At 52.6% G+C, this 70,988-nt stretch overlaps 2 protein-coding genes across 4 annotated transcripts in view; both read left to right on the top strand.

Moving 5' to 3' along the window:
* The first annotated feature begins 5,172 nt into the window (after nucleotides 1-5,172).
* On the top strand, nucleotides 5,173-36,257 carry CD99 (CD99 molecule (Xg blood group)). Its single transcript, XM_042926556.1, has 10 exons — nucleotides 5,173-5,316; nucleotides 22,520-22,552; nucleotides 22,806-22,850; nucleotides 23,417-23,464; nucleotides 24,126-24,194; nucleotides 25,787-25,831; nucleotides 28,431-28,487; nucleotides 29,485-29,598; nucleotides 35,050-35,106; nucleotides 35,997-36,257. Exons 1-10 carry the CDS (start codon nucleotides 5,250-5,252, stop codon nucleotides 36,020-36,022), a joined length of 561 nt encoding a protein of 186 aa, XP_042782490.1. The 5' UTR covers nucleotides 5,173-5,249; the 3' UTR covers nucleotides 36,023-36,257.
* Nucleotides 36,258-41,994: 5,737 nt separating this feature from the next.
* Nucleotides 41,995-70,988, top strand: part of XG (Xg glycoprotein (Xg blood group)) — a 33,682-nt gene continuing 4,688 nt past the window's right edge. Inside the window, exons 1-10 of one of the 3 annotated variants that reach the window (XM_042926577.1) lie at nucleotides 41,995-42,324; nucleotides 51,913-51,954; nucleotides 52,423-52,446; nucleotides 54,052-54,114; nucleotides 55,924-55,986; nucleotides 58,472-58,534; nucleotides 62,562-62,624; nucleotides 63,482-63,544; nucleotides 67,310-67,360; nucleotides 67,549-68,765. In XM_042926577.1, coding sequence (XP_042782511.1) covers nucleotides 42,264-42,324; nucleotides 51,913-51,954; nucleotides 52,423-52,446; nucleotides 54,052-54,114; nucleotides 55,924-55,986; nucleotides 58,472-58,534; nucleotides 62,562-62,624; nucleotides 63,482-63,544; nucleotides 67,310-67,360; nucleotides 67,549-67,658 — 603 coding nt within the window. In that variant the 5' untranslated portion in view covers nucleotides 41,995-42,263 and the 3' untranslated portion in view covers nucleotides 67,659-68,765. Of the gene's footprint in view, nucleotides 42,325-46,951; nucleotides 47,184-51,912; nucleotides 51,955-52,422; nucleotides 52,447-54,051; nucleotides 54,115-55,923; nucleotides 55,987-58,471; nucleotides 58,535-62,561; nucleotides 62,625-63,481; nucleotides 63,545-67,309; nucleotides 67,361-67,548; nucleotides 68,766-69,228; nucleotides 69,271-70,988 lie in introns of those variants that run through there. The other 2 variants (XM_042926575.1, XM_042926576.1) reach the window with 2 other exon arrangements.

Genomic DNA, 70,988 nt, shown 5'->3' on the forward strand with positions numbered 1-70,988 from the left:
ACTGAATAAAAGTTAAAAAATAAAAAATAAAAAAAAAAAAAAAGAAACACACGTAGAGACAAACAGCGTTCGTGTTCCAAATGCAGTTCGGGAGTGTCCCCTTATCTGTGGTTTGGGACACAGATAATCCTCCTGAGAGATTGCCAGAAGGTCAACAACAGTAGCCTAACTCTACGTCGCAATGCCTACATCATTCACCCCAGTTCATCTCATCATGTCACATCTTATCGTCTCACGTCATCACAAGAAGGAGAAGGGGGAGTGCAGAAATATGAGATGTTTGAGGGAGACAGAGAAAGACCACGTTCCCGTAACTTTACAGGACTGCATGTTGTTCTAACTCTCCTATTTTATGATTCGTTACTGTTCGTCTCAGACTGCACCTGGTTGATAAATTAAACATTGCCAAAGGCATGCGTGTGTGGGGGAAAATATAGCCCATGTAGGATCGGTTCCTATCTGCAGTTTCACACACACACTTCGAGCTTTGGAACGTGTCCCCCGGGATAAGGGGGAGACTCACGGACTCTGGGAAATAGATTTGTTCTTGATTCTGACCCAGACAAGCCACAACTTAGCCCCTTCAACAAAGTGGTTGTTTTTATATTATGTAGCTTGACTACATCTTTTGACTTCTGCAGTGGACCCAACCTACGTGACGTTTAAGAGGAGGGAAGATACACACACCTAAGGCTCACACATGACCTTTTCTGCCAAATTAATTAAAGTACTGTTTTTAAAATAGATTGGACCACTGACAGGCACACACCGTGAACTTTCTAATATAAGAACTCTACCATAAAACACACTCTTTCTCTTGGTTGCTGTGGACACTCTGAGGAAAATGCCAGTGGTTTGCAGGCAATCCAGAGGCAGTAAGGTACAAACAGCCTAGACTCAGAACCAGAAAGACTTGGTTCTCATCCCAGCCTGCCACTCATGAGCTCCATGGGCCCAGGGAGTTTCCTCATGAGCTGAAATAGGCTAATCACTCCCTACCTCATAGTTTCTCCCATGTGGAAATAGACTATAAAATGGTACAACATTGTCTAGTATAAGCTTCTCTTGTTTATTTGTCCATCCATCCATCCATCTATCCATCCTGTATCCATCCATCCATCCTCTATCCATTCACCCACTCATCCAGCCAGCCACCCATCCATCCATCTAGCCATCCATCCATCCATCCATCCATCCATCCACACATCCATCCATCCATCATCCATCCCTCCATCCAACTGTCCATCCAACCATCCATTCATCCTTCCATCCATCCACCCATCCATCCATCCATCCATCGACCCATCCATCCATCTATCATCCATCCATCCATCATCTATCCATCCTTCTATCTGTCCATCCATCCATCCATCTACCCATCCATCCATCCATCCATCCAGCTACCCATTCATCCATCCATCCATCCATCCATCCATCATCCATCCCTCCATCCAACTGTCCATCCAACCATCCATTCATCCTTCCATCGACCCATCCATCCATCTATCATCCATCCATCCACCATCTATCCATCCTTCTATCTGTCCATCCATCCATCCATCTACCCATTCATCCATCCATCTATCCATCCATCCATCCATCCATCCATCCATCCATCCACACATGCATCCATCCATCCATCCATCCATCCATCCATCCATCCATCTATCCACACATGCATCCATCCGTCCATCCATGCATCCATCCATGCATTCACCCAGTCATCCATCCAGGCACCCATCCATCCATTCACATACCCATCCATGCATCCATCCATTGGCCAATCCGAGCCACCTATCTTTCATTCACCATCCATCTACCCACTCATCCATTCACCCACCCACCCATCTATCCCAGTCAGGCTCTGTGCTGACAGCTGGGAGCCTAGAGCCTGCTTTGGATTCTGTGTATCCCTCTCTCTCTGCTCCTCCCCTGATCTCTCTCTCTCTCTCTCTCTCTCTCTCTCTCTCTCAGAAACAAACATTAAAAAAATTAAGAAAAAACACAAACTAATACAGATGCAGTGCAGAGAGGTTAGCAAATACAGATAACAAAGACATCCCTCGCCTTATAAGAAATCGTCCCGACTACAGGTTTGGACAGCCCAGAGAGCGTTTCTAGGCAATGTGCACGGGTTTGGGGTGTTCTTGGTGTATTTATGTGTATCCTCCTTGGAAACTGAACTCCCCAAAACCATTCTTCAGAAGGAGAGAAGGACCGGGAGAGGTCGAGGGGTTGACAGTGTTAGGGGTCCCCACCCCGCTTCCGGGGAAAGAAAGATAAGACAGAGTCTTTCTTACAGAAGGCATGTCCATTTAGGTGCCCCCCAACTATTTTGTGCCCCTTCACCCTTCATGCACCGCTTGGTTGCAGGTGTCAGAACGACACAGAATTACAAGAACCTCAGTGGTTAACGATTTTATGGGAACCAAGGAATGGAAAAACCAGCGTCTACCCGGGCAGGAGATAACCCAACTGACTCAGAGACCGGAAACCTGGCGTTCAGCCCCGCGTGCCGTTTCCACAGTCCAGACTCACCTGGCTCGCGTTCCCAAGGAATTTCTGCAGGATTTTTAAGCGTCTTTGGACTCCCCCGGCAGGACACCTGCTGACCTTTGTGAGTTCCATCAGTCAGGACCTGGACCCTGTCACCTTAAGGTGACTTCCGCTCCTTCGTGAATCGTGTGCGGCCGTCACCTTCACCACCCACCACAGTTTTTCCAGATAAATACACAAAGCACTGTGGTCAACAAAGGATCGTCCCTAGAAAGTGGGAGAAGGGCTACTGTGTGTGTGTGTCTGTGTGTGTGTGTGTGTGTGTGTGTGTGTGTGTGTTACACGGACGCAAACAGGCTCACACTGTCCCCATCCTGTCCCCAGGCTGAACCAGTATAACGCATGCAGACCAAGAAGCCTGTTCTGAGTCGAGCTCCCTCCCTCGTCCATCTGTCTGTCTCAGCCTATGCCCTTCAAAGATGTGTTCCCTGGTGTTTGGATACAACTCCGGAAGCTTCTCCAATTCATTTAATTTTGATGCTGGAACTCAGGGCTTCCTGATGTCAGAGTGTCCGGAAAATGTGATGGAAATTTTTTAGTTTGAGCCAAGGAAGGGAGCGCTTGAAAAAAACAAAAGCCCACTTAACGAATTACAAAGAAAAGTCTTCAAAATGCCTGTGGGGATGAACATAAATTGAAAAAAAAATAAAATAAAACAACAATCCTCAAAGCCTGGCACTCGGTGCAAGTGACGGATGATGGAGACCTAGCCCCTTGGGGATAAAATGCGCGCCCTGCCTGCAGAACGTTCTGGAACATTCAGGGTGGTGTCAACAGAGGAGTTTGAGTCCTCGCGCAGCCCGTGACAGAGGTTAAGGACTGGCCAGGCTGAGGTTTTCTTTTGAAGATGACAGGGCTGGACTGGAAACTTCCCCAGGGTTGGGGAGGGGTCTCTGGGTTTTGACTTTGGTACAAAGCGGGTGGTTTCTTTCATGCACGCATTATTCTGAGGCTGACTTACCTCAAGGTGCCAAAAGGGCTGCACCAGCTCCAGCGTCCCTTTGCTCCACGGGAGAGCCTACTGTTTGCCCCGGCCCAGGGTCCACACCCTCCTCTGGCCCCAAGGCTGTGGCCAGGGAGAGGGGAATGAGGAGAGACAGATGTCTTGAGCGGGTCAGTGGGGGCTGGGGGCACACGTGGTCTCCGCTGGGCAGTCCACCCAGATTGACCCCCAAGGCAGATGACTGTTGTTTTGATGAGAAAGGATTCCGTGAAATTCATGCGTCTGAATCCACAACCTGACGTTTGACTTTCTGCCGGCCTAGAAGCCAGAAAACTTCCCTGCTGCAGTTGTCTAAGGGGGGGCCCTGGGGTGCAACGCAATGCCTCTGCCGTGCGTCCCCTCTGTCTGAGTCACGGAGGTGACAGAAGGTGGCAGCAGCTAGGCGGGTGACCCCCGAGGGGAAGGGTGTGCCGAGTGGGAGCAGGGCCAAGGCAGGCATCTGACTCAGGGATTTTTCTGCGGACGAGATGTTCTGCATCCTGAATACACACGGACAGATTATTAAGCTAACATCTCAATTAAATATATATATATATATATATATATGTATATATATATATATATATATACATATATATATATATTGATAGTCTGGGCGGGGGTCCAGCCCCAGCACTGCTGGCCTGTGACCTGCACAGTGACCCATCAGGGCCCCAGCACCTCCTGAGGGGAAGGGGAGGGGTTTCCTGCCTCTCTCTCTCTCCCCCTCCCCCTCCCCACACTTTCTTGGGCAGAGGAAGCCTCTCCCCCTCCACACCCCCTCTCCCCGCCACAGGCCCCTCCCCCCCTGGGGCCGGGGAAGCCTCTCCCCCCTCCCCCCTCGGGCTGGAAAAGCCTCTCCCCCCCCCCCTCCCGCGTGGGCTGGGGAGAGGCTTCCGGAGGCTCCTGCAGGGGGAGTCCCCATTGAGACTGGGGAGTGGGGCCTGCCCTGCGCCCCCAAAGCCTGCACCCCGAGCTCCGGGCTGTGTCAGTTCAGACTGGACCTCGGGATGGGAGTGGGGTTTTCGCGGGGGACAGGGACCCAGCTCTCACGGGAAAGGAAAGGATTTCACTTTGTTCCCCCCCCCCCCCCAAGGTGGCCCCAGGGTCCCATTAGGGGCAGGGCGGGGGCTCCCGCTACTTGTAATGGTTTGCTTCCTGTTCGTCGGGGGGAGGGGCCAGTGAGGGGCTGGAGGAGTCTGTGGACACACGGAGGGGTCCCCACTGTCCGAGCTCGGAGTTGTGGGGGGGGGGGGTCCCTCGCTTCTCCTCAGCGCTGGGGGTGTTAGGAGCGGGTGGGGGTCCCCACCTTCTGAGCACGGCGCTGGGGGATTCCTCGCTTCTCTTCAGGGCTGCCCTGGGGGTGTTAGGGGCGGGCGGGGGCCCCAGTTTCGGAGCAGGGACGGCAGTCGCTGGCTCCTTTCGGGACCGCCCCAGGTAACCGCTCCTCCCCCGCTAGCCCCTCCCCTGCGCCCCGCCCGCCCCGGGTGCTCTCCGGAGGCCGCGGGAGGGGCGAGCCGAGACCGGGGCGGGGCCAGAGCGCGGGCCCTCCCCTCCCCGTGCTCCCTCCCCCCCACTCCTCCCTGTCCTTCCTCCCCCCCCCCCCCCTACTCCCTCCCTCCGCGCGCCCCGCCCCGGGGGCACTCTCGCCGCCGCCGCCCGCGCGTGCCACTCCCGGGACGGTTCCTGCGCGGCGCCCGCCGGCCGCACCATGGCTCCCCGGGCCGCCGTCGCGCTGCTGCTGGTCGGCCTGCTCGGCACGCTGGTGCCCGCTCGGGGTGAGCCATCTGTGGGGGCCTGGGGGTGGGGCGCGGTGCAGGGGGCGCGGGCCAGCCGGGGGACAGGCGTGGGGACGCGCGTCCGGGCACCCCCCACCACCCCGGGGAGGGCCTCGGGGGCGCACAGTGGGGGGCGGGTGCAGGGGCGCAGCGGGGACCCCGGAACCCTCCTCCCCGCGGGACGAACGGGACGCGCTGTGCCAGCGGGTAGCCAACGCCCCGGGAGGCGGCACCACTGTGCAACTTTCTTTCTGGGCGGGTGTGGACTTGTTCCAGAGGCCCAGGGCGCTGAGTGTTTCCAAAATCAGAAACTCGGGCAGTTGGAGGTTCCCCGGGGGAGCCGGGGGGCCCTGGATGCCCGCAGGCGGGTGACTTCTTAGGTCCCAGTCTCCCCCCCCCCCGTAGCGGTCCTGGTCCCCCCGGCGCTCTCCCGGGCCCCAGTCTTTGTTCCTGCGCGGGGAGCCACGCCCTGCACTCCGGGCCTAAATTTGGACTGGGCTGTGCAGCCCGCCCCAGCCGGGGGAGCGGGGGTGGGGGGGACTTAGGGCGAACTTGGAGCTCCGGGCGCGCTCACCAGCCCTGTGTGCGCACGCTGCCCTGGGGACCTGGGCGCTGTGCTGCGCGCCCGCTGGAAACAGACGTGTGGCCTCAGCAGATTTGCGTGCGCTCCAGGAAATAATTCGGAAAACGCGGGGAAAGTGTCAGGACACCAGGAGACGGAAAGGGGCCGTGACCCCACCACCCTCGCTTTGCGCGGCGGCCCGGCGTGTTTCTGCTCCTTTGCCTGTGTTTTCGGGGCGTTCGCCTTTGCAAGCGGCATCTGGGATCATGTTTCTCTCTGTCTCTCTGCTTTCCAAAGGAGAGCTGGATTTTGCTGGACGTGGCGTTTTTAAAGCCTCCCCCCCCCCCCCCACCGCTGGACGATTATGATTTTTTTTTTTTTTCCTCCTGTTAATATGGCTAGATTTTTAGGACACAGCCAGGCGGGGCAGAGTCTTGTCAGCACAGGTCTGATGATGAGAGGAGGACACATTTTGGGAACAGGGATCGCGACACGAGGTCTGGATTGTGCTGGGAAGGTTCCTTGTGTTAGTGACGCCTGGCTCCGCGCGGGGGCGGGGGCGTGGGGTTATGTTTTGCGTCCTTGGCCTCCTGCTTGGTTCAGGAAAGATCTGCGATGTGGGGAACGTTTGCGCTTTTGAAATGGGCTTGATGCCCGCCCTGCGCTGGCTTTAGGGAAGATGAATTCTGGTCTGTGGGGGATGTGTTGGAACACTTTACAGCCTGCTGGGGAGGGCCTGGCATGCGTTTCCAAGTTGTGCCTCCTTCTTCCTTAAAGAAATGCGTTTCTTCATCTGCCCCTGGCTGCTGCTTGTGTCTCCCCGGGTGGTTGTATTTCTGCTGTTCAATTGCATGGCTCCTGTTCCAAGGAACTTTCCCGGGGTTCCGGGGTGGGGGGGGGGGGTAGTTTGCTGACTGGCGTCTGGCCCACGGAGCTCCTCCTGTGTGCGGGAAATGGAGAAGTGCCTTTGGTGGCTCTAGGATGTGCCATCCGCTGGGGTTGGAGGAACATGAAAACAGGCCCACAGGACACAGGGCTGCAAGAAAAGGGGACGGTCCCAGAGTCCAAGACCTGCGTGGCGTGAGGGGGAAAGTCTGGAGTAGCCATGGTGTTTGCTCACAGCTCTGGGGTTCCGGGTCTGGGTGGGGGGCAGCCTTAGATTCTTGGGGCCCCAAACTAGTCATTTTGTGATTTTTTTTTTTTTTTTTTTTTTTTTTTTAAAGAAAAAACCATAGCCTGGTTAGCCCGGAGTCACCTGGTTTCCGTAGATTGTGCTGGGAAACTACAAGATTGGCGATGATTTTACTAAAATCTCTGGCACCTCAGTGGCTCAGGTCATGTCGCGGTTTGTGGGTTCGAGCCCCGCGTGGGCCCCGTGCTCACAGCTCAGTACTTGGAACCTGCCTCGGATTCTCTGTCTCCCTCTCTGTCTGCCCCTCCCCCGCTCACACTGTTTCTCTCTGTCTCTCTGTCTCTGTCTCTGTCTCAAAAATAAATAAACGTTAAAAAAAATAAGAAAAGAAAATTACTGGTGACCCCGTGGTGGGGGAGGCGATGGGAGCCAGCCTTGCCCCAAAAGAGCAGAGAAAGAATGGGGCTGTAGTACGCGTCCCGTCCGTCCATCGTCTTACCCGGGTCCTTCCGGCCACCTCTTACCGGTGGGGTTGGGGGCAGGGCTGTGCTGCTACAAACACACCAATGGGTTTTGATCGCTGAAGCGCTTTGGAGTTGGTGAAGGTCAGAAGACACTTTCCTACAGAAATACGTGTCTGGCTTGGGCTCCACGCTGGCTGCAAAAGCCCCTTGAGCCTGGGGAGGGACCTTTGTTTTTAATAGTACAGGGCGGGTTTCAGAGGCCTTGGGACCCGGATCCCGGGTTCCTGGGTTTCTTCTGAAATTCCCGCTGGAGTGGAGACCCTCGGAAGGAAACAAGAGGCAGTTTTGACTCTCCCAGAGCAGGGATTTCACCATGAAGGGGAGGGGGGCCCCTGGTGTGTGGTGAGTGGAGACCACAGACCATTGGCTTCAGCCTACAGTGCCCAGGAAGCCCCATCCCAGAGAGAGTGTCAAAAGCGAGCCGTCGGCTTTTTTTGTGCACCTTCCTGGTGGCTCTCGTCTTGTCTCTGCCTTTCTTGCCAGAAGACAGGGCCCTGACGATCCCGCCTGTTTAACCGCCTGCCCTTTGGGCTCTGATAAAACTTAACTGCCCTTCACTGACCTCTGCCCTGTGGCTTTTGTTTTTTTCAGTCTTCAGTCCATGCTGCTAACACTTTCTGTGTGTGTGTGTGTGTGTGTGTGTGTGTGCATCTCGAGATAGGAAAACAGTTTTTGTAGATTTTTTTTTATCTTCATCCGGATTCTCTGTTGGCTGCCTGCTCTCATTTAGTAAAGAATGTGGCTCACGCACTACGTTTTAACCAAGCCCGCATCCAGGAGTCCGGGCGGGATGTCGAGCGGGATCTGTGAGGGTGGGGGGGCCTCTGGTTCGCACCCACGTGGGGATCCTGGTGTTTCCTCCCGCGGAGAGTTTCCAGTTCACGTGGCTTCCTGTAGGGGGAAAAGAGTCCTAGGTGGTTTGTGACTTAGGCGGACGGACGTTCGGAGGCTCAAAATTCCTCAGCTTTTTGGGTCTGCGTGGAATCATCCCGATGCTCACGGAGCGGACCAGCGTTTTACAGGGGGCCCAGCGCGTGCGTGGGGGGGGGGGGGTGGTCGGACAGACACACGGGGCGCAGGCCGCCTCCCTGGGTCCTCCTGTGCTTTGTTCTGACATCTGGGCGCCTGCCCCACGTGAATCAGAGATCCTTCAGGGCCGTCCTGACCCAGTTCTGGGGTTGACAACAGAGCGTGTGTTTATGGGGCTCCAGAAGTCCTTTCGGGGGCGGTGGGGGCAGGGGGGGAGTGTGGGAAACACATTCCACATACAGAGGGGCTTTTGCGAAACCCCAGAATGACACAGGCTTGACAAGGGCCAGCAGGCATTTTAATCCCCAGGGAACCTGCGGAAACAAGTCTTTCCTGCTGGTGTTACTTGTCCGGAGAAATGCAAAGGGACAGGAAGGGTGTTGTTGTGGGGTTGTGAGCACACACAAGGTCTCCTCCCCCTCCAGACAGCGTTTCCAGGGAAGGAGAGGGGCCAGAGAGCAGTGTGGTCATGCAGCAAGCTTGTGACCAAAACACCGTGCCTGCGTGTGTGTGCGTGTATGCATGTATTGTGTGTGCATGTGTACGTGTGTGCGCGTGTGTATATGCATGCACTGTGTGTGCGTGTGCGTTCATGTATGCGCGTACTGTGTGTGCACGTGTACGTGTGTGCGTGCGTGTATGTACTCTGTGCACGTGTGTGCATGCATGTATGCATGTATTGTGTGTGCACGTGTGTGAGCGTGCGTGTGTATGCATGCATTATGTGCGTTGTGTACGTGTGTGTGCATGTGCATGTGTGTATGCATGTTTTGTGTGCATCTGTGCATGTGCGCATGTTTGGGTGTGTGTGTATGCAGGCATGTGCACACCTGTGTGCACGCACACGTGTTTGTGTATGCACGAGTGTGTTGGTAGGTGTGCACATGCTGCATGTGTGTTTGTACATATGTGCATGTGTGAGTGCTTGTGCGTGTGTGCACACACATTGTGTGGATGCACATCTGTGCGCATACGCATGAATGTTGAGAGTGCACACGTGTATGTGCACGCTTGTGCGTGCGCAGGTGAGCGTGTTGTGTGTAGGCGTGTGTCCGAATGCGCGCGTGTGTATGTGCATGCTTGTGTGTGCATGCGTGCATACGTGTGTGTGCAGGCGGGTGTGTGAGTGCACGCGTGTGTATGTGCACGCTTGTGTGTGCACAGGTGAGCGTGTGTGTGTGTGCAGGCGTGTGTGTCCGAGTGCGCGCGTGTGTATGTGCACGCTTGTGTGTGCATGTGTGCGTACATGTGTGTGCAGCAGTGTGTCCGAGTGCACGCATGTGTACGTGCACGCTTGTGTGTGCACGGGTGAGCGTGCGTGTGTGTGTGTGCAGGCGTGTGTCTGAGTGCACGCGTGTGTATGTGCACGCTTGTGTGTGGGCGCGGGTGAGCGTGTGTGTGTACGCATGTGTGTGCAGGCGTGTGTGTCCGAGTGCGCGCGTGTGTACGTGCACGCTTGTGTGTGCACGGGTGAGCGTGTGTGTGTGTGCAGGCGTGTGTCCGAGTGCACGCGTGTGTCCGTGCACGCTTGTGTGTGCGCACAGGCGTGTGTACGAGCGCACGCATGTGTGTGTGCGCGTGTGCATGCATGTGTGCGCACGCATGTGTGCTCCACGAGCAATCCGCCCACGTGGCAGACACAGAAAACCACCACTTGCCCGTGGCTCCTCTGAGACCGCCCACTGTGCACGTGAGCGGCTCGTTTAGACCCGCATTTCCTTGCGCTTGAGAAAGAACCAGATTCTGGAGTCAAGGAGAACGGTTCCCTCGTGTGGTTCCCCGTTTCCACCGGGGACTCTTTTCCATTGACATCAGCCCTGCCCCACACACCAGCCCCCCCCCCCCCGTGCGGGCCGGGTCATAGCGCCCCCCGAGGGCCGCGCGCTGAAGGCGGGTCGACCGTTGGTGGCCCCGTGCCGCCATATGGCTTGGGCGCGTTGGCTGATGCACCAGCCCCTCCGGGTGTTTCCCGCGTGCGCGTCGCGGGTGAACGGAGACTGAGCCCGGTTCCCATTTGCATGCAGCGCGTTCACAGGATCTTCCACCGCTCTGGACACGGAGGACGTCCCTTACTTGAGTCTTTTGCTCTTAGCTTGCCCAGTCGTTAGACTAGATTTGGGAGACGGCGGCACGGGTGCGTTTCAGCCGCGCCTGGGCGCGACTCAGCCTTGCCACACTCCCCAGTGTGGCCCCGCTAGACGTATTATTAAAATCCCCTAAACAGGAAACCACATGCTTCCTTTCCCCTCCCCCCGCTCCGCGAGTCAGACCTCAAACCAGTGTGTTTCTCGAACGGCAGCTCGGGACCCGCTGACGGGCTGTGAGTTTCCCGTGCGGCCGGCGGCCTTGGAAAAGAAGAAAGTTCGCCAGAGGATAAACCGTCCGTATGTTCTTCACGAGCCCCGCTAAGTGCATGCCTGAGGCTTCCGTATTCGTGACCCCGGGTGGCAGGCACAAGTGTTTAAATGCACTCGCATGATCCAGACGCCTCTCAGTCACGTTCCTTTCTGGCCTCGGAAGTTTGGGATCGGATCCCTTCGTTTCCGAGAAGCGCGTGTGCAAACGTGCTCGTGGATCCTTCAGAGTACTTTTCGAAAAACAATAATTGTAATTCCTTCAGTGAACTGCCCTCCCTGGGAAGTCAGCCCAAGAGGCAGAGCGGCTGCGTTCGGCCCCTCGGGAAGTCATTACTCATCCCGAGATGACGAGGCCCGAGATTCCTGGCTGCTTCTGTTTGGTCCCCATCCCTGTGGTGGGATGGCTGGTCCGTGGCAAGGGCAAGGGCTGTGTAGCAGAACATATGCACCGTGGACCCGCGATATTGGCTCACAGAGAATAAGTAGACTATGTTGTCTTTGGGACACGGGGCCTCGCGGGCAAGTTGATTTTGTAGATTCTACAAGAACCCCGAAACGGCCGGTCTCCTTCTGTGGCTGTCACCTGCCTTCTCTTAAAGAGAGGGGCTGTGTTCTGTTCTCAGTGTGAACACAAACCGTGGTGTTTGCCCCAAGCTCCCCTCACGCTGGGCCCCAGCGCACCCCAGCAAAAGAAGGGAGGAGGTAAGGGGAACGATCCAAGGCAGGAAAGGAAGGAGACCATGGGGTCTCAGTGAGTGGGGCTGCAAGAGAGTTGAGGCCCCAGCCCCTTCCTGCTGGGAACTTACTTAAGGACCCATGGGCCGGCTGGAGTAAGGTAGCACCTGAAGCTTGGGATTGATGATTGATGGCTTGATGATTGATTGTAGATGATAAATGGTACATTTCACATGAAGGATGGATAGATTCACAGATTGATAATTAGTGGATAGATAGATAGATAGATAGATAGATAATGACAATGGGTGGATGGATGGATGGATAGATAGATACGATGATGGATGGATGCATGGATGATGGATGGATGGATAGACAGAATGCATGGATGGATGGATGGATGGATGGATGGATGGATAAATAAATGAATGCAAGATGGATATATGGATATATGCATACATAGATACATAGATAATGATGATGAATATATAGGTAGATAGATAATGAAGGATAGATGGATAGATGGATACATATTATGATGGATGAATGCATGGATGATGAATGGATGGGTAGATAGATACATAATGATGAATGGATAGATGATGATGATGGACAGATATGATGGTGGATGAATGCATGGATGATGGATGGATAGACAGAATAGATACATCATGACAATGGATGGTTGGATGGATGGATAGATGGGTAGATAGATAGGTATAATGCATGGGTGAATGGATGGATGGATGGATAGATAGAATAGATAATGATGATGGTTGGATTGATGGATAGATAGATATGATGTATGAATGCATGGATGATGGATGGGTAGATACATAATGATGAATGGATAGATGATGATGATGATAGATGGATAGATATGATGATGGATGAATGCATGGATGACAGATAGATAGATAGATAGATAGATATGATGGATAGATAGATAGATAGATGTAATGGATGAGTGAATGGATGGATAGATAGATAGATAGATAGATATGATGGATGGGTGAATGGATGGATAGATAGATAGATAGATAGATAGATAGATAGATATGGATGGATAGATAGATAGATAGATATGGATGGATAGATAGATAGATAGATATGATGGATGGGTGAATGGATGGATAGATAGATAGATATGGATGGATAGATAGATAGATATAATGGATGGGTGAATGGATGCATGGATGGATAGATAGATAGATAGATATGATGGATGGGTGAATGGATGGATGGATAGATAGATAGATAGATAGATAGATAGATAGATAGATATGGATGGATAGATAGATAGATAGATAGATAGATATGGATGGATAGATAGATAGATAGATATGGATGGATAGATAGATAGATAGATAGATAGATATGATGGATGGGTGAATGGATGGATAGATAGATAGATAGATAGATAGATATGGATGGATAGATAGATAGATATAATGGATGGGTGAATGGATGCATGGATGGATAGATAGATAGATAGATAGATAGATAGATAGATATGATGGATGGGTGAATGGATGGATAGATAGATAGATAGATATGATGGATAGATAGATAGATGGATATGGATGGATAGATAGATAGATAGATAGATAGATATGATGGATGGGTGAATGGATAGATAGATAGATAGATAGATGGATATGGATGGATAGATAGATAGATAGATAGATATGGATGGATAGATAGATAGATAGATATGATGGATGGGTGAATGGATAGATAGATAGATAGATAGATATGGATGGATAGATGGATAGATAGATAGATAGATATGATGGATAGATAGATAGATGGATATGGATGGATAGATAGATAGATATGATGGATGGGTGAATGGATAGATAGATAGATAGATAGATGGATATGGATGGATAGATAGATAGATAGATGGATATGGATGGATAGATAGATAGATAGATATGGATGGATAGATAGATAGATAGATAGATAGATATGATGGATGGGTGAATGGATAGATAGATAGATAGATAGATATGGATGGATAGATGGATAGATAGATACATAGATAGATATGACGGATGGATAGATGTATGGATGGGAGGATATATGGATGGATGGATGTTGAGGTGGATAGATAGGTAGATAGATAGAATAGATGGGTTGGATGGATGAACAGATGGATGACGGATGGATGGGTGGGTGGACACAATATAGAATCCATGAGGAGTTGGAGAGGCCTCGGTGACTGGTCTTGGATAAGTTCCCAACAGGATTCAGGGGAGTTAAGTTTCTCTAAATATAGGACAATGTCCTGTTTTTCCCTGTGAAGCCACATTACTGAGAAAGGCATCTCCCTCTGTGGTCTATGCAGCCACACCTGGAGATCTCAGTGCAGCTTCCAACACCTGAGCCCAGGTGGCCCCAAGGCTCTGGCCTTGCCATCCAGCATAAACCAGATTACACAGATGGGGCTGGGCAAGAGTGATTCCTCCAGACTCTCAGGGGACCCCGCTGTGGGGCCAGGCTTGAGAACCTCGGAGGTTCTCTGAGAACCTGAGGGTCACTGAGCTGGTCTGCAGGTGCAACCTTCGCTCAGGCATCAGGACAGGGAACTGGCTTAATACAACTGGCTTCCTCTGCGACCCTGTGTGTATTTTCTCCTGTGCATTAAAACGTGAAGTATTCAGAGAAGGAGTGCCCAGCCCTCCTAAAAGGGCCTCACAAGTCAGGGCAGAGAGTAGTTAAGGGCTCTTGCATTTCTCTGAGAAAAATGTTAGGGGGACGGGTATGAGTCTCAAACAAACAAAAACAAGGCAGAAATGGAGAAAGGAGCATGAATCGAGAAAGATTCAGAAGATGAAATCAACAGGATTTGGTGACGGATACAATATGTGAGGAAGGAGCTGGCAGGAGTGAAGGGGGGCTCTTCCATCTGAGAGTCTGGGCAAATGGCCATATCACAAAAGGTAAGAGTGAAGGAGGACACGTACGGCGAGGAGAAAATAAGGAGAGGTTCCAGATACAGAGAGCACTGGAGATACCACGCGTGCAACCAGAGGGAGCTGGTTTGGAAGCTGTTGTCTACGTACGCCTGACTTGGAGAGAGGCTCGGGCGTGGCACCTTAGGGAAGGTGGTGCTGGCATCCCAAGAGGTACACACAGGAGCTTCCTGTCTAGCAGCAGGGCACAGGGTGCTCAGCTAAGGCTCGAGTTCCTGTCTGTATTCCCTGTCCCCGATCCCTTCCCCAACCCCAGGCCGGCTCCCTGTGTTGTGACCCTCCTTTCCTGGTGGCTGATATATGCTCACGATTTGCGGTGATGAGTCCAGCTGCTTTCAGAGCAAGGAGACGTGTACACCTCCACCTGGGAGCCCCTGGAGACAGGCTGCTCTATGTCTCTTGGCCATGTGTCTACCACCCAGGTAGCTATTTGTCCATCCGTCCTGGCTTTCCATCCATTCTGTCAATCTGTCCACCCATCCATCTATCATTGTATGTATGTATGTATGTATGTATGTATGTATCTATCGTCCATCCATCCACCCATCCATCCATCAATCCATCCATCAGTTCATCCACTCACTCATCCACCCATCTAACCATCCATCCATCCATCTACCCATCCAACCATCCACCTATCCATTCACCCATCCACTTATCTGCCCATACACCTGTCCATCCATCATCCATCCACTTATCCACCCACCCACTCACCCATCCATCCATCCAACCACCCATCCACGCACCCATCCACCCATGCATCCAACCACCCATACATCCATCCATCCGTCCATCATTTCTTTCATCTACACATTCATGTATCCATCCTTCTGTCCAGCAGCCCACCCATTTATCCATCCATCCATCCATCCATCCATCCATCCATCTGTCTAACTCTTCTCCCATCCATCCATCCACCTGTCCACCTGTCCATCCATCCATCCATCCATCCATCCACCCACCCACCCATCTTTCCGTCCACCCAGCCACCCATCCATTCATCCATCTACCCATCCAACCATCCACCTATCCATTCACCCATCCACTTATCTGCCCATCCATCATCCATCCACTTATCCACCCACCCACTCACCCATCCATCCATCCAACCACCCATACATCCATCCATCCGTCCATCATTTCTTTCATCTACACATTCATGTATCCATCCTTCTGTCCAGCAGCCCACCCATTTATCCATCCATCCATCCATCCATCCATCCATCCATCCATCCAACTGTTCTCCCATCCATCCATCCACCTGTCCACCTGTCCATCCATCCATCCATCCATCCATCCATCCATCCATCCACCCACCCACCCATCTTTCCATCCACCCAGCCACCCATCCATTCAACCATCCATCCATCCATCCATCTATCAATCCATCCATCCATCCATCTATCCATCCATCCATCCATCCATCCATCCCTCCCCTCCATCCATCCACCCATTCAACCAACCATCCATGCATCCATCCATCCTTCCCCTATATTCATCCCTCCCCTCCATCCATCCATCCATCCATCCACTTATCCATTCATCCATCCATCCAGTCAGCCAGCCAGCCAGCCAGCCACCTACCTGTTTATCCACGCACCTACCCACATACCTATCCATCTGTGCATCCATCCGTCCATCCATCCACCCATCCATCCATACACCCATCTGTCTGTCCAGCTATGTGCCTGGCCATCCATTCATCAAAATACCCACCCATCCACTCGTCTACCCATCCATCCACCTACCTTTATGTATTTGTCTGACACATCCATCCGCTCACCCATCTACCCACAAGCCCACTCACCCATCCATGTGTCCGCTTACCCACACAGCCAGCCACTGGCTCTCCCGCTTGCCTTCCGTCAGCACAGATCGAATGTCCAGTGGCATCTGTATTCTCTCCACACTGTTGGCTCGGGCGCCTGCAGAAGAAATCCCTGGTCCCCATCGTCTGTTCTCTGCCTGGCGAGTGGCGGGGAAGGTACCCCTTCTGGTGCGGTGTGCTGAGGGGAGCAGGGACCAGTGTCCCCCAGAGAGGCCAGAGAGAGCTCCTGGCAGGTGGAGACCACCCTGGGCGCCCTGCATAGACCATCATAGCAACAGAAGCCTGAAGGGGGGAGAGGGCTTTTCAGGCTGGGGCAGTGGCTTGAAAACAGCAAAGGAACGTATGGGAGCCGGTGGGGCCGTGGGGAGGTCTCAGGTAGCTTGTGTGTGGGCTGAGGAGACAGAATGCTGCAGGGACACAGCTTATTTCTGGCTGTGGAACCCCAGGGGTACGTGACGGGCGGCCTCGGTTGCCAGGACGTGTGTGTGAAACTCTCCTGGAGGGTTGCAAGGAGACAGGTGCACATTCGCACTTGGCTCTGCAAGATCCCCTCGGTGACGGGTGGCGTGCAGACCCAGCTGGAGGGACACGGGCTGTTGGCAGAGTCTGGACCAAGGGATCAGAGGCGAGGGACAAGGCATCTGAAGGAATTAAAGGCCTGCGATGCCGGTGGGCTTTCAGACACCGGCGCCTGGGTCCCGGCTCACAGAGTCTCTGATCTGATTGGCCTGGAGCATGGCCTGAGCGTCCGTGCTTAGGAAATCACCCGCAGCCCGAGTTGAGAATTCGCGAGGAAATGCGTCAGTCTACACCCAGGGGGAGTGACAGAGGGCTTCCTGGAGGAGGCAGCATTTTCTCGGGGCTTTGAGGTACGAATAGGAGTTCTCGAGGTAATGCACGACAGGGTCGCGGATGGATGCTCTGGTGGACGCATGACCCAAGGCGGGAGAAGGTAACCGCGCAAATCCCCCAGGAGCAACGATGGGGCGAGTACCCACTCATTCAGCGTCCCCCACACTTCGTACCGTGTAACCTGCATGAATCATGTAATTAATAGGCACAAACGTCCAGTCTGTTTTGGGACCTCGGGCCAGTTTCTGGAGCCGTAGACGGCTCCGTGAGCTGATAATGTCTGCGCTCGTCTAAGGGGTCATTTGGGGCCAGTCCAGGTGCGGGGGGGGGGGGTGCAGGGAGCAGTGGGAGGGAGCACCCTTGGGGGCTGGGAGTCAGATAGGAGCTCGCCCTGTGGGGAGCCATGCCTCCCCTGCCCCGGGGGGAGGGGGCGGTGGAGATGGTCTGGAAGCAGCCACAGCGGGGAGAGAGTGGAGGGTCCAGGCCAGCAGGGCCAGCAAGCCGCGTGTGATTTACGTGTTTTTTTAATGCTTATTTATTTTGCAGAGAGAGAGAGTGTGTGTGCGTGTGAGCAGGGGAGGGGCAGAGAGAAAGGGGTGGGACAGAGGATGTGAGGCTTGCTTTCCCGACTTGCTTTCTGTTCTAATTCTGTACTTTTGTGGGGCGCCTGGGTGGCTCACTCAGTGGAGCGCCCGACTTCGGCTCAGGTCACGATCTTAGGGTTGGTGGGTTCGAGCCCCGCGTCGGGCTCTGGGCTGACAGCTCGGAGCCTGGAGCCTGCTTCCCATTCTGTGTCTCCCTCTCTCTCTGACCCTCCCCCGTTCATTCTCTGTCTCTCTGTGTCTCAATAATAAATAAATGCTACAAAACATTTTTTTAATTAATCCTATATATTTGCTTATATGATTTATAACTTCTCTGTATAATTATAAATCAGATAATTTGCAGTTTCTATAATACATTATAAATATCTTTTGTTCCTATTGTAATTTTCTTTGTGTAAGTGACTTCTAGTTTAGATATAATTTGGCTATAGGATTTATAAGGTCTGTGTATAACCTATATAATTTGCAATTGTTGTCATTTATTATTGTAAGTATATTTATATATATTGCTTTATGTAAATATAAATGCAATTTATTCTAAATTAATATCTATAACTCATTACATATTGTATATGGAATTCTGTATTCTATATAGAAATATATATGAATATAGAACAGATATATTTAGAATATGTATTACGTATATAGAATCGTTACATATTAGATATAGTTAGAATATAATAGGATATATGTATTTCCATGTAAATATACATATAAAATTTATTCCAAATTATGTCTATAATTTATTCCATATTCCATATATAATTCTATATTTTATATATGTGAATATAGCGAATTTTTTCCAAATATGTATATTATTTCTTCCAGATTCTACGTGTAATTCCATATTTATATGTACGTGAGCATATACAATTTATTCTAAATATGTCTATAATCTATTTCGCATTCCATATACAATCTTGTTTTCTATACATGTAGGTGTATATTTACAAATATATGTCTATAATCTATGTTCTATGTAGAACCCATGTTCTACATAGAATTTTTTATTCTATATACATGTGAATATATAGGAGTTATTCCACATATAGGTATATGACTCATTCCATGTTCTATATACAATTTTATATTCTGTATACATGTGAATATACATAACTTATTTCTTCTTTTTTTTTTTAATTTTTTATTAACATTTATTTATTTTTGAGACAGAGAGAGACAGAGCATGAACAGGGGAGGGGCAGAGAGAGAGAGAGACACAGAATGTGAAACGGGCTCCAGGCTCTGAGCTGTCAGCACAGAGCCTGACACGGGGCTCGAACTCACGGAACGCGAGATCGTGACCTGAGCCGAAGTCGAACGCCCAACCGACTGAGCCACCCAGGCGCCCCAATAACTTATTTCAAATATATGTCTGTAAATCTATATGCTACATATAATTCTATATCGTATGCGTATGTAAATATGTATAACGTTTTCCACGTATACGTCTATAATTTAAGTTCTACGTAGAATCCTATGTTCTACGTATATGTACGTATGTATAAAACTTATTCCAAACGTATGTGTATAACTTACTCCATATTCCACCTGCCCGGGGGCGGGGGGCGGCTCGGGGACTGCGTGTGGCTGGGCCTGTGTCCCCATGTGACACCGATGTGAGTCGGGAGGGACTGCAGGAGGGAGGTGCCGTGGGGGTGACTCATGCATGTGTCCTGCCAGGCGTGGCCTCGCCCCGTGTGAGTCACCCTGGGTCCCCCGAACATCTGCAGCCGTGAGGGGTGTTGGGCGTCTGGGGAGGCACAGGCTTTGTTCACAGCGGCCGGCTTCCTCCTGGACGGGGTCTCTGTGCCCGAGTGCGGGCCCCGGGGCCCAGGCTCCCTTCCGCGTGGTCGGGCCTGGCGGCCCCACGTGCTGCTGTTTCCTCCGGCTCCGTCGGCCCCGGGAGGCAGTCTGGGGAGCAGGCAGCGCGGCGGGGGCTGTGTAGACGGATAGATTAAGTCAGGCTGGAAATACACTGGGCGGTGTTCCTGGCCGTCGAGTGCTGGCTGTTGAATCATTGCATTTCTTGCCGGTTCCTGTGGGGGTTTCAGCGGATCTCGATGTGTGTGCGTGACTTTTGCAGACATCTGCACAATCGTGCAACAGCTGGCAGCCAAGCTCTTGCTCTGGGGTTCGAGGGGGTTCTGCGTGCACAAGGGGGGTGGGGAGCAGGGTGGAAAGGGGGCATCGCTCCTTTGCCCGTGCGCCGTGAGACCTGCCCTTGGCTGACCTTGGGGTCCTGGGAGCAGCGGGCTCCAGACTTTGTTTTGGCGACAGTATGGGGACCTTCTGTGTGGTGTGCATTGCAGAGGGTTCTGGGGGAGAACCACGGCAGAGAGGGCAGCCTGGGGCTGTGGGGGGCTGGAGGGTGCTGGCTGGCAGGGTGCCCCCACCCCTGCTTCGTCTGCTCTTACAGGGTTTGTGTGGAGGCCACGTGGGGTCAGCAGCAGGGGCACCAAGGGGACCCACGAGCTCAAGGAGCTGCCCCGGCAGGTTGTGCAGGGTGAGGAGGCAGCATTTTATTAGCGAGTTCTGAGTCGATGAGTCGATGGTTACAGTCAGCCTGCATGCACACACAGACCATGCACATGTATATATGCACACATATGCACACAGAGCATGCACGCGCATGTACACATGCATACACACATGTGCATGCGCACAGACCGTGCACACATCTGTATATATCCACACATGCGCACACAGACCATGCACACATGTGTATGTAGGCACACACACATGCATGCACACAGAGGCTGTGCACACGTGTATACATGCACACGCAGAGACCATGTGCACATGTGTATATATCCACACACACATGCACACACAGGCCATGCACATGTATATATCCACACGTATGCACACAGACCATGCACGCACATGTACACACACATACACACATTTGCACGCCCACAGATCGTGCACACGTCTGTATATATCCACACATGCGCACACAGACCATGCACACGTATATATCCACACATATGCACACAGAGCATGCACATGCATGTACACATGCATACACACATATGCACGCCCACAGACCGTGCACACGTGTGGATATATCCACACATGCACACACAGACCATGCAGACATATATATGCACACGCATGTACACATGTATACACACATATGCACACGTCTGTATATATCCACACATGCGCACACAGACCATGCACACATGTGTATATAGGCACACACATGCATGTACACAGAGGCCGTGCACACGTGTACACATGTACACACATGCACACGCAGAGACCATGTGCATGTGTGTATATATCTACACATACATGCACACACAGACCATGCACACGTATATATCCACACATATGCACACAGACCATGCACGCACATGTGCACATGCATACACACGTATGCACTCACACAGACTATGCACACGTGTGTATATATCCACACACAAGTGCACAGACCACGTACACGTATATATCCACACATATGCACACAGACCATGCACGTGCATGTACACATGCACACACACAAACCACACCTACACACGCCTGCACATGTGCGCACACACATGCACACACACACACACACACACACACACACACACACGACAGAGGGGACAATCACAGACCCCAGCCTGGGTCACACGTCGCATAGAAGCGAACATCTCCCCACCCTGACCTGGCTCCCGGGGATGTTCGTGCAGCCTGAAATGTCTAGCACTTCCTGAGCTGGGGCTGGTGCCCCTTAACATTCTGACCTCACAGGTACCGTCACTGGCCTTACAGCTGACCGGACAGCCCGATCAGGCTTCTCCAAGGCTCGTCCCCTTTCCTCTCCTGCAGCCCATCAGAAATGGCTTCTGAACAACAGCACTAAAATGGTTTCAATAAACGCGGTAGCAACGGGATCAAAGAACAAGGCACATCAGGGCACTTTCCCCCCTTCTCGGGGACCCGGGAGCTTAAGCAATATTTTTGTGTGTGTTCTGTGGGTTGTCTGCTGATTCTGCAGGAAGCATAGTTCGGCTGTGTGGTCACAGGGTCACAGACGTGGGTCACATGAGGCGCGAGTTTTCCCTCTGTGTGTTTTCCATCATGTGGGAACTCGTTACTCATTTAATGCAAGGGGTCTGCTGTTCATGAATCAGGCTCGGACCAAATCAGCACGTTTTCTGACTCTCGTAACTGCAGCTACGTTTTAAGATCATTGCCGTTTCGAACGTCCCCCGATGTCTTACTTTTCGGGGTGTGAATGTGGACATGGGGGCCAGATGAGAAGCCCCAGCTGGTCCTACATTTTAAAAAGCTGCCAGGGGCGCCTGGGGGGGGGGGTCAGTCGGTTGAGCGTCCGACTTCGGCTCAGGTCACGATCTCGCGGTCCATGAGTTCGAGCCCCACGTCGGGCTCTGTGCTGACGGCTCGGAGCCTGGAACCTGCCTCGGATTCTGTGTCTCCCTCTCTCTGACCCTCCCCTGTTCATGCTCTGTCTCTCCCTGTCTCAAAAATAAATAAAACATTAAAAAAAAAAAGTAAAAAAAAAATAAGTAAACGTTAAAAAAAAAATTTTAAAGCCAGCAACCTCACAAAACCCATCAGCCCCTTTCTGTGTATTTCGTTAATTTTCACGTTTGTACGTTTCTTATACGTAATCAGACTTTTTTTTTTTCTTTTTTGCCTCGTAGGCCAGGATTTCGATTTGTCGGATGCCCTCGACGGTGAGTGCTCTTAAAATTTCGTAGCTGTGACAAGTGGGAGGTAATGTTAAAATTTAGGCTCACACAGGACAGTGAGTTTTACCCGCACGTAGTTAAGTATAGCACAGCCTGTACGGGGGTCAATGCCTTCGTATACACCGTATACATGCTCTTGGTCTCAGTGAAAACCTTGCTCGACACCTGTTAATGGCGGGTCCTCAGCGGGCTCAGAGTTCCCGAGCAGTCTCGCTCACAGACTGTCTTTTCTCTTTAGACAGTAACAAGAAACCCACAGCGCCCCCCAAGAAGCCCGGCACAGGTAAGAGGCGGACGTCCCTGGCGGGCACGGGACAGATCCCCGCCGTCCCCCCCCCCCCCCCGTCGGCCCCCAGAGCTGCTGGTGAACCCCGTGGGCCCCCTGGTTTCTCTGCAGAAACCAGGGCTGACGTCCTTGTGGGTTACCAGCTGCCAAAGGGTGTGGGACCAGAGAGCGTTGCAACCCCTAGACGTAGCTGCAGCTCGGAAAGGGTTCGGAACACGCAGGCCACCTGGGTCATCAGGGAGGCTCCCGTCGGGTGGTCCCGCACGTCTGGGCCTGGAGACGCCCATCGCAGGTGCACGGCCGCCCACACACGGTGTCACATGTCTGTCCCCAGCGCTCCGAGCCTTGCCTCCCCCGAGGCTGTGGCCACTCTTGGGGGCTTGGGTTCGCCCGTGGCTCTTTTCATGTGACGGGTCAGGAATGCGGCTCTGACGTTCTGACCTTGGTGAGACTGGGGCCAGGAAAAGTGTTTAGGGAGCTGGGGAAGCAGGGTCTTCTCTGTCTGTGTAGGGGTCTGAATTCCTCCCCGGAGCCTCGGGGCTGATGACACATTTCCCTTGCAGACAGTTCGGACTTGAACTTGGAAGACGCCCTCGGCGGGGGAGGAAGCCGTAAGTATGGTTTTCGGAAGTCTCCCGTGTGGCTGACGGTCCTTCCGATCGCCGCATGAGTATCATTCCCACGAGCGTCGTCTCTCGGAAGCAAGCGATGGCTGTCACCCCCCAAAACGCAGGCGACGGCCTGTCCTTGTTGGCCATTGCTGTTGGGTGTGTGGTTTGCCCCTGTGTGGACCTGGCGTTTATTCTTCAACGGGGCTCACCGTCTTTGGGGTGACGGTGTGAGCTCAGGCATGTGACCCGTGCACACACTCACCAAGAGCCCAGCCTGGCTTGTGGCCGCCATATTGAAATGCTCAGTCCAGTTTGAACCGTGGGCCCCGCGTTTTCCTTTGGGCTGGGTCCTGCGAATTCCGCAGCCGGTCTAGACATCTGCTTCAGTTTCTGTCGGAAACTTACAGAAGCGTGGGAAGGGCCCAGTTCTCTTGAGGGTGAGTACTGACACTGGGAAAGAAATGGGCAGGGGACTGTGTCCCGGGGTCCCCACCCTGAGAAAGGGCACACGCTAATTCGTAGCTGTTTGGGAAACCAGGCGGAGGTGAACTGATGCCTTTTCCTTGGTTTTCTTTTTTTTCGTGTGTGTGTGTGTGTGTGTGTGTGTGTGTTTGCTGACTGCAAAGTGCTCATAAATGCAACGCTTATCTTTTACAAACAGACGACCCAGTACCGCCTAAACCACCCAAACCGAAGCCTAACCCAGACCCCAAGCAGCCTGGATCTTCCGGTAAGACTCCCTCCCCTTCAGGGCCGCTGGGCGTTTCTCAGAGGATAGTGGGCTCCCTTTCAGAGAGGCGCTCATTTCACGGTGGCCTGGGCACCACGTGGGCTCCGCGGGGCAAAGTCCTGTGGGGTTTCCAGGAGTGGAAAGCAGCTTTCGAAAAGATGTTTGCTTTTTCTTAATGTTTATTTATTTTTGAGACAGACAGTGTGAGCAGGGGAGGGGCAGACAGAGAGAGAGGGGAACACAGAATCCGAAGCTGGCTCCGGGCTCCGAGCGGTCAGCACAGAGCCCAATGCAGGGCTCGCACTCATGGACCATGAGATCATGACCTGAGCCCGAGTCACATGCTCAACCGACTGAGCCCCCCAGGTGCCCCTCTGTGGACACATTTAATCTCCGCTATTTTGGGGCTCATTTCTGTAACCCAGAAATGAATTTTGTACATCGCTCCTCACTAGCCACTTAATGAAGAATCCTATTACCTGTTAATAATTTTGCCTTTGTTTTTTAGCTTTTATGAAAAGACTATCATATTACTGGCAAATGGTTTCTTGATCGCGTGTATATATTTATGTTTTTATACTTACATTTTCTCTTTCCTTCCTCTTGTATTGGAATCATTTTGCCTTGGGTAGAAAGCCCAGGACATATTCAGTTTTATCAGGGCCAGGTGCTTGTCAATGCATGTGGTCATATATATATATTTTTTTCTTTTAACCCGTGAGTCTCACGTCATACGCTGAAGGATGTCCTCCTACAAAGTATGTGGCTTTGTGGAATGACCCGTATTTCATCATGATAGGTTTCGTGAAACTGATGCATTAAATTTGATGTGTATCAGCTAGCTATTGACCCTTAACAAAGGATCCCCAAACCCAATGTGGCCAAAAATTTTTTTAATCGTTCTGTCTCGTGAGTCTGGGCGGGGCTGGGCTGGGCGGGGCTTGAGTCTGGGCGGGGCTTGGCTGGGCGGGGCTTGAGTCTGGGCGGGGCTTGAGTCTGGGCGGGGCTTGGCTGTCCTGTGTCTGTGGTCAGTGGGTGGGTCCTCTGGGGTTGGCTTGTCTGGATGACTGAGGTCACTGTGCCACGAGCTTCGGTGAGCCCCTCTCAATGGGCAAGACCACCCGGCCCAACGGAGGCTACTTTAAACTACTGGCTTGGCTTCCATTTTGACAACTTAACCTCTGAGTCTCGTGGCCGAGTCCAGAGTCGAGACGTGAACAAAATGTGTCACCAGTAATGGGGGGAGTGAACAGGTAGGGCTATTACTGAGGTTCCTTTGGGATCATTTCATGTATATTCATCCAAAAGATTGCTATATGTTTTCCTTTTTCTGTTTTTTGTTTTTTTGGAGTCTTTTTCAGGCTCTGTAGCAGAGTTTTTGGTGAGGCTAACTTCAGGAGCTTAAAATAGAATTGGGAATTAAATTGTCATTGCATACTGGAGACATTTCTTCCAGAAAGTATACTCCCTGTTGGATTGCGCCTGTCCCCGCTCTGCTTTTGATCCTGATGGTGTTTTCTTTTGTTCCGAGACATCGAGACCCTCCTGACAGTCCCAGGATAGCACATAACACTTGTGTTTTTCTCTCCTAGGTGGCTTCTCGGATTCCGATCTCCTCGATGGAGCCTCAGATGCAGGTAGAACGATGACTTCTTCTCTTTCCTCCCTGTCACCCACCTGTTGTGCAGAATCACGGCGGGGTCTAGGCTCATAGCACTCAGTGATGCAGATGCATCAAGGCTGTGGACCGTAAGACGTGCTCCACGGGGGCTGGTCCCCGGGAGCTGTGTTGACCGCAGGCAGCTACCCGCCGTATGCACGGGCTGGAAGCCGGCCAGACAGGCCTTTCTTGACGTTTCCTGGATGCACCAATCACCTGTTTTGTCGGTGACTGTTTGGTGCTGCGGATGAAGTAAGGTCTGAGCCACCCAGGCGCCCCACTTTTTCTTCTTTTGAGAGAGACAGCGTGAGTGAGCGAGGGGCAGAGAGGCAGAGACACAGAGAATCTCACAGGGGGCAGAGAGTGAATCCCGAAGCCGGGCTCGCGCTCACCTGACGCGGGCCTCCGACTCACAAACCGTAAGATGGTGACCTGAGCCGAAGTCGGATGCTTAACCGACTGAGCCACCCAGGGGCCCCTCTACCTCTTGCTTTAAAATCTTAGGTTGGAATAGGGTCCAAAACAGTCCTTAAATATACTACATATTACATAAATGAGTAAAAATGGTAATATAAAGTAAGTATAGTAATATATGTGTTTATAGTAAGTAGAATATATTTATGTGTGTTTGTTATCATTTACCTTACATTTATGTGTATTTACATGTTGGTTACATTTACGGTATATTTACGTATATTTACATATGAATTTACACGTACTTTGTCTTAACATATTCTTGACCGTTGAACAACACGGGTTTGTCTCCACGGGTCCACTTACACGTGCCCTTATTTCAGTAAATACGGCACGGTCCTGCAAATGCATTTTCTTTCTGACGACTTTCTTAATTACATTTTGTTTTCCCTTGCTCCCTTTATTCTAAGAATACCGTGTCGACTGTTTATGTGTTCGGTAAACCTTCCTGTCAACAGTAGGGTATTCGTAGTTAAGTTTTTGGGAAATCGAAAATTGTACACCAATTTTTTCTTTCCTTCTTTCTTTCCTTCTTTCTTCCTTTCTTTCTTCCTTTCTTTCTTTGTTTCTTTCCTTCTTTTTCTTTCTCTTTCTTTCGTCCTTTCTTTCTTTGTTTCTTTCCTTCTTTTTCTTTCTCTTTCTTTCGTCCTTTCTTTCTTTCTTTCCTTCTTCCTTCCTTCCTTCCTTCCTTCCTTTCTTTCCTTCTTTCTTCCTTTCTTTGTTTCTTTCTTTCTTTCCTTCTTTCTTTCTTTCTTTCTTTCCTTCTTTCTTTCTTTCTTTCTTTCTTCCTTTCTTTCTTTCTTTCCTTCTTTCTTTCTTTCCTTCTTTCTCTTTCTTCCTTTCTTTCCTTCTTTCTTTCCTTCTTTCTTCCTTTCTTTCTTCCTTTCTTTCTTTCTTCCTTTCTTTGTTTCTTTCTTTCCTTCTTTTTCTTTCTCTTTCTTTCGTCCTTTCTTTCTTTCTTTCCTTCTTCCTTCCTTCCTTCCTTCCTTCCTTTCTTTCCTTTTCTTCCTTTCTTTGTTTCTTTCTTTCTTTCCTTCTTTCTTTCTTTCTTTCTTTCCTTCTTTCTTTCTTTCCTTCCTTCTTTCTTTCTTTGTTTCTTTCTTTCTTTGTTTCTTTCTTTCTTTCCTTCTTTCTTTCTTTCCTTCTTTCTCTTTCTCTTTCTTCCTTTCTTCCTTTCTTTCCTTCTTTTTTCCTTCTTTCTTTCTTTCTTTCTTCCTCTTTCTTTCTTTCTTTCTTTCTTCCTCTTTCTTTCTTTCTTTCTTCCTTTCTTCCTTCCTTTCTTTCTTTCTTTCTTTCTTCCTTTCTTTCTTTCTTTCCTTCTTTCTTTCTTTCTCTTTCTTTCTTCCTTTTTTTTCTTCCTTTCTTTCTTTCCTTTTCTTTCTTTCTTTCTTTCTTTCTTTCTTTCTTTCTTTCTTTCTTTCTTTAGTTTTCCACCCATTTTGAGACAGAGAGAGACGGGGGCAGGGGTTTGAACAGGGGAGGGGCAGAAAGAGAGGGAGAGAGAGAGAGAATCCCAAGCAGGCTCCATGCCGTCAGCACAGAGCCCAACTCAGGACTCAGTCTCATGAGATCATGACTTGAGCTGCCATCGAGAGTCAGATGCTTAACCGACTGAGCCCCCCAGGAGCCCCACGTACACGGATTTTCAACCACACAGGGAGCAGACGCTGCTAATCCCCTTTCGTTGTTCAAGGGTCCCCTGTACGTATCCGGGAGTCAACAGGGATGTGCCTTCGATCTCCTCGTAGCCAGGGGCTGGGTCTCAGGTGGGCTCCGAGGCCCTGGCTGGGATCCTTGCTGAGCCCAGCGAGAGGGGCCAGAGGCCTGAGGCAGCCAGGACTCACTAGGTCTCCTGGAGTCCACCATGGGAGCGGTGGTCTCAGTCAGGTGCATGGGGGCAAGCCCGAAGTTCCCTTTAGCCAAGTGGGGACGTCCCCGCTCAACAACGGGAAAGGACAGGTGTGCCCAGCCTTGTCTCTGCAAGGTCATTCCCAAGTTCCCTTCGCAGCTCGAGGTCCCGGGAGTTGATCCTCAGTGGGAGTTTGTCTTTACCAAAAATCTGCCTGACGCAACTCATCTGCCAGCCTGTTTCTCCGTTGCAGGGGGCGGTGGCGATGGCCCCGGCGGTGGAGGCCCGAGGCCTGATGGGGAGGAGCAGGGTAGGTATCCCTGGTTTCTGATGCCTGGAGTTTCTCACACACGCTGTTGAGAGACAGCAGAATGGGCTGCTCAAGACCACACTTGTCGTGCTGGCTGTGTCATCCTAAAGATGCTGGCACACGGGGCACCGAAGCTGGTGGTTGGTCCGAGCCACACACGCCCCAAGCGCTCAGCTGAAAAGCTGGCTGACCGCCCTTCGGGGACACAGCCCAGGGGTGTCGACGTGACCTGCATTTTAAGTTCGTCTTCCCAGAGTGCCCTAAGAAGGAATGCCAGCAGTCTTGCCCCGGGTTCCTCAGAGGAACAGAACCGTTGGGATCCATCTATCTACAGATATGGGTACAGATACACAGGAAGAGATTGATTCTAAGGAATCGCCCCACATGACTGGGGAGGCTGCCTTCTGCAAGCCGGGGGCTCAGGAGAGGCGTTGGGGTGGTTCAGTCCCAGTGCAAAGGACTGACAACCAGCAGAGCCGAGGGGGACGAGTCCCCGCTGAGTCTGAAATCCCGAGAAGCAGGAACGCCCATGTGCAAGGGCAGCAGACAATGGATGTCCCAACGCCCACTCTGGGAATGAACGGGAACACCGTCCTGGCAAATCAGACGGAACATACAGAGGGGTTCAGCGGCTTTGATTTCCAGAAAATGCGTGGAGACGGTGATGCCACATGACCTCGGACTGGTCCCAGAGGGGCACCACGCACGGTCGGCCGTGTTGCCCCCCCTGAGAGTTTCCACGTTGAACTGTTGGGACCCGAGCACTGGCCTTAGTTAGGGCAGGAGAGGAGTCAGGGTGTCCCATCCAAAATGGTGCCCGTAGTCAAACAGATTCCAATTCCCGATGGGAGTTTCGGGGAGCAGTGTGGCTGGCCCTTCGTGTCATGCACATGGATTGGAGGTGGGAGTTGGGCAAGGCTCAGGAGTGGGGTTTCCTCCACGGTCACCCTGTGGTCACGGGGTCCCCAGTAACGGTGCCTTGTGCTTCTTCCCACAGCTGACTCCCCTGGGGTGGTCCCTGGCATCGTGGGGGCCGTGGTGGTGGCCGTGGCTGGGGCAATTTCTAGCTTTATCGCCTACCAGAAGAAAAAATTGTGCTTCAAAGAAAACGGTAAGGTTTTCGCAATAGCTTCCTTTCTTTTGTGCCTTACTAACTGGAAATCTGTGCTTTCTTAAAACTAAAACAAACCAGAAGTCTGGTTGGCATGAGACATGTGCAAGGCTGCTGATAGTTCAGGAAATCGCTGTAAATTTGGAAGTCACTAACCACCCCTGTCGTTTTGGGTTTTCCGTCTGTGAAATGGGGAGGTGGTCATCTGCGCGCCAAGGGCCTTTTGTAAGGATTCGTAAGGCTGTGTGTCAAAGTCTTGACGGGTTGGTTGAAGAAATGTTAGGGTTTAGAAACATTTGTTCGTCGTTACTTACGATCGCGGCCACCTCATCATCCTTTGGACAAGAGCGATGGCTGGGGGGCCGCCATATTGTTTTCTCCACCCAAGGAAATTAAAATCGAAACACAGGGCAACTGATTCCTTTTCTGGTACAATCCCGTACCAACAGGTAGTTGAGAGGGTTCTTGGATGGGATATAAAATTTATAGGTGACTGTAGACAGTGCCTCACTTACTGACATAGGGATTGGAATTGCACTGTTGGGTGTTTTGGGACCATATATGCAAGAGTCCCTGAATTACATAGGATTTGCTGTGGCGTCAGTAACTTCTGTTTTGAACGTAGCTCACGTTCATGCATCTCTGGGTCACTCTGTCCAGGTCACTTGCTTTCCCTCTTGCAAGAATAATGACGGGTAGGCTCTGATGTGGTTTCAAGGGTCCCATGGACTGTGGATGCTACTCCTCCTTGGAGGAGCCTCATGATGTCTGAACTCCCGACCTACTGGTGGCTTCAATTACATATTCATTCTTAGCTGTCGCCTTCCATCTTCAAGGACCACTGCCTAAGGACTCTGGGGAACTTCACAAAAGATGTCATTAGATGGTGACACACAGTTAGACTATAGGGTGGGAGTCTACCCTTAATCTCCCATCATTCCAGATTTTTAGATTCACAAACTCCATTTCTATATAGCCTGAAATTGAAAGTCCCCAACAGCACCCTTACTGTCTTCTTGCAGTGAAGGCTAAGAGTGCCTGATTATGTCTATTTACCACATATGACTGGGTGACTTCCATCAGGGGTGCTCAGGTCACTGTGCCTGGTTGCCTGAATGTTGAATGTCCAGGATGCCCAAATGGACAGGTGACCAAGGTCAAAGATGTGCCCAAGTGAACTGCTGGTCAAGGTCAAGGACGTGGCCAAATGGACGGATGGCCAAGGTCAAGGACATGCCCAAGTGGACCGCTGGCCAAGGTCAAGGACGTGCCCAAGTGGACCGCTGGCCAAGGTTAAGGATGTGCCCAAATGGAAGGATGGCCAAGGTCAAGAAAATGCTCTTGGAAGACATGCAACGAGGAACGAGAGAGGGGAAACCAATGAAAACACCTGTTGCTTCTCCTAGAAATAGCAGAGAGGCTAAATAGTTGGGGATTCAGGAGAAGTGCATCTCTGTTTCTGTTTCAACTTCATTTCTGTCACACTGTATGAAGACGCTCAGCCAGGAGAGGAGGAAGGCACCCTGCTAGGGAAGAATGCACAGGAAGTGCAGGCACAACGATTTCCTGAAAATCTGTAGGTGATCTTCAAATCCAAACTGGGTTTCCAAATCCCGTCAGATTCTGATGTCACAAAGCATTCTGTCACCTTGTCTTAGCAAGGGACGTGTCCTCCCTTGGATGCTGTGGTGCTATTTGACATCCATATGCCAAAGCACAGGGACTTGGGCAAGTACTCAGGAGTCCTCATGGAGATGACGTTGTCCAATATTTGGAATGGGATCAGGACCTTGGAAAACTAACTGTTCTCCATTCTCTCCGCACCTCATTCCTGGGTCTTAGAACATTCTGGTCATTGCATGGCATGAAAATCAAAATCTCCCCAGGTAGGAATAGTTGAATTTACAATTTTCAAAAATAAAAGCTGCCTTTCCTGAAGAATGGGCTGAGGGCAGTCCGTGACTCAACGTATGGGAGCGAGGACCTAGCTAAATTCATTTCCCCAGAATGTCATCCAGTCTTCCACTCTGCATGAGCCAAATTAGATTGCGGGTGACTTTACAATCTTTATTTGTTTTGTGGTTTTTATGGGGTTCATGATCTTAGCTGATGTAGATGTACAAAGAAAAAGTAAAAAAAAAAAGAGCAAAGGAAGAGGCAAAACATAACAAGGAAAGGAAGCTGGGGGTTCTGGTTTCAGTTGTTAGGCATTTTTGTCTGTGGCCATAAAATGTCCAGTGTTATGACAAAATTAGGTTCTATTTTTCTATAAACCGTAAGATGTTAATGCAGAAGAGTATTTTTTCTGAGTGTGTGAATAGACATTTTGGTGTTTCGACCTGTGTTATGGGATCAAGTTCTGTGTTGGTCTCACCATCGGGCACACAAGTCCCTAGACCCTCCAGGGGTCTGTGCGGGGCCATTTATAGGTTTTGTTGCCAGGATAGTTGTTTAAAGAAGCACATACCCAGATGTCACTGTGGGCTTGGACATTTTGCAAGGAGGATGTGGCCCCAGTGCGTCCCAGTGGTTGAAGAGATGCCATGGTTTGGGGCTGTTTCTAAAGAATGTGATTTTCCAGGACTTTGTTATTGCATTGGAGTTTGTCGTGTCTCTTGAGTCTGCATGCAGGTCAGTGTCGAACAAGGGGGTGCCAACTGAAGTTTTCTCTCAGCGTGGAGGTGTGTCGATCACATGCTAGCTGTCTTGATACGAATTTATTAAAAAAAATTTTAATGTTTACTTTTGAGAGAGACACAGATGGAACATGAACAAGGGAGGGGCAGAGAGAGAGTGAGGGAGACACTAAATCAGAAGCAGACTCCAGGCTCTGAGCTGTCAGCACAGAGCCCAACATGGGGCTCCAACTCAGGAACTGTGAGATCATGACCTGAGCCGAAGTTGGACGCTTGACCGAATCAGCCCCCCAGGCGCCCCGATAGCAATTTATTTAAATGCTTTTTGGTATCACGTTCCGAGCTGACGCCCAGAAAAGTATCCACGGCTGACGAAATTTGGTAGATGTGTCCTTTGGTCCTAATGATTTGGACATGTTCCTAAGGGTTGAGTGTGTTTTTCTAACAAATGGTGCACATTGGGCTGTTGAGAGCCGTTTTGGATGTGGGCCTGTGGTCGGTCCCACTTCAGCATCTTAGTAGCAGATGCTTGAGGCGTTGCTGGAGTGTGCAGCTGGGGCGTCCCTCCCCTGTCTTTCCCTCCCTCCCTGCTTGTCTCCCCACTCCTGCCCCCCTCTCCTCCTTGATGTTGGTTTCGTTTCGGATTCGGCTTCCTGTTGCACTTTGGTGTCTAATCATTGCTGCGAAAAAGAAAAAAATGTCTCGAAAGCCTGCTGTATACTTCTGAGCCCCAACAGTGTCTTTGTCCGAGCTGGCGGCTGCTTTCGGGGGCTTTGCTGGACCCGCCTCAGACCTCTGCAAAGTTTACCTTTGCTGTTTTTATTTTATTTTTTTTGTTTTTTGTTTTTTGTTTTTTTCTTTCCTTTCCCGACCTTTCGTTTCAGACCAGCCGAGGATGTAGGCACGCACAGAACGCCCCGTGCAGGCCCGAAGACGTTCCCGTGTGGTCAGTGTTTGTCCGCTAAGCCTCAGAGCCGAGCACTTGCCCCTGTCCGTATGCCTAGTCGGTCGCCGCGGTGAGGGGGTCGTCCCCGGCCGGGGTGTGTGTTTCCTGCCTTCCAGATGGCACGGAGGCTCATAATGTTGTCTTAGGTCCCACGCGTAGGTAGCCTCACGACGTGCGGAAGAAGGCGCAGATTTTCTTTTAAGCTTGAATTCACTGCCAGGGAAGAGTGGCGAGGGGTTGAGGGGTCGGCCGTACAACATCACCACGTTCCTGACCGTCGAGTTCCTGTTTGCTAGCCAACCGGGCAGGAGGGCAGGGAGCTGTCCCCGCGGTCCCTGGAGGGTCCCCAGGGTCACCGGGTTTCTACGTCCCCGTGCAACTTGGCATCTCTGATTTTGCGGCTTGTGGGGTTTTCTGGCGCATTGCCCCCACTCTGTGTCCGAGGAAGCAGTTTCCAGCTGTCTCTCTCACCAGGCTTCGTAAAACGGGTGAATGTCCCCCCCTTTCCCTAAAAACCCCAGGACGTTACAATCGCGGAGTCAGTCGGCCGACAGTCTGAGTGGAGGGTCTGTGTGGCCCCAAGAGCAAAGCCCTCAGTGGGACCTACAATCAGGCGCTGCTGGGCCGTGCTCCTGAGTGCTCCCCCACAGCCTCGATCGGGGTTCTGAGTGCTCGGTGTGTGTGATAGAAATAGTCCTGGGGCTTGGGGACCCCCCCCCTCCAGCCTGCCCCAAAGCTGCAGTGTCTCTAACGGCTTACACGGGGACACGAGGTGACGATGAACAAGTGCCTGTGTGCAATCCGGGGTCCCCTCAGGGGCCTGCAGCATGGGGGGCCCGGGGACAGGTGCCCCGTGTTTCCAGGGTAGGTATGCGTCCCCCTGGAGACGGGGAATGTGGCCGTGCGTCCCTGCCCACAAGGCCTGGGCCTCCCTGCCCAGGGTTGGCCTCGCCTCGGGCCACACTGACCCCCGGGGGTTTTGCAAGAGGCTAGAGCTGGATCTGGGAGAACCGCCCCGGGGCTTTGGGGTTTTGTCCCGCGGCCCCGCCCACCCGGGTGTGACAAAGTCCCGGCTGAATCACAGCCAACACCACCCACCCACCCACGGGGCCTGGCTTCCTGCTCCCCCCCTCCCCCGCGCCTTGTGCGTGCGGATGCTGGGGGTCAGGACGCAGCCCTGCTCCCAAGACCGCAGACCCCGCCCTGTGCCACACGGCGTCCAGCCCACGCACCCCCCGACCGCGAGGCCTTCGGAACGTCCTGCAAAGCTGGCATCCCGTGACCACACGCGCCCGAGCCTCAGACGCCCTGTTACGTGTCGCCGACAACATTCGCCCCACGTGGACGTTCCCGCTAGGAGTCCTCACTGTGCCTTGTGGGCGTTTTCCAGGCACACCCCCCCCCCCCAGCGTGAGCGGTTCGTCTGCGACCTGCCGTGGGTGTTGAGGCCCCCCTGTCGCCGAAAACGTGCCCCTTGCGCTCCTGAGCGAGGCCACCGTCGGGAAATAAACGCTTTTTGCACGCGAAGCTGGGACTTGTCTTGAATTCCGTCGATTTGGGCTGCGTATCCGCGGTGGGGTTTTGGGGGGCGGGGTGTCTGGGGGCAGGTCGAGTCTGCTTTCGTGCCTAGCAACGGAAATTTGGAAAGTGACAAGAACATGACAAGGAGACCCAAGCGCAAGCCGAGGGGACCCCGTTAGCCATGGATTCCCCCCACCCCACCCTGTGGATGGGGCTGTGTTTGCACCTTTCCTGCTCCCTGTGGTGCTGGGGGGCAGGCGGGACGCTGGGGGGCTGATTCAGCCTCACGGATACCAAGGGGCCTTCTCTGGATTCACCCCCGGGGGCATCTTTTCTGCTTCCTTTCAGCCGACCAAGGTGACGTGAGCTCCAAAAACCAGCAGAGCACCAACTCGGACCAACCCGGTGAGCACAAGGCCTTTCTGTCTTCTGTCCCGTCCGCCCGGCCCCGGCCCCCTGCCTCCGCCGTGCGTCCCCCGGTTGTCCCGGGACAATGCAGGACGTGGGATGTGGACCTTTACGCCCCCATGCTTGCCAGGGCGTTGGTTCCGGGCCGCGGGATAAACCGGGCTGGGATCCAGGCTTCAGAGGGCACCCACTTTGGCCTCAGACGCTCTTTCAATGCCCGTTAGGATGCTTTCCCCGCGGTGCATAAGGAGCCGGGAACTCAGCCCCCTGATGCGCAGCAAAGGGTTAAAGGTTCCTTTTCGGAGACGCGTGGTTTGTTCCAGTTCCTTCTAAACAGTTGTCTCCACCTGGTGCAGAATGAGGTCAAGGGGACGGGTTCTTTTAATTGTTCAAATACTTATTTATTTTTGAGACAGAGAGAGACAGCAAGGGAGGGGCAGAGAGAGAGGGGGACACGGAATCTGAAACAGGCTCCAGGCTCTGAGTTTTCAGCACAGGGCCCGACGCGGGGCTCGAACTCACGGACCGTGAGATCAGGACCTGAGCCGAAGTCGGACGCTCAACCGACTGAGCCCCCCAGGCGCCCCCAATTTAGGATATTGAAGTGCTACTTTTCTGGAAGGCTTGTTGTGTGTTTTTTTATGGGGTTTTTTTTTTTTTTTTGTAGCTTTTTTTTTTTTTTTTTGCTACACTTGATTGTTCTGTGAAATTTCTTGAAATTTCTTTCCGAAGCAGATCAGGGTCAGACTTTGCCGTTGATGGTGCATTTGGAGGTCACGTGTAGCCTCTAGTCCCGGAGGCACCTGCTTCTGGGGGTTTTAGGAAGCCGAGAGTCACGGGCGACCGGGCCCGGCTTGCAAAGTCTTTTCTTTTTGGTCTGTTTGCAGTTCAGTGGACCCTTCTGGAGAAATAAAAGCTATGCAGCCGTCGAACGCGGCCCCCGTGTTTCCAGCAGGATCCAGCCCCGACCTGCCCACGCCTGTGCTCACGTTCAGACTGTCTGTCATGTACCGCTTGACATGTGTTTTTGCCTGTTTGCACCATGCTGGGTAGAGGAACGTCACTGACACCCCGTGTTCATTCGGAGGGGACGCGTGGTCAGCTTATCCGTGGCCGCTAGGGGTTTCCCCCGGGGGGCTGTGAAAGGCCGACCACGCATCACAAAGTCGTTTGAATCCCGACCCCACTGAAGTCCCCCCCACCCCCGCCCCCATCCCGGGAGCTCTGGGCCATTGACCCCGGGAGACAGCGAGACAAGCCTTCAATTAGTGTCCTCAGAATTTCCTTCATTTGGGAGGAGTTTTGTTTTTTTGTTTTTTTTCAGATCAGACTAATAAAGAAAGAAATAAGGAACCAAGTACTTTTTCCTTAAATGCAATGCCGTGGGGTGACTCCTAAAGGCTGTGGGACACCGTGGTAGGGCTGGGGTCCCTTTTCTGGGGCTGTGTCACAAATGACCGACCTAAGGGTAGCCTTTCAGTTTTGGGATTTTCTTTCTCTCCCTGTTTCCTTCCACTGGTCTTGGTACATGGGGGACAAGGCCTTCTCAGTGTTCAGATACTCCCCTGCACGGGATACTTCTTTGCATTCAGATACTCCCCTGCATTCAGATACTCCCGTGCATCCAGATAACCCTCTGCATCCAAATACTCCCCTCCATCAGATACTCCCCCATAGCAGATGCTTCATATTCAGATACTCCCCTGCATTTAGATACTCCCCAGCATTAGATATTTCATATTCAGATACTCCCTTGCATTCAGATACTCCCCTGCATTAGATACTTCATATTCAGATACTCCCCTGCATTAGATACTTCATACTCAGATTAGCCCCCTGCCTTCAGATACTCCCCTTTCAGATACTCCCGTGCATCCAGATAACCCTCTGCATCCAAATACTCCCCTCCATCAGATACTCCCCCATAGCAGATGCTTCATATTCAGATACTCCCCTGCATTCAGATAGTCCCCAGCATTACACACTTCATATTCAGATACTCCCCTACATTCATATACTCCCCTGCATCCAGATACTCCCCTGCATTAGATACTTCATATTCAGATACTCCCCTGCATTAGATACTTCATACTCAGATTACCCCCCTGCCTTCAGATACTCCCCTGCATCCAGATACTCCCCTCCATCAGATACTCCCCTATAGCAGATGGTTCATATTCAGATACTCCCCTGCATTCAGATAGTCCCCAGCATTACACACTTGATATTCACATACTCCCCTACATTCAGATACTCCCCTGCACCCAGATACTCCCCTGCATTAGATACTTCATATTCAGATACTCCCCTGCATTAGATACTTCATACTCAGATTACCCCCCTGCCTTCAGATACTCCCCTGCATCCAGATACTCCCTTGATTAGATATTTCCCATACTCCCCTGAATTAGATACTTCATAGATACTCCCCTGCATTCAGATACTCCCCTACATCAGATAGTCTCCTCATTCTTCCATGTGGGTTTTTGTTGTCGTTGTTGTTGGGAATTTGTTACCTATAATGTCTTTACAAAATGTTTTAACTGCTTTGATGTGAAAGCTCCCTTTAACTTTGGGGTAAGACTGCCTTGTGGCAGGGCATCTCCTGACATGTTTCCTAACAGCTTGAAATGAAGGGAAAGCATACTCTTCCTCCTCGAAATAAACAAGGACTTTTGTACATTGAGAAACACTGCCCCCCACCCCCACCCCGTGTAGGGCTCTGCACGCACTGGAAGGCTGCTGACTTGCATGCTTGTATATACTCTTGGGAAGGCTTCATCGAGATGAATCGCATCAAGTGCAGAAGTTCTGATGTTCTGTTTGTCCGTGGCTCAGGTATGTGCGGAAGTGAACGTGGCCGTGTGGAGTCCAGAGGACCTAACACACATCTCAAGTGTTGGGGTAGACCAGTTGTCAGGGGGCTGAGGGCTGGGTTATCCAACACGGCTGGGTCCCAGTGCTACCTAACACACAACACCTAGGTTTACAAACGCAGCACACAGGTATCCACATTCTTCCCGAACGAGCCTTCAGGACATCATCTCGTGGACATCTCTCTTACACGTATACATTTATTTATGAATGAGTCACCCACAGCTCCCCTCTACTCTCCTGTAAGGAGACATTTATGCTTATAGTAGGACTGCAATGTATACGTGTAAGAGAGATGTCCACGAGGCTTATTTTTTCCTGGAAGGTGGGTGCACATCTTTCCAGATTCAAGTTCACACCAGGTGCGTTTCATCATAGGTTCACGTCAAGGTCGCACGGACATAAAAAGAAATGTCTGTGGTTGGCGTTGTTAGAAGGCTGTGTGTGTGAAACTGTTGACGAGAGGTGCCTGATTGTCCTCCATAGAGGCTGTGCCAATCCATGATATTCCCAGTGATGTCTCAGATATCTTCCGAAAACCCTCCTGGCTTTATGGGTCCTTGCCACTGTTAGTTGAAAATACGGTACGAAATCAAGGCTTTTACTTTGCAGTTCTCTTAACACAGGTGAGGTTGGGAATGTGTGTATGGAAAATTCACTTCTACGGCCATTTCTGGGGGACCCGTTTGAAATGCCCGTTGCCCGTTTTTATATGCATTATTGGCCCTGCTATTATTGATTCGTGGGAACTCTTTACATATGAAAGATAGTGCTGTTTTTGTTGTGAAGCTTTTTAAAAACTTACTTAAAATTTTTTTTTCTAATGTTTATTTTTGACAGAGACATAGAGCATGAGTGGAGGAGGGGCAGAGAGAGAGGGAGACAAAGAATCCCAAGCAGGCTTCAGGCTGTGAGCTGTCGGCACAGAGCCCGACCTGGGGCTCAAGCCTCTCTCAAAAATAAATAGACATTAAAAAGAAAACATGCCTCCATACAGATTTGAGCAAAGAATTTCCTTATAATTTGTTCAACATTCTCCAGGTCTGTGGGGAACTCTACATCCCATGATTTTGTATCCTCTCTGTGTCTCCTGTTTCGGTTCTGAAATAATGGTTGGATGATGATTATCTTTGCCATTTCTGTGTTTTTAATTCGTGGCCCTTGTCATTGGCTTTCTCTGGGTTTCCAGGTTCTTGCACACGGACACCCCTCGAGTCGAACTCTTAATTTCCCTGATTCCCCATCCTTTCTTATTGAATATTGTAAATATCCCAGGTCTATCATTTCCTCCCGGCTCAACTGTGGACTCTGAATATCTTCTTATTTCTATTTTCCAGAGAGTCACCATTTCCCGTTTTTTTCTTTTTTTTTCTTTCTTTTTTTTTTTTGTCAACTCAAGGGTTTTTGAAGTGTTTTGCTTTTTAATGTCCCCGTGATATTTCTGTGTTCTCAGCTTTCCTGGACTCGGTGACCAGTCAGTCTCCCGTTCTGTTGCCGTGTGTCACCAGGGTGGTGTCTGTATCATTTCTGCTTTTTTTTTTTTTTTTTCCAGCGAGCGGAAGCTTTTCTTTCTGAAAAAGCTCCCTGAACGTGGAAATGCGTGTGGATTCTCTGTGTTTCGGGTGCAGAGGACAGGAACCTGCCTTGCCAGCTGCGTCTGTGCAGGTACCCGTGTGTGTGCCCTCTGATCTCCAGCAGGTGGGGTGGGAGCGTCGTCCTGGGAGTGGGGCCACATTATGTGGTCACTCTGCGCCTCCGAAAAAGGGGGTTCAGAAGAGCATGTGCCTCCCAGGGCGCCACAGTGTGACCGTCACCAGCCTGCAGCCCGGCGTCCAAATCCCACCTGCCATCTGAGAATGGCTTTCATAACCGCAGGTGGTTTGAAAATCTCTGAGAAGTGTACTATTTTATGGCGCGTGAGAATTCTGCCACATTGGAGTTTTAGGCTCCATAAGTAACATTGGACGGGTGCACACGCCTCCTGTTTTCCTGCCGGTGGCTGCCTCCCCTCCCCCCACATAGTGGCCAAATCGAGGGGTTTCTGCAGCGGCTTGCAGAGAGGCTCCAGTGACCCCCCCTTAAGCACATTCACCGGGTTGAGATGGGGTCGCGCTGGGAGGTCATCTCCCGCGAAGGACCCGCGCCGGAAGCAAAGACGCTCGGGCCTGCCTTGCACGCACTGTGCTCATGATACTGGGACTGCAGATGCCTCTGTCTGCTGCCAAGATATTTTTGTCACCCCCAAAGGAAACCATCACGTACGGGTTTCCTGGGGCGGCCGTAACACAGCCCCACGGACGGGGCGGCTTAAACCACAGGAGCGCGTTGTCTCTGGGTGCTGGAGACCACAAGTCCGACATCCAGGCGGGGCAGAGGGTGGTTCTCCCGGAGGCTCCAGGGGAGAGCCTGTTCTGTGTCTGTGTCCCACCTTCTGGGGGCTGCGGGCGATCCTGGGCGTCCCTTGGCATGTCCCGCCCCTGCCTCTGTGTCTACACGGCCTTCTCCCTGTGTGCCTGTCTGTGTGCGAATTTCTCCCTTTTTATAGGGACCACCGGGCATATGGGGGTCGTGTCTCAGCTGGGCCCAGGGTGACCTCACGTGAAGACACCTGATTACATAGGCACCAACCCTATTTGCAAAGACGGTCACACTCTGCAGAGTTACAAGTTACCACTCCAGGAGATGATTTGGGGGCGGTGCTTTGGGGGGAACCACAATGCACCTCTGCACACTTCCCATCCCTCTGCCCTAAACCCCCAGAAACCACCAATCTCCTTTCTGCCTATGGATTTGCCTGGAGTCTGGCTTCTGTGACTGAACATACAATTTTTTTATTTTATTTTATTTTATTTTATTTTATTTTATTTTATTTTTATTTTATTTTTTATTTTTATATTTATTTTATTTTATTATTTCCTTAAAGCATCTCTGTGTCTCTGTCTCCGTCTCCCTCCCTCTCTACACACACCTGTGTGCACCCCCAAACGCATCTGTTTTATAAGGATGTTCCGCGGACACAGAAAAGGCGTTCCCGACACATGCACACATTGCTAGATGCCAGGAAAAAAAAAATGCAAAATAGATCGAGGTTCATTTCCCCTTTTCCATGTCTTTGGCCCAAATTCAGTTTGGTTTTTTTTTGGGGGGGGGTGGAAATACAAACAGCTTTCACAACCAGGCTTTATGATGATGATGATGATGATGATGATGAGTTTCTTTTCCCGTGCACTCACGCCATTTAGGAGACGGGTTCAGAGCGTTTGGGAAATTGTAACTTTGTGTTGTTCCCGCCGAGACAGGCGGCCCGCAGGGTGGTGTGGCTAATCGAGACAGAAGAATCACACAGCCTCAGGGGAAACACGCTATCGACTCTGGGAAAATAGGGGAAAAAATCACAGGAAAATAGGAAAAGAAAAACAAACAAAAAAAAAGTAGGACCCATCAGGAGAGCCGGGTTCTGGGCCCGGAGAACTGCTTTGAAGCCTGAGATCCAGGCACAGGCTGGGTTCTCCCGAGGCCTCTCTCCCCGTGGAAAGAGGTCATTTGCAGCCTGCCGCCCCCTTGCGAAGGCTCTTCGGATGCCCCTCTGCGTTCAGACCCTGCCCGCTCCCCCAGCGGCCCGGTGGGTGTCCCCGTGGCCTGCAATGCCACACCGCCCTCCTCTGGTTTCATTTCCTGAGTCCCCTCCGCTCTGTCATCCTCAGCCAGCACCTGGCAGCTCACGGGTGCCCGGCTAAGAACCCGTGTGCGTGCACAGTATTTGTGGAACGAATGCGCGAGCTCCTGTGATGCACCCCCTCCCCCTCCCCTCCCCCTCCCCTCCCCCTCCGCATCCCCGGAAGCAGAAAGCCTGGAATCCAACCATCCCTGTGTAGGGAGCGTCCTCCCAGTGCCCGGGGTGCAGGCCTTTGATGTAGCTGAACCTCCCAGGCCTGGCGATGCCTGTTTCCAGCCCTGACGGAGGGCGGGAGGCTGGCTGCGGGTGTGTCCTCGGCGTGCGAGCCCTTGCTGGTCTCACGGGCCCCGGGCTGCACACGGGCTCCGGGCTGCGGGGTCTCACGGGCTCCGGGCTGCAGGGTTCGGCGTCTGAGCGCGCGGCCCATTAGCTTCTGGCCGCGGGACTGCCGTTGGGTTCATACTTTCCGCTTGAAACATCGCCTCTGTGCCTTCCAAGCTGGGAGACAGGAAGTCGACACATCGAGGGTGGGGTCCGGGAGGCCGGATCTCACGAGCCGCCGGGCTGCGGCCTCCGAGGGGGCTCCTTCCGACTGGCGACAGCCATGGAGAGGCGCGGGGGACTGTTCTGGGTCGCGGTGCTGGGCTTTGTGCTGTGCGTCCAAGGTGAGACCCGGTTTGCCCCGAGGGAGAGGCGGGTGGGCGCCGGGCTGGAGGTCAGCTTGGTTTCCAAATCTGCTTCCCCAGGAGCTTGTAGGGAGTTAAGTGGCTTTAAGTTGCCGGGCTGGAAGGGAACGCACGGGAGTGAGTTCTTAGGAGAAGGCACACGGGACAGAGGGCCGGTTCGGAGCCCCGGGCTGACGGGGTTCTCTGCCTGGTTCTGTGTCACATTTCAAACACAGCCCTGTTTTGCGGGATGATTCCAGCTGGAAGGTGGGGGGGGGGGGGGGGGGATGCCTGCAGCAAATGCCTGGTTCCTGATGCAAAGCATTTGTTCTGACCGTTTGCCTTGGGGTAAAAAACAGAGTTGGAAAAAACGGCTTGTTGGTGGGGGCATGGCGTTTCCAGGGCTTGGTTCTGTTTGTGGAAAACGCTGCGTTCCAGCTTTTGGATAAACGCCATCCTTTCTTGTTGTGCACGGAAAGTCATGTGAGTTGTTTACGCCCAAGGTCCCGTGTCCCAGATGCCCGGGCGTCCGGGTGGGGCTGGGCTGGGGGCTGTAGGGGCCTGTCTTGAACGCATGAGACGGGGGAGTGAAACAGCCCCCTCGGTCATGTACATAGTGGCATTCCCAGGAGGCAAGTCTGGGTGGGACATAAGTCTGGGAAATGCCGTGGGTTTGCAGCCGTGACTCAGGTGTCCCTGTTCTGGGGCGGCCCGTGTATCCTGCTCAAGCTGTGTTCGGGGACCAGGACTCGGTTGTCTGGGGGCCGACATGATGTGGAGGGAGACGCCAGGGCGCCCAGCCCAGGACGCTGGGCGAGACCCTTCCGTTATCAGCGGGACCGGGCACAAGTCATTTTGGGAGCTGTAGGTTCAGCACAGAGAAGCCTAGCTGCACACACAGCCCCCCTCGGAGAAGCACGTCCCAGACTTTATTCCTCGCGGAGTCTCACGCAGCCCGATGATGGTGCCCATTCTTATCGCCGTGTTGCAGATGGGAGCACTGAGGCACGGAGGGGGAGGGGGGAATGAGGCACGGAGGGGGAGCCCCCCAGTGATCAGTGCGTTGGCTCTCGTCCGAAGCAGAAGCAGAAACGAAACTTGCCAAGGTCGGCTCGGCGGTTTGGGTCTGTTGAGCGAAAAGGAAACCTACGCCTACGTGCCCGATGTGCTTCTGTTCTCCCTACGGCTGTGGTCTGTCACCTTCCGGTATATAGATCCCTACTTCTCCCGCGTAAAGATACACCGACTCTCACTCAGACCGTGTCACGGGCTGCGTTCGGGTGCACCCTGCATTTTCTCTTTGCTTCTGGAAACATGGCGTGTGCCAAAGAGGCAGGCAGGGCCACGCTGGGCCACACCCCAGAACCCATCCAGAGTCTGCTTTCTGCGCGTCTTTCTCCGTGGCCCCCAACGTACCTTTGATCTAGCCAATCTGTGGGTGTGCGGGCCCAGCCAGAAGTGGGTCATTTATTTAGGCTGGCTGCGGTCACCGCGCCCATCGGTGGGGCCCAACCGGCCCGGCTGTGCAGGGGGGTGGGTCTCAATGCTTGGTGTGCGAGTGACCTGGGAGGGAACTGGATGAAAGGCAGGAGGCCAGTGCCCGCCCCTGGAGGTGCTCATTTGGTGTGTGGGTGGGGCTCGGGCCCTGCTGCCCTGAGTCAGCACCGGGCCATCTGGTTTACCCTTGGGTGGAGCCCCGTGGATCCCTGGCACAAGGGGGCGGCGGCTCTGGGGTCCCCATTCAGAGACGCATCATCACCCAGCATGGCCGGCCCAGAGGTGACATCCCCTACGTAGAGAGGCCACAGCTGGCCATTCTCAGCGGGGGGCGACATTGACTGCAGGGGACACACAGAATATTGTCTGTGTCTCTTTCCATCTACAATCTGCCTAGCCGTCCATCCGTCTCTATCTACCTATCTATCTACCTGTCTATCCATCCGTCCATCCATCCATCCATCCATCCATCCATCATATCTATCCATCCATCATCTCTATCTATCTGTCTATTATATGTCTCATCTCTAGCCATCTACCCATCTCTCATCATCATCATCATCAATGTATACATTCAGATTCATTTTAAGGAACTGCCCCACAACATGGTGGGGCTGGCAAGCCCTAAATCCATAGGGAAGGGTAGAAACCCTGCTGTGCTGTCTCCGAATCCCGTCTTCTCTGGGAAACCTCGCCTTCAACTGATCAGAGGCGGCCCACCCACATTACCAAGGGTGATGCGCTTCTCCCTGCAGGAGATTGTAGATGTTAATCCCATCGACAGAGCACCTTCCCGGTGGCATCGAGACTAGTGTTTGACCAAACGTCTGGGCACCGTAGCCCAGGCACGTTGACACAGAAAAATGGCCCATCCGGGATATTTTCATCTTTCCACTTCCACGGTCTGAGATGCCAATTGTGTATATGTTGTTTATTCCTTGTGGGTTGCGAGAAACGGTGATCTGGACAGAATGCTGACACTCGGGTGGGTGGGTGGGAAAGTCTAATGGGCGGTGGGCATCAGCATTGCTGGGGGACGGGGTCAAAGTGCAGAGTCCCCGGCCGAACCCCGAACCTCCTGTTGTGTGATTGAGCCCCACCCTGGATGCTTTTCTGGTTTCCCAGGTGGTCCTTCTGTCTCAGCAATGTGGGGACCCCCTGCCTCTTATCCAGAGGACATCCCTGGGGCTGCTTTCCATGGTGGTTGAACTTTTGTGTGTTTGAGTGTGTTATGGGCTCACTGTGGGCTCCATAAAATATAGCCCCAACCCCAGGATGGCAGCATGCGACGATATTTGGAGGTGGGGTTTGTACAGAGTGGATTAAGGCGAAATGAGATAGTATGGAGGACCCTGATCCCATAAGACTGTTGTCCTTATAAGAAAAGGGGAACAGGACACAGGTAAGCGAGGAGAGGGGCCTCGGCAACAACCAGCCTCAGCCCTGCCTGGATCTCAGACCCCCGGCCTCAGCCCTGTCTGGATCTCAGACCCCGGCCTCAGCCCTGCGTGGATCTCAGACTCCAGGCCTCAGCCCTGGCTGGATCTCAGACCTCCAGGTTCAGCCCTGCCTGGATCTCAGACCCCGGCCTCCGCCCTGCCTGGATCTCAGACCTCCGGCCTCAGCCCTGCCTGGATCTCAGACCCCTGGGCTCAGCCCTGCCTGGATCTCAGACCCCTGGGCTCAGCCCTACCTGGATCTCAGACATCTGGCCTCGGCCCTGCCTGGACCTCAGACCCCCAGCCTCAGTCCTGCCTGGATCTCAGACCCCTAGTCTCAGCCATGCCTGGATCTCAGCCTCAGCCCCATCTGGATCTCAGACCCCCAGCCTCGACCCTGCCTGGATCTCAGCCTCCCAGCTTTGGCCCTGCCTGGACCTGACTCTCAGCCTCAGCCCTGCCTGGATCTCAGAGTCCCGGCTTCGGCCCTATCTGAATGTCAGAACCCCAGCCTCGGCCCCACCTGGGTCTCAGCCCCCCAGCCTCAGCCCTGCCTAGGTCTTAGACTCCCAGCCTCAGCCCTGCCTTGACCTCAGACTCCCGGCCTCAGCCCTGCTTGGATCTCAGACTCCCAGCCTCAGCTCTGCCTGGATCCCAGACCCCCAACCTCGGCCCTGCCTGGACCTCAGACTCCCAGCCTCAGCTCTGCCTGGATCCCAGACCCCCAACCTCGGCCCTGTCTGTATCTCAGACCCCCCAGCCTCAGCCCTGCCTGGATCTCAACCTCCCAGCTTTGACTCCTCCTGGATCTCAGACTCCCAGCCTCAGCCCTGCCTGGACCTCAGACTCCCGGCCTCAGCTTTGCCTGGATCTCAGAGTCCCAGCCTTGGCCCTGCCTGGATCTCAGACCCCCAGGCTCGGCCCTGCCTGGATCTCAGACTCCTGGCTTCGGCCCTGACTGGATCTCAGACTCCCAACCTCAGCTCTGCCTGGATCTCAGACTCCCAGCTTCAGTCCCTGCTGGACCTCACACTCCCAGCCTCGGCCTTGCCTGGATCTCAGATTCTAGGCCTCGGCCCTACCTGGACCTCAGACCCCCAGCCTCGGCCCTGTCTGCATCTCGGACCCAGCCTGCAGCACCAGGAGGGGATACATGTGTGTTGTTCAAGCCACATGGTCTGTGGGATTTTCTTCCTGCAGATACAGGAAACTAATCAAAGCCATTGCTCTGCAAAATGAAGTCCACAGCCCTCCAGCCTCAGTTTCCCCTAAGAGGTTGCGAGAGACGCAGCCTCTCGGGCACAGTCAGACCTGCCTGGCCAGAGTGTGTGAGTCACCGGGTCCTGAGGGACCCATGTGCACGTGTCCTGCCAGGAAGGCTGGCTTAGGCCACACCGGCCGACAGGGCCTGGTCGGGCACTCTGCATTTCATGGCAGATGTCTTCCTTGTGTGACAAACGCCCAGCCCTTGGAGTGTGACCAGATGCTTCTCCTCCAGGGACTGTGCACGTGGGAGCAAATGACTTTGATCAAAAAGGGAGCTTGGGACGCTAGGAACCGGGACAACTGGTTGACCTTGCCGGGCGCGGTTCAGCTGCAGGGCAGGGAGGAAGGGGTGGGGCTGGAGGAACAAGGGTTCCCCAGGACCACCTGCAGGGCTCCAGGGAGGGTCTGTCCTTCCGTCCCTGCACGTTCACGCTCAGCTGTGTGCAGCGCGACTGGCAGCCCCGCCTTCCATTCCGTTTGCTGGAATCCAGACCCTGAGGAGCGACCACAGCCTGTGGAGGGTTGATTCAAAGCTGCTCCACGGGCAGAATGTGGAGCCCGCCCGGGACGTGCCCCCCTGGTCTCGCCGCCTCCTTCCCCTCCTCGCTGTCCTTGCAAACGCGAACTGCCAGCCTCCGCAGATTGCGAAACAGCCCGGTAGTATGCTTTCTGTCCATATACATTTCTTTTTATGTGTCTTTATTTTGAGAGAGAGAGAGACACAGAGTGCAAGGGGGGAGGGGCAGAGAGAGAGAGGGAGACACAGAATGCAAAGCAGGCTCCAGGCTCTGAGCTGTCGGCACAGAGCCCGACACGGGGCTCGAGCCCACGAACGAGGAGACCATGACCTGAACCAAAGTCAGACGCTTAACCGATGAAACCACCCAGGCGCCACCCCCATATATATATATATATTTTTTTTTTTTTTTTTTTTTTGAAAGAACGACTGTGCAGAGAGTCAAAGGGGGGACCTTCCAGTGCTGCCTGGAGGGCACCAAGATTTATTCCCTGGGTGTCCTTGCTCCATCAACGTCCCCCATGTGGGGTTCCTGGATGACAAGATCGGACCTTATAGATTGGAGGCTCCCAGAGTGGGTCCCTCGAGGGCAGGTGACCCAGAAGGCTTGGTTTCCATTAACCCCGGTCCAGGGGCCATCAGTAAAACCCCTGTGCGAGGAAATGACAGAGGATGTTCCTATGGGGGCACAGCTACGGGGACGTTGCTTCAGAACAGCCTGGGCGAGGTCACAAGTGGGGGACGGGACACGTGATGGCCGCGCGGACGGTAATTACATTCCAGGGCGTTGTGAATCTGTTGCTAATGCTGTAATGGGTGCCAAAGCCTCAGATGTTAACCGTGGTTGCTTTTTATTTTTTCCTTTATTGTTTTGTGCTTTTAAGAGATCGCCTGAGGCTGATTTTCTCCTTTAGAAAGCAGTTGGGGCACGGGAGCTGGGGTGCAGTGTTTGGGGGAGGGGAGCTCGGGTGCAGCGTTGGGGGAGGGGAGCTCGGGTGCAGGGGCTGGGGGAGGGGAGCTCGGGCGCAGACCTCGCTCCTGGTCTGCGTGGACCCTGCGCTGCAAAGCCACACCCTCTTCAGGATCTGAGTTGTTACTATTGTTGCGACCACAACCGTGCTGTGCGTCCTGTTCACTTGAGGGTCTGGATAGAAACTTAGGGATTCCGGGCGTCAAAAGTCCATGAGGACCCAGGTTGGAGTCTCGTGGGGGTAGAGGGGCCGCCTCCTCGCGTTTACTTACTGGACACAATTCCTCCAAGAGCTACTCAACACCCCCCCCCCCCGAACATTGTGGGGTTTGTGTGTGTGTGTGTGTGTTTGCGGGGAGGAGAGTGGGGGTCTTGTGGATAAGGCTAACCGCGAGCCTCCCGCTAGCAGGGACCAGGGTGAACGCGCGCGTCCCCAGGACGTCAGCTGGATCACCAACGTCCCCATCCCAGAATACAGGAGGCTACTTCGTCCCCCGGGGTCGCGGATCCAAAAACATGTGGGTTTGATTAAAAGTCCCCGAGGCAGATCAGAAACAGATCTTGGGACACGAGCCCGATCTCATGCTCTGAGTGGAGAATCATGCTGATGGAAACAACTGCCTCGGGAGCACCCTGCCCCCCCCCCCCCAACCCCTCTCAGGTGTCCCCAGAGAGCAGCCCCAGGATCACCCATCCTCATACGAGTGAGCTGCCTTGCAGGCTGCCCCGTTCGCAGGACTGGATGGTCCCCATACGGGCGCCTGATGGTAGCCAGGGTCACCAGCTTACGCAAGAGGTCCCGGGGAGACCCCCTCCCACCCCCGGCTGTGTGAGTCACGCTCACACATGTGGAGCCCGGGGAAGTTTCCAAAGCTGGGAAGGGCACACCCAGGCCCTGGGGTCAGGCAGAGGCGGCTGTCAGGGTTCCCACACCCAGTGCATAGAGCCCCGGGTTGGGAACAGGCATTTGAGACACGCCAGGCGGGTGGGGCACATAACACCCCTCGGCTTATCTGGGACGAGGGGCGTGGCCGGAGCAGGTTGGCGGAGATTCCTGGGCGCTGGAGTAATCGCAGGGTGCTTGCAGCATCCGGGGCGGGGCGCACAGAGTACGGCGATGGCTATTGGTGAGCCGTCAGGGCCTTCGGAAGGGGGGGGGGGGGTGCAGGGGCTGTGCACCTGCCACGGCCCCGCGGAGCCCTGGGAGGGGGTATCTGCGCCCCTCCCCCCGCCTGCACAAGGGTGGACAGAGCATTCAGCATTCCAGGCTGTTCCCTGCACGCACGAGGAGCTCGCAGAGCCTGGCCAGGCGGAGGGGTGTCCGGAGGGACGCGGCACCTCCCAGACTTACAAAGCGGTTCTCTGTGCGGTTTGCTCGCGTCCGGACCGTGGGCCTCAGTTTGCCCTCCCTTCGGAGGCCTGTGGCTTGTCCTGGCTCAGGAGGCACCTGCCTGGGGACGTGCCGGCCCCCAGGGACCTGGCTCCCTCAGCAAAGAGAGTACAGCCCGTCACGTGGTATCGCAGTCGGGCGCTGACCCCAGGCGGGACCTGCAAACGGGCTCCAGTGCGCGTGCAACCCAGGCCCATGCGAGGAGGCCACCCGGTGTCGGGGGGAGGGGGGCACCTTCTTCGCCCACGCTCAGGCTCCCTCCGGGCGCAGGGTCAAGGCTGATGCTGCCAGGGGGTCCAGTGCAAATGCTGAGTCCGCCCTCAGGCTCCTGGTCTGCACCCTGCGCATGGTAACTGACCCACATGCTGCCGTGTGCGGAAGGCCTGCCTTGTGCAAATGCAGGATCGCCCAGAGTCACGTGGGCCGAGCTCAGACACATGTGATTCCCTTCATGGAGGCATCTAGTCTCGGCCAGTCTGCCGACGCAGGAGCAAGCCGAGTCCTGGTCCCTTGGGTCGGGGCTGGTCTGGGTGTGCTTTGCAAACACTGGAATCTTCTGGAAACAGATAGAGGCGGTGGCTGCAGAGGGGTTCTTCATGTGTCTCCTTTGCAAACACTGGAATCTTCTGGAAACAGATAGACGTGGCGAGTGCAGAGGGGATGCTCCTGGGTGTGCTTTGCAAACACTGGAATCTTCTGGAAACAGGAGGTGGCCACACAGGGGATGCTCCTGGGTCCCCTTTGCAAACGGTGGAATCTTCTGGAAACAGGAGATGGCTGCACAGGGGATGCTCCTGGGTCCCCTTTGCAAACACTGGAATCCTCTGGAAACAGAGGCGGTAGCTGCAGAGGGATGTTCCTGGGCCTCCTTTGCAAACACTGGAATCTTCTGGAAACAGGAGATGGCTGCACAGGGGATGTCCTGGGTCCCCTTTGCAAACGGTGGAATCTTCTGGAAACAGGAGATGGCTGCACAGGGGATGCTCTTGGGTCCCCTTTGCAAACACTGGAATCCTCTGGAAACAGAGGCGGTAGCTGCAGAGGGATGTTCCTGGGCCTCCTTTGCAAACACTGGAATCTTCTGGAAACAGGAGATGGCTGCACAGGGGATGTCCTGGGTCCCCTTTGCAAACGGTGGAATCTCCTGGAAGCAGAGGTGGTAGTTGCACAGGCTGTGAACGGGCTGTCCTAGTGTGCGCCTGAAATGCACGGGTGGCGTGATTGGCAAATGGTACCTCAGTGAAGCTGTTTTAGAAAAAGCTCTTCCCCCAAAGAGTCGATGGAAAGTGGCCGGAATCCAAAAGGCTCTGCGACGTTGTGATTAGGAAGCAGCAAAGGGACGGGGGCTGTGCAAGCAACGAACTCGGAGCAGCCTGGCCTCCCTCAGCTCATTGAAACGATTTTTTTGTGTTTACGTGAAATGCACGCGGGCACGGGAAGGAGGGGGGAAGGGGCTAGTTTGCGCGGTTTGGGAAAGGGTTTGGGGACAGTAGTGGAGAGCGACAGGACCGTGGTGGCCGGGCCGCATTCCGCTTCTGTCTGTCCCAGAGGGAAGGGAAGTGCCCGCCCTTCTGGACAGATATTTCCCCGGAGCGTTTCCTAAGCTAGAAAACAGGGGAGAGACTGACTCCTCGGGGGAGGGGGGGGGGGGGGGCGCCTCCCCAAATTCGTGCAATGCAAGGACGAGCCGGAGGCCCGGGAAAGCCTTGGGGCCGAGCCCAGTTTGCAAGCGTCTGGCCACAAAGTGAAAGTAAGGCTCCCTTGGGAGGGGGAGGTTGGGGCTCCGGGTTCAGGAGGAGGAAACGAGCGCGTTCTGTGTCTTCTGGGAGGAGCTGTCTCGCGGGAGCTCAGCCGGGGGCCAGGCTGTGGCTTCAGGGGCAGAGGGGCAAGCCGCGACTCCTTGGTGGCACCCTGGGGCCCCGGCAGCCGATGGAGCGGCTCACGAGTAAAGCGGCGCCTTCCAAACGGCTCGCGGGCCACCTCCTCCGGGAAGCCCTCCGGGAGTGCTCGCACAGGTGCCTGTTTTGGGTCCGTCCCTGCGGCAGCCTGTCCCTCCCTGCAGGGCCGGTCACATGCCTGGGCCCCGTTGAAGAACCGGGAAGCGGGGCGCACGGGGTTCGTTGTCACACCCCCGGCTCCCAGCAGCGTTCGCGGAACGTGTGAATCCTTCAGGGGTTTCCAGAACATCCCTGTGTTGGTTCTGCTCCGCAGCTGGAGGCAGCTGAGATCCCAGAAGGATTTCTTCCTCCGTTCACACAGCCACGGAACGATAATCTGCCTTAAGATGTGTGTTGAGTCGAGAGCCACCGGTGCCGGGAGAGGCCAGATTCTCATCTGACAAACACATTGGCCCTCCGCGGGGCTCACCGGGGGCTGCCCTTTGCACTGAGGCCCCTGCGTGGCTTACCAAGTGGGAGGATGGGGCAGACCGGAGCAGCCGAGGGTCAGGAGCCAGCCCCCCTCCCCATTTCTCCTGTCTGTGTGACTCACACCCTCTGTGCCCCCACAGGTCAACGTGACTTTGATTTGGCCGATGCCCTCGATGACCCCGGTGAGTGGCCGTATTTCTTGGGGGCGTTGGTTTGGGGTCTGGGGGGCCTCCCTGCTGGCGGGTTCGCGGGCACCTCCACCGACAGGGCTGCTAGCTGTGCCGTGGGGAAGGGGCACGTGATGGCAGAGATCCCAGCCCGGCCTTTCTGCCAGCCTGAGCCCGGCCAGACAGTGTGGCTGCTAGAAACCTGGCTATGTGGCTCCTTGAAGGGTCTGTCTCCCTCGCTAAACTTCCTCCCAGCCCCACAGCCCTACACAGCTCCCAGGAAGACCAGTAGGTATGGATTGTATGCGCGTTTTCTTCCTTTTTCTTTTTTTTCCCTCCTAAATACAAATTGGAATTTGTGTCCGAAGCACGTAAAGTTTGGTGCCTTGAGATCTTTCACTTTCTCTGAGGATGCGAACGATTCTTTGAGCTGTGGATAAATCCGTGATGCTCATTCAACTTGTTTTCTCTCTTTGTTCACAGAACCCACCAAGAAGCCAAGCTCAGGTGAGTGGCCATGAGGGTGGCCAGGAGTGAGCCCGCGCCTGGGAGTCCGGGGTGTTTATGGGGGGCTGCTGAGTGTGCAAAGGGGTGCAGATAGCTCCAAGCAGTCATTGGGGAAATGCAAATCAGAGTCCCCGGGAGACATCACCGCGTCCCTACCAGGACAGCTAGAATCAAAATGTGCAACGTAGCAAGCGTGGGTGAGGTGGGGAGAAATCAGAACCCACACCCTCCCGACCTCGTGCATGTGCTGGTAAGAATGGAAAACGGTGAGGCTGTGTGGAAAACACTGTGGCCTCAAACCAAATAGCTAAGAACAGAATTTCTATGGGACCCAGCAATGCCACGCCTACGTATAGACCAGCAAGAGTTGAAAACAGGGACTCCAGCAAATGTGGACATCCACGTTCACAGCACCATGATTCACAATAGCAAAAAGGTGGTAATGACTTAATGTCCATGGAGGGAGGGAAAGATAGATGGGTGGATGGATGGATGGATGGATGGTTGGGTGGGTGGGTGGATAAGTGGATGGACGATGGATGGATGGGTATATGGGCAGATAACTGGATGGGTGGATGGATGGATGGATGGATGGATGGGTAAGTCGGTGGGTGTATAAATGGGTAGGTTGTTGGACAGATGGATGGATACATGAATGTGTAGATGAAAGAAATGATGGATGGATGGATGGATGGATAAATGGGTGGGCTGCTGGACAGATGGACGCATACATGAATGTGTAGATGAAAGAAATGATGGACGGATGGATGGATGTATGGGTGGATGGATGCATGGGTGGATGGGTGCGTGGATGGGTGGTTGGATGGATGGATGGGTGAGTGGGTGGGTGGATAAGTGGATGGATGATGGATGGACAGGTGTATGGGCAGATAAGTGGATGGGTGAATGGATAGGTGGATGGTTGGATGGATGGATGGATAGATGGATGGATGGATGGATGGATGGATGGATTAATGGATGGATGGGTGGTTGGGTGGATGGATAGATGGGTGGATGGATAGATGGGTGCATGGGCAGATGAGTGGATGGGTGAATGGATTGGATGGGTGGATGGATGGATGGATGGATGGATGCATGGATGGATGGATGGATTAATGGATGGATGGGTGGTTGGGTGGATGGATAGATGGGTGGATGGATAGATGGGTGCATGGGCAGATGAGTGGATGGGTGAATGGATTGGATGGGTGGATGGATGGATGGATGGATGGATGCATGGATGGATGGATGGATTAATGGATGGATGGGTGGTTGGGTGGATGGATAGATGGGTGGATGATTGGATGGGTGCATGGGCAGATGAGTGGATGGGTGAATGGATAGGTGTATGGGTGGTTGGGTGTGTGTGTGTGTGTGTGTGTGTGTGTGCACCCATGTGGGGTTTTTCTTGAAGTTCTAGTTTTGACATTTTTACACCCAGAGGCTCAGGGACGTTCTGTGGTCCATGATCATCTGTGACACCGCGGGCAGTAGATGTGAGTGCAATATCGAAGCGTCTGTCGCGGTGTTGACGGTGTTCTATAACCTGCTGCGAACAGAAGGCTACTTTTCTCTGCTAAGAGGGCACTGTCATTTTCCCCGCAGATATCTACCCCAGACCGAAGCCCCCGTATCACCCACAGCCAGGCATGCCTGACAACAGCGGAGGTAAGTCTTGTCCCTCTTCAGACTCCTCTCCACCCTGCTTGGATGAAGCCTGCCGTGTCTCCCCTGCGGGTTTTCCTCCAGCCGCCTTTGAAGTAGGGAATGGCTCTCCCTGCAGGAAACTGAGTCTCACCCGTAAGCAGGGGGAGCTGGCAGGGTGAACCCACAGCACGCATTTTATTTCCTGTTGCTCTGACCACTGCATAGTAGGGTCTGCTTGGAGGATAGTGAACGTTATTGAAATGCATTTTTTAGAAATTTGTTTAATGTTTTTTTAAATTTATTTGTGACACAGCAAGAGACAGACAATGAGCAGGGAAGGGGAAGAGAGAGGGAAACACAGAATCCAAAGCAGACTCCAGGCTCTGTCTGAGCTGTCAGCACAGAGCCTGACGTGGGGCTCAAACTCACGGACTGCGAGATCATGAGCTGAGCTGAAGTCGGACACTTAACCAACTGAGCCACCCAGGCACCCTCCGATGCATTTTTAATTAGGCTGAGGACTTTTCCTTTTTTGCTTGTTTGCACAGTTCCAAATTCTGTCCCCCCAAAAAGTCCACATGCATTGTGCTGTGTACTGTACATCATTTATCCTCAGTGTGTGCTTGGGTTCAAAGGCTTGGCAGACACTGTTCCCGTAGATTTCTTTAAAAAAGATTAAGTAAAAGGAAATATTGATGGTGGATGGATGGGTGGGTGGATGGATGGAGAGATAGAGATATGGATGGATGGATGGGTAGATAGATAGATAGATAGATAGATGGATAGGTGGATAGGTGGGTGGACAGATGGGTGGATGGGTTGGTGGATGGATGGATAGATAGGTGGATGGATGGATGGATAGAGAGAGAGAGAGAGATGGATAGGTGGATGGATGGGTGGGTGGGCAGATGGGTGGATGGGCGGATGGGTGGGTGGGTGGATGGATGGATGGATGGATGGATGGACAGGTGGGTGGGTGGATGGACAGGTGGATGGGTAGGTGGGTGGATAGATAGATGGATGGATGGATGGATGGATGGATGGATAGGTGGATGGATGGATGGATACATACATACATACATATATACATACGATGGATGGATGGTTGGATAGATGGACAGATAGGTGGGTGGATAGATGGATGGATGGGTAGGTGGATGGATGGATGGATGGATAGATAGATAGATGGATAGGTGGATGGATGGGTGGGTGGGCAGATGGGTGGGTGGGTGGATGGATGGACAGGTGGGTGGGTAGATGGACAGGTGGATGGGTACGTGGGTGGATGGATAGATGGATGGATGGACGCATGGATGGATGGATGGATAGGTGGATGGATGGATAGATGCATAGATACATACATACATATGATGCATGGATGGTTGGATGGATGGATGGATGGATGGATGGATGGATGGATGGATAGATGGATGGACAGACGGGTGGGTGGATAGATGGATGGATGGGTAGGTGGATGAATGGATGTATGGATGGATAGATAGATAGATAGATAGATAGATAGATAGATGATAGATAGATAGATGGATGGATAGGTGGATGGATGGGTGGGTGGATGAGCGGTTAGAGTGTGTGTGTGTCTGTGTGTGTGTGTGTGTGTGTGTGCGCGTGCACCCTTGTGGGGTTTTTCTTTAAGTTCTAGTTTTGAGATTTTTACATCCAGAGATTCAGGGACGTTCCATGGTCCATGGTCATCTGTGACACCACGGGCAGCAGATGTGAGTGCAGTAGAGCCTCTATCGTGATCTACAGGATGCTGCGAACAGAAGGCTACTTTTCTCTGCTAAGAGGGCACTGTCATTTTCCCCGCAGATATCTACCCCAGACCGAAGCCCCCGTATCACCCACAGCCAGGCATGCCCGACAACAATGGAGGTAAGTCTTGTTCCCCTCCAGACTCCTCTCCACCCTGCTTGGATGAAGCCTGCCGTGTCTCCCCTGCGAGTCTTCCTCCAGCCGCCTTTGAAGTAGGGAACGGCTTTCCCTGCAGGAAACCGAGTCTCACCCGTAAGCAGGGGGAGCTGGCAGGGTGAACCCACAGCATGCATTTTATTTCCTGTTGCTCTGACCGCTGCAAAGTAGGGTGTGCTTGGCGGATAGTGAACGTTATTGCGATGCATTTTTTAAAAATCTGTTTAATGTTTTTTTAATTTATTTTTGAGACAGAGAGAGACAGAGAATGAGCAGGGAAGGGGAAGAGAGAGAGGGAAACACAGAATCCAAAGCAGGCTCCAGGCTCTGTTTGAGCTATCAGCACAGAGCCTGATGCGGGGCTCAAACTCACGGACTTTGAGATCATGAGCTGAGCTGAAGTCGGACGCTTAACCAATTGAGCCACCCAGGCACCCTCCGATGCATTTTTAATTAGGCTGAGGACTTTTCCTTTTTTGCTTGTTTGCACAGTTCCAAATTCTGTCCCCCCAAAAAGTCCACATGCATTGTGCTGTGTACTGTACATCATTTATCCTCAGTGTGTGCTTGGGTTCAAAGGCTTGGCAGACACTGTTCCTGTAGATTTCTTTAAAAAGATTAAGTAAAAGGAAATATTGATGGTGGATGGATGGGTGGGTGGGTGGGTGGATGGATGGATGGATGGACAGGTGGACGGGTGGATGGGTGGATGGATAGATGAATAGATAGATAGATAGATAGATAGATAGATAGATAGGCGGATGAGTGGATGGGTGGATGGATGGGTGGACTGACGGGTGGGTGGGTGGATGGATGGACAGGTGGGTGGATAGATGGACAGGTGGATGGGTGGGTGGGTGGGTGGATTTGTGGATGGATGGGTGGGTGGGCAGATGAGTGGTTGGGTGGATGGGTGGGTGGATGGATGGATGGATGGATGGATGGATGGATGGGTAGATGGATGGACAGGTGAATGGGTGGGTGGGTGGATGGATGGATGGATGGGTGGATGGATATATGGATGGATAGATGGGTAGGTGGATGGATGGGTGGGTGGGCAGATGAGTGGATGGGGGATGGGTGCATGGGTAGATGGATGGACAGGCGAATGTGTGGGTGGGTAGATGGATGCATAGATAGATAGATAGATAGATAGATAGATAGATAGATATGATGGATGGATGGATGGATGGATGGATGGACTGACAGACAGACAGGATTCATAGATCAATGGATGGATGGATGGATAGATAGATAGATAGATAGATAGATAGGCAGGCAGATGAGTGGATGGGTGGATGGGTGGGTGGGTGGGTGGATGATGGATGGATGGATGGATGGATGGATGGATAGACGGGTGGGTGGATGAATGGATGGATGGGTCAATGGATGGGTGGGTGGGCAGATGAGTGGATGGGTGGATGGGCGGGTGGGTGGATGGAAGAATGGATGGACGGTGGGTAGATGGATGGATGGGTGGGTGGATGGATGGATGGATGGATGGTTGGACTGATGGGTGTGTGGGTGGATTAATGGACAAGTAGATTGGTGGGTGGGTGTATGGATAGATGGATGGATGGATAGATGGATAGATAGATAGATAGATGATAGATGGATAACTGGATAAGTGGATGGATAGGGGGGTGGGCAGATGAGTGGATGGCTGGATGGGTGGGTGGATGGATGGACAGGTGGATGGGTGGGTGAGTGGATGGATAGATGGATGGATGGATGGATGGATGGATGGATAGATAGGTGGATAAGTAGATGGATAGGTGGGTGGCCAGATGAGTGGATGAGTGGATGGGTGGGTGGGTGGGTGTTTGGATGGATGGGTGGATGGGTGGATGGATAGACGGGTGGGTGGATTGATGGACAAGTGGATTAGTTGGTGGGTGCATGGATAGATGCATGGATGGATGGGTGGATGGATGGATAGATAGATAGATAGATGGATAGGTAGATAGGTGGATGGATGGGTGGGTGGGCAGATGAGTAGATGGTTGGGTGGGTGGGTGGATGGGTGGATGGGTGGATGGATGGACAGGTGGGTGGATGGATGGATCGATGGGCAGATGAGAGAATGATGGATGGATGGATAGATGGATAGGTGGATTGACGGGTGCATGGATGGGTAGATGGACGAGTGGATGGAGGGTGGGTGGGTGGATGGGTGGGTGGATGAGTGGTTAGAGTGTGTGTGTGTCTGTGTGTGTGTGTGTGTGTGAGTGCACACCCACGTGGGGTTTTTCTTGAAGTTCTAGTTTTGACATTTTTACACCCAGAGGCTCAGGGACGTTCTGTGGTCCATGATCATCTGTGACACCGCGGGCAGTAGATGTGAGTGCAATATCGAGGCGTCTGTCGCGGTGTTGACGGTGTTCTATAACCTGCTGCGAACAGAAGGCTACTTTTCTCTGCTAAGAGGGCACTGTCATTTTCCCCGCAGATATCTACCCCAGACCGAAGCCCCCGTATCACCCACAGCCAGGCATGCCCGACAACAGCGGAGGTAAGTCTTGTCCCCCTCCAGACTCCTCTCCACCCTGCTTGGATGAAGCCTGCCGTGTCTCCCCTGCGGGTCTTCCTCCAGCCGCCTTTGAAGTAGGGAATGGCTCTCCCTGCAGGAAACCGAGTCTCACCCGTAAGCAGGGGGAGCTGGCAGGGTGAACCCACAGCACGCATTTTATTTCCCGTTGCTCTGACCACTGCAAAGTAGGGTCTGCTTGGCGGATAGTGAACGTTACTGAAGTGCATTTTTAATGAGGCTGAGGACGTTTCCTTTTTCGCTTGTTTCCACGGTTCCCAATTCTGTCCCGTAAAAAAGCCCACCTGGGGTGTGCTGTGTACTGTACATCATTTATCCTCAGTGTGTGCTTGGGTTCAAAGGCTTGGCAGACACTGTTCCCATGGATTTCTTTAAAAAAAAAAAAAGTTAAAAAAAATTAAAACAAAACAAAACAAAAACAAAAAAAAAGTTAACTGAAAGGAAACATTGACGGACAAAGTCAGTAAAGTCCTTAGCAATTCAAAAGCGCTGAAAACGTAAAACCAGACCGGGTTAGGGCCGCGTGAAGCAGGGCTAAGTCAAAGCCTTCCAGAAGCGGTCCTGGAATCCCGTTCTGGCGCTGCCATGCGTGAAAATTCATCTCCTCGAGGAGGCGCCGCCCAGCGTCAGGACCAGGGTCCAAGGAAGCCGATACCTAATTGAAAATCAACAGTAGCATCCACGGCCGCGGTTAACGGTGCTTTTGTCACCATGCACCCTCACCTTTTAAAACTTTCTGTCCGGCATTAACATCTCCAAGTGCCTGAGCCTTTCCTCTTCCTGGAAGTCACTTTTTTTAAATTTTTAAAAATGTTTTTATTTAGTTTTGAGAGATAGAGACAGAGCATGAGCGGGGGAAGGGCAGAGAGAGAGGGAGACACAGAATCCGAAGCAGGTTCCAGGCTCCGAGCGGTCAGCATGGAGCCCGACACGGGGCTTGAACTGACGAACGGTGAGATCATGACCTGAGCCGAAGTTGGACGCTGAACTGACTGAGCCACCCAGGCGCCCCGGAAATTACTTTTAAAGTCTTGTTCCACGAGGAATCCACGGGAGTCCCTCACAGGAAGTGTTTCTTGCTCCCGGTGTGGGGGAAATGGGGGGTTAAATGTATATGATGAATCAGCGGAACGGGGTGACTCAGTCCCCGGGGAAGTGAGGGGCGAGGCCCAGCGTGGGAGGGGACCCTCTGTGACTCAGGGCGCCAGCTGCCGATGCCATCTGGGAGCTGTTTTCACGCTTTGCTTAAACTCAGCGCACACACGAAACCGAGAGGGCGGGGGAGGTTGGTGAGAAGGTGATTAGGGCAACCGGCCCCCGAAGTCCCTCGCTTGGCCCCTGGCTCGCCCCGGGGCTCCTGGATGTGTCCCTTGAGAAGGAAGACGCATCGTTGACAGCGGCCCTGAAAAGTCCCTTGGGTGTGGGGCGTTCCGGAACGTTCTGTTCCAAAAGGCAGATGGTCACAGATGAGCCACGTTGAGAAAGGGCCTCCAGATGGAACGCTGTGGCGTTTTCTGCCAGGGGCCACCTGCTGTGACGTGTGGCTGCTGGGCGATTTATCGGGGGGCCCCGATGCAGCGAGAATGAGTTCTGGATCCTTTAGGACGAATACGGGCCCCCCTGAGCTCGGTGGTGGGGTCTCTGACACACGGACGTAGGAGAACCTCAGATTCTCCCCTGCACACACCTGCTCCCTGAGGACACTCCTTCTGGGCGTCCCCCTGAGCTCCTGCTGTTTATACCTGCCCCTTCCAGAACCTCCGGGTTCGCTCTCTGATTCTCTCATCTGACGCCAGCAGCGGGGTCCCCACACTGGCTTCCAAGCAACCAGGAGGGGGCCACGGAGGGATGTGCCCCCACCCCGTCCCCCCATTTGCGCGTTGAATCCCTAACCTTCAGGATCTCCCGATGGGACTCTAGTTACATATGGGGTCTTTGGGGAGGTAAATGGGTCCAGATGAGGTTGTTAGGGTGGGTCCTGGGACCATAACACCCGTGTCCTTCGAAGAAGAGATCAGGACACGGACACGCACGGAGAGAAGGCCACGTGAGGACATGGGGAGAACACGGCGTCTACATGCCAAGCAGGGAGGCCTCAGGAGGAACCAGCCTCTGCCCTGCCTGGATCTCAGACCCCCAGCCTCCAGTCCCGCCTGGATCGAGCCTCCCAGCCTCCAGTCTTGCCTGGATCTCAACCTCCCAGCCTCGGCCCTGCCTGGATCTCAGGTTCTAGGCCTCAGCCTTACCTAGACCTCAGACTCCCAGCCTCCACCCCTCCTGGATCTCAGACTCCCAGCCTCCAGTCCTGCCTGGATCTCAACCTCCCAGCCTCGGCCCTGCCTGGATCTCAGGTTCTAGGCCTCAGCCTTACCTAGACCTCAGACTCCCAGCCTCCACCCCTCCTGGATCTCAGACTCCCAGCCTCCAGTCCTGCCTGGATCTCAACCTCCCAGCCTCGGCCCTGCCTGGATCTCAGGTTCTAGGCCTCAGCCTTACCTAGACCTCAGACTCCCAGCCTCTGCCCTGCCTGGATCTCAGCCTCCCAGCTTTGACTCCTCCTGGATCTCAGTCTCTCAGCCTCAGCCCTGCCTGGATGTCAGACTCCCAGCCTCAGCCCTGCCTGGATCTCAGACCCCCCAGCCTTGGCCCTGCCTGGATCTCAGACCCCCAGCCTCTGCCCTGCCTGGATATCAGACCCCCAGCCTCGGCCCTGCCTGGATCTCAGGTTCTAAGCCTGAGCCCTACCTGGACCTCAGACTCCCAGCTTCGGCCCTGCCTGGATCTCAGACCCCCAGCCTCGGCCCCTCTTGGATTTCAGACCCCAAGCTTTACCACATCCTGGATCTCAACCTCCCCGCCTCAGACCTGCCTGGATCTCAGACTCCCAGCCTCAGCCCTGCCTTGATCTCAGCCCCCCAGCTTCGGTCCTGCCTGGATCACAGATCCCCCAGTCTTGGCCCTGCCTGGATCTCAGCCCCCTAGCCTCAGCCCTGCTTGGATCTCATACTCCCAGCCTCAGCCGTGCCTGGATCTGAGACCCCCCCCAGCCTCAGCCCCTCCTGGATCTCAGACCCCCCAGCCTCAGCACTGCCTGGACCTCAGCCTCCCAGTTTCAGCCCTGCCTGGGCCTCAGACTCCCGGCCTCGGCCCTGCCTGGACCTCAGACCCCCAGCCTCAGCCCTGCCTGGATCTCAGACCCCAGCCGCAGCCCCTCCTGGATCTCAGACCCCCCAGCCTCAGCCCCTCCTGGATCTCAGACCCCCCAGCCTCAGCACTGCCTGGACCTCAGCCTCCCAGTTTCAGCCCTGCCTGGACCTCAGACCCCCAGCCTCAGCCCCTCCTGGATCTCAGCCTCCCAGCCTCAGCCCTTCCTGGATCTTACCCTCTCAGCTTGCAGGACCAGGAGGGGATCCATGTGTCTTCAGCCTCGTTTGTGGTGTTTGTTGTGGCCACGGTATGAAATCGATACGGAAGCTTTGCCTTCAGGGAAATTGCTTCCAACCCTAAACAAGGCCGTCTCTACAGTTTTGCATCTCGAAGTTCCCCTTTCGAAAAACCTTGTGCTTAGGCGATCGGTTTCCCTGGGAGGCTGGGGGTGAAGTTCCGCACCCCGCGGAGGTCTCAGGGTCGGATGCCCCCCGGGGGCAGACCTGCATGATGTGGGGGAAATACACCGAATGGGCCCCACCCTGGGAGGGCGCCCCGTTTGCAAGGCGGCTCCCAGAAGCGTTTTGTGCAGGCTCGTTCCCCAGATACGCGGGGTGGGGGGTCCCCCAGGAGGCGATGCGGGTAGTCGAGCTGGCCGGGAGCGAGGGACAGGTCACCCCGAGGAGGGCATGCGTCCCTGCTGCGGCCACTGGCTCTCCGGAGAGACCACTGAGGTCTCGGTGGCAGGCTCAGCGTGTGGGGCTGTGCTTCGTCAGTTGTGCGGCTGGCCGATGGCCGAAAGGCCTCATTACTTTCCTGAAATCGCGGCGTTGTGTTCCGACAGGCATCTACCCCCGGCCGAGGCCACCCCCGCGCCCCCAGCCCGGCGGTTCCGACAGCGGTGGAGGTAAGCGCACGGAGACGCGTTTGAGAAGCCCTCGGGGTGCATGGGGTGTGGCCTTTTCTCACGCCTGGAATTGTCCCCTTGGTGGTGCGATGTTAGTAAGGGCTCATGATGGAGGCTGTTCTCTGCTCACACGTATTTCGGGAGATGCCCCTTTAAGCAAAATCAGTGAGATGTCATGAGCCCTCCAGAGCGGGAAAGCCCTTTCCTGGGGTCTCCAGTGCTCGGGGCAGCGTCGCTGAGGGAGAAGTTCTTGCAGAGAGAAATCAGAGAAGCCTCTACAGGCCTTTTCCATGTCATAGTTTTATCAAATTGAGCACTTACTATGTGCCTGCAGGGAGGAAATGCCGAGCGTTTAATTAAGCACTTACTATGTGCTTTCATGGAGGACTTTGAACGCGGTTAATTGAGCACTGTGTATGGGCCAAGCCTGGTGCTGGGCATGGGGGTTCGGTCATCATCGACGGCATGTGGCCCCCTGCAGCGTGCTAGGGGGCAGAAACAAATGGATGGATATGTGTGGGAGGCGTGGGGCAGGAAGCGCAGCCTGTGTTGAGAGCAGAGGGCATGTGCAAAGGTCCTGGGGTTGGGTGTTGTCTTCTCCGTTTTGCATCTCCCTTGATCAGACGGGGTCCGTCCCACCAACTGCCCTTCCCGGGATGCTGGGTCCCCCCCCCCCGCCCCCCGCGCTCTCCCCGCAGGAATGATGGCATCCCACCCACAGTTTGGTTCCGGCGCCCTGGCGTCCTGGAAAGGGTCCGCCCGGCCCTCCGTAAGCTGCCCGCGTCGGGTCACACGGGCTGGGTTTACAGGGGGGTGTCTGCGGGGGTTTGAGGAGTGCTCTGTGCTGCACCCTGCAGGTTACTTTGGGAACAGGGACCAGGATGACGGCCGCTACCCGCCCAGGCCCAGGCCGCCCGCAGGTACGCCCATGGCTTCTCTCACTTGACTGGGGGGAGGGCGCGGGTCCCGCCTGGGTGCAAGGTGCACCCCGCGAACATGGGGTGCGGGGCGTCCCCTCCGATGCCGCAGCGCAGTGGGCCTCACACCCCTGACGCTCTGGAGGCACAGGTTGCGGGCGAGACTGGAAACGGGGCAGATTCCCCTGGAAGGTGGTGGTGGCGTGTGTACGCACGTGTGCGCGGCGTGTGCCCGAATGGACCTGTGTGTGCGCATACCTTTACGGCCTCTGCTCGGACGTGTGCATACGGGCCTTTATGCATACACTTCCATACGTCCACGTATCCACGTACCGCTTTGTGTGCAGGGCTTTATGTACGCACGTCTCTCCAAATCTGCATGTATGCACACGTCCCTTTATGTAAATACACACGTCTGGATACATAAGTCCCTGTACCTTTCTTTACGTATCCATCCCTTTATGTATATTTACATATACACCTCTGGATACATAAGTCCCTGTATCTTTCTTTACATATCTATCCCTTTATGTATATTTACATATACACCTCTGGATACATAAGTCCCTGTATCTTTCCTTACATATCTATCCCTTTATGTATATTTACATACACACCTGTGTATACATAAGTCCCTGTATCTTTCCTTACATATCTATCCCTTTATGTACATTTACATATACACCTCTGGATACATAAGTCCCTGTATCTTTCTTTACGTATATATCCCTTTATGTATATTTACATATACACCTCTGGATACATAAATTTCTGTAACTTTGTTTACATATATATCCCTTCATGTATATTTACATATACAGCTCTGAATACATAAGTCCTTGTATCTGTCTTTACATATATATCCCTTTATGTATATTTACATATACACCTCTGGATACATAAATCCCTGTATCTTTCTTTACGTATCTATCCCTTTATGTACATTTACATATACACCTCTGGATACATAAGTCTCTGTATCTTTCTTTACATATATACCCATTTATGTATATTTACATATACACCTCTGGATACATAAGTCCCTGTATCTTTCTTTACTATCTATCCCTTTATGTATATTTACATACACACCTGTGTATACATAGGTCCCTGTATCTTTCTTTACGTATCTATCCCTTTATGCATATTTACATATACACCTCTGGATACATAAATCCCTGTATCTTTCTTTACGTATCTATCCCTTTATGTACATTTACATATACACCTCTGGATACATAAGTCTCTGTATCTTTCTTTACATATATACCCATTTATGTATATTTACATATACACCTCTGGATACATAAGTCCCTGTATCTTTCTTTACTATCTATCCCTTTATGTATATTTACATACACACCTGTGTATACATAGGTCCCTGTATCTTTCTTTACGTATCTATCCCTTTATGCATATTTACATATACACCTCTGGATACATAAATCCCTGTATCTTTCTTTATGTATATATCCCTTTATAATCCTTGTATCTTTCTTTATATATCTATCCCTTTATGTATATTTACATATACACCTCTGGATACATAAGTCCCTGTATCTTTCTTTACATATCTATCCCTTTATGTATATTTACATACACACCTGTGTATACATAAGTCCCTGTATCTTTCCTTACATATCTATCCCTTTATGTATATTTACATATACACCTCTGGATACATAAGTCCCTGTATCTTTCTTTACATATATATCCCTTTATGTATATTTACATACATACCTGTGTATACATAAGTCCCTGTATCTTTCCTTACATATCTATCCATTTATGTATATTTACATATACACCTCTGGATACATAAGTCCCTGTATCTTTCTTTATGTATATATTCCTTTATATATATTTACACGTACATCTTTATATACATAAGATGTATGTACATATGTACATACATAAGATGTATGTACATATTTTGATATATTTATACTTATGTATATATCGTGTTACATATGTTTACATAAACACGTTTATATATGAATATATCTTTATATATCTTTTTGTATATGTACCTTTATATACATATGCACATATTTGTATGTCTTTATATTTATCATATATCCGTTTTTATATATTTATATATACACATTTATATGTGTATGTACATATTTATACATCTCTGCATATACACCTTTTATAAATACATACATGTTTATATACAGTGTGTATACATACCTTTATGTATGTGTTTCCATATATCTTTATATTTATGTATATATATTTGTATGTGCATGATTATAGATAGACTTTATATCACTACTTTTGTACATATCTTTATACATGTGTATAGATGCATTTTTATATATGTGTATACATACCTTTATATATGGACATATACACAGCTTTATATATCTGTGTATGTATTTTGAGTGTATATATACTGTTATATATAGGTGTATTTTTATATGTAGTTATTTGTATATCTCTATGTATACTTATATACCTTTATCCATACGTATGTATACTTTTATGTGTGTGTATCATTATATATGTAGTTTTAGATAAATATATCTTTATTTGTGTATATGTATATTTATCTGTAGGTATATTTTTATATATAGTTATTTGTATATCTCTATGTATACTTATATACCTTTATCCATACGTATGTATACTTTTATGTGTGTGTATCATTATATATGTAGTTTTAGATAAATAATATCTTTATTTGTGTATATGTATATTTATCTGTAGGTATATTTTTATATATAGTTATTTGTATATCTCTATGTATACTTATATGCCTTTATACATACATATGTATATTTTTATATGTGTGTCATTATATAAGTAGTTTCAGATAAATAATATCTATATCTGTGTGTGTGTATATCTACTTTTACATATGTAGATATGTATATTTGTGTGTATATCTATGTGTGTGTATTTATCCACACACACACCCTCACACACATACACATACACACGTGCATAGAAAGCTTTCATGCAGTGTTTTCTGTGTGACTGCGAAGTGACCCCCTTCATAGGCATTTTCATACATGAATAAAAGCACACGCTCTCCGCGAGACAGACGGGTGCTGTGTCCACCAGCGGGTAACGTATGAGGCTCTCGTGCATGGCTGTGAGGTTTCTGCGATAATAATGCGTAGCCTTTGGTACAGAGCACTGATGGTGGGGACCGCCTTCCCAGCCTTCCTTCTCAGAACGGTGACCCTGTGTCTGGGTCTCTGGTCCTGCTCAGATGTCTCTGCAGGACAGGGATGGATGCACCTGCATTTATCTGGTGCCATCAGGATACATACGTGCCCTCTGAAGGCACAAACCTTTTTCTTTTTTGTTAATTTTTCAAATGTTTATTTTTGAGAGAGAGAGAGTGTGTGAGCAGGGTAGGGACAGAGAGACAGGGAGACACAAAATCTGAACCACGCTCCAGGCTCCAGGCTCCGAGCTGTCAGCCCAGAGCCCGACGTGGGGCTCGAACCCATAAACCGGGAGATCATGACCTGAGCCGAAGTCCGATATTTAACCGCCTGAGCCCCGTCAGGCACCCCGCACAGAGCTTTCTGTGGGGGTGCCTGCCTGGGCATGAATTTTCCTACAGAAAGCTGTGACTTTGGGGGCACCCTGGGATGTGCCCTCATGGCCCCTGCCCTTGGCTGCCGTATGGGGCTTCCTTTGGGGTGACTCTTGGGCATGGCTTGGTGCCGTCACCAGCGACCCAAGCAGACGCCTGCTGCAACCCTGTGCGTCCCAGCAGAGCGCAGCTGAAATCTGCCTTCTGTCCCACAGCTGGCGGTGGTGGCTACTATCCCAACAATGACGGCCACGGAAACGCCTATGGTACGTCCAGCACTTGGGCCCCTCGGAGGGCAAGGGCGGCGGGAGGGGGTGTCGTATTTCCAGGGCTCCTGTTTGCATCCCCACAACAATTTCTTCCTGCGGTCTTGGGTGTTGGCTCTGTGCTGGTGTGAGGGGTTTGGAACCCTGTCTGCACTGACCCTCTGGCTGGCCTGCCTCCTGCCCTCCAGGGACCCAGGTGTGCACGCAGGTAGTGAGAAACAGAGCAGCTGACACTAGGGGAACAGCAGCCGGTGAATCGGTGTGTGCGGGGATCTTTGTTACGCGGCTCAGCGGCTGACCATTGCAAACAGAAAACACTCTGGGCGGGCAGATCCTGGCAGGAAGGGAAGGAAGTGTCCACAGCAGGAAGTAACAGGGGTCTCGTCTACACTGAGTGTATCTCAAAGTAAGCGGGCGATCTTGAAACTCTCAGCCGTTGTCTGCTTCTGTAAGGGAAGACTGACGACAAAATGTCATGCTGGGAAAAGAAAACGCTACGGATTGTTTTTTTCCTTTTTTCTATTGGAGACACAATGCACGTAAACATTGTATTCATTCTATGTATATAAAGTAACAGTTCCCTATTGGTGACATGTTGCAAAATTATTGGGACTGTAAGTCCACCGGTCCCGCATCGCATCGGGATGCATAGTTACAAATTTTATTTATTTTTTTTATTCCGAAATGAAAACCTTTAAGATTTACTTCCTTAGCAACTTAAATAATTTAATGCTTACTTATTTTTGAGAGAGAGCATGAGTGGGAGAGAGGCAGCAAGGGACAGAGACAGGGGAGCGGAAGCAGGGTCCTCGACACCAGAGAGCTGGACGCGGGGGTCGAGCCCACGAACCGTGAGCCCAACCTGAGCCCAAGTCGGAGGCTGAACCGACTGAGCCACCCAGGCGCCCCCTTCCCTTAGCAATTTTGAGATGCGATACATTCGCATTATGATGTGATACAAGGTCGTTAATCAGGGTCCCCGTTCTGCCCATGACGTCCTGGGGCTTATAAATGCAGACTTGTCCCTCTGATTCGGTTCACCCGTCAGTCAATTTACGGGTCAAAGGCAAAGCATGAATTTACTTTTCTCTTTGCCATTGGTTACGGGCTTTCAGCATCAGAACTGAATGGAGTCACGGTCTGGTGGGTTGCGACTGATATGGGTGCATTTGCAAGGCGTCGGGGTCCTGTTGGAGATGTGGTCCGTGAATCTCCGCAGCCTTGGGATGAGGAAATAATAGTTTAGAGCCCGTTTTACAAAGTAAAGGTGACAGGGACAGACATCCGTCACCCCGTAGATGGCCCTGTCCCCATAACACAATGGGAAATTGTCGGCCAAAAGCAGATGCCATTTTTAAGAAATTGTTTTCAATGTTTGTTTATTTTTGAGACAAAGAGACAGAGCATGAGCGGGGGCAGGGGCAGAAAGAGAGGGAGGCACAGAATCTGAAGCGGGTTCCAGGCTCCGAGCTGTCAGCCCAGAGCCTGACGTGGGGCTTGAACTCACGAGCTGTGAGATCATGACCTGAGCCGAAGTCGGACGCTCAACCGACTGAGCCATCCAGGTGCCCTGAAAAGAAATTTTTTTCTTTGAAACTTGGCAATCATCATCACATGGGGCCCCTGATCCTCTGGGGTGAGGGGTTCCGAGCCCCGTGAGCCGAAGGCTGTGCAGTGTGGCCTCAGCTTCCAGTCCCCTGTGGTCAGAGGCCACGCCGTGGGGACGGTGCACCTTTTGGTTGCACGGGGAGGGCGGCCTCGCCATCTCCCCAGCCTCACGCGGCATCTTGGGTCGGGTGTGCTGCTGTTCTCGGTGCCGCCCCAGAAACTTCCGGGGTTCCAGTTCACGTGCTCTTTCTGTCCCGCAGGAGGAGGGCGTTCTAGACCCAACTCTTACGGAAATAATTATGGTAAAGGGATTGTTTTGTTCGCGCCGTGCGAGGACGGGCTGTCCTCGGGGAGAACTAACACCGACTGCACGCTGGCAGGGGGCGGGTCGCATTGTGTCCTGTGTGGACACCAGGTCACCAGCTGGGTCTAACTCGTGTGCTTTTCTCGTCAGCGAAGTTGTTTCCCTTTCTTGGAAGGAAGTGAGCCCTGCTTACAGTTCGTAATGTGTCTGTGTGTGTACGTGCATGTGCGTCTGCGGTAGTGTGCAGTGTGCGTGTGCAAGTGTTTCTTGCACATGTGTGGCCGTGTGCGCGTGTGTGTGGAGGTGTGTGTGCATGTGTCTGGTGTTCGTGTGGGCTTGTGCATGTGTGGTGTGCGTGTGTACGTGTGGGTGGGTATGTGCCCATGTGTGGAGGTGTGCGTGCACACGCGTGTAGATGGGCGTGTACATGTGTGGAGGCATGTGTATGTGTGGTGCGCGTGTACGTGTGTGGAGGTGTGAGTGCACATGTGTGTAGATGGGCGTGTACATGTGTGGAGGCTTGTGTGTGCACATGTGGGTGTGGGTGTGCACGTATGTGGAGGTCTGCGTGTGCCCGTGTGTGATGTGTGTGCACGTGTATAGGCATGTGTGTGGGTGTGTACATGCATGTAGGTGTGCGTGTGTGTACATGTACATGTGTAGAGGTGTGCGTTGCACTGTGTGTAGATGGGCGCGTACATGTGTGGGGGCATGCACGTGTGTGTGTGTACATGTGTGGAGGTGTGCGTATGTACATGTGGGTGTGCGTGTGCCCGTGTGGAGGTATGTGCACATGTGTAGGCATCTGTGTGGGTGTGTACATGTATGTAGTCGTGCACATGTGTGTGTACATGTGTGGAGGTGTGCGTGTGCACATGTGTGGTGGGCGTGTACACGTGTGTAAGCCTGTGTGTGCATTTACATGTGTGGAGGTGTGCGTGTGCACGTGTGTGGTGGGCGTGTACACGTGTGTAGGCCTGTGTGTGGGCGTGTACATGTGCCGAGGCATGCACGCATGTGTGTGTACATGTGTGGAGGTGTGCGTGTGTATGTGTGTGGTGTGCGTGTGCACGTGTATGGAGGTGTGTGTGTGGGCGTGTACATATGCGGAAGCGTGCACGTGTGTGCGTGTGTATGTGTGGAGGTGTGCGTGTGCACATGTGTGGTGGGCGTGTACACGTGTGTAAGCCTGTGTGTGCATTTACATGTGTGGAGGTGTGCGTGTGCACGTGTGTGGTGGGCGTGTACACGTGTGTAGGCCTGTGTGTGGGCGTGTACATGTGCCGAGGCATGCACGCATGTGTGTGTACATGTGTGGAGGTGTGCGTGTGTATGTGTGTGGTGTGCGTGTGCACGTGTATGGAGGTGTGTGTGTGGGCGTGTACATATGCGGAAGCGTGCACGTGTGTGCGTGTGTATGTGTGGAGGTGTGCGTGTGCACGTGTGTGGAGGTGTGTGCACATGTGGAGGTGTGTGTGTGGGTATGTACCTATGTGGAGGAGTTCACGTGTGTATACATGTGTGGATGTGTGCACGTGCACGTGTGTAGGCATGTGTGTGGGTGTGTACATGTGTGTAGGCGTCCACGTGTGTGTCCATGTGTGGAGGTGGGCGTGTGCACGTGTGTAGGCCTGTGTGTGGGAGTGTACACGTGCGGAGGCATGCACGTGTGTGTGCTTGTGCGTGCGTACATCGGTTCGTGTGTGCACATGCATG

This window comes from Panthera leo, chromosome Y (assembly GCF_018350215.1).
Source record: "Panthera leo isolate Ple1 chromosome Y, P.leo_Ple1_pat1.1, whole genome shotgun sequence".
Lineage (NCBI taxonomy): Eukaryota > Metazoa > Chordata > Mammalia > Carnivora > Felidae > Panthera > Panthera leo.

What these genes read in the sequence shown, in the direction of transcription:
- CD99 (XM_042926556.1), top strand. Translation starts at nt 5,250, where the DNA reads ATGGCTCCCCGGGCCGCCGTCGCGCTGCTGCTGGTCGGCCTGCTCGGC. An exon ending in CACGCTGGTGCCCGCTCGGG is followed by an intron (nt 5,317 to 22,519) that starts GTGAGCCATCTG and finishes TTTGCCTCGTAG; the next exon opens with GCCAGGATTTCGATTTGTCG. An exon ending in TTTGTCGGATGCCCTCGACG is followed by an intron (nt 22,553 to 22,805) that starts GTGAGTGCTCTT and finishes TTTTCTCTTTAG; the next exon opens with ACAGTAACAAGAAACCCACA.